This window comes from Rhipicephalus microplus, unplaced genomic scaffold (assembly GCF_043290135.1).
Source record: "Rhipicephalus microplus isolate Deutch F79 unplaced genomic scaffold, USDA_Rmic scaffold_12, whole genome shotgun sequence".
NCBI lineage: Eukaryota > Metazoa > Arthropoda > Arachnida > Ixodida > Ixodidae > Rhipicephalus > Rhipicephalus microplus.
In genome coordinates this window covers 40,439,548-40,511,636 of record NW_027464585.1, presented here as the reverse complement: position 1 = coordinate 40,511,636, position 72,089 = coordinate 40,439,548, and the positions used below count along the sequence as shown (strand labels likewise).

At 47.4% G+C, this 72,089-nt stretch overlaps 1 protein-coding gene across 1 annotated transcript; it reads right to left on the bottom strand.

Moving 5' to 3' along the window:
- Window positions 1-43,077: 43,077 nt before the first annotated feature.
- LOC142783770 (uncharacterized) lies at window positions 43,078-46,341 on the bottom strand. Its single transcript, XM_075882337.1, has 4 exons — window positions 46,106-46,341; window positions 45,874-46,027; window positions 43,832-43,876; window positions 43,078-43,205 (listed from the first exon to the last, which is right to left on the bottom strand). Exons 1-4 carry the CDS (start codon window positions 46,328-46,330, stop codon window positions 43,078-43,080), a joined length of 552 nt encoding a protein of 183 aa, XP_075738452.1. The 5' UTR covers window positions 46,331-46,341.
- Between the last annotated feature and the right edge of the window lie 25,748 nt (window positions 46,342-72,089).

Sequence of the window (72,089 nt, the reverse complement as noted above, 5' to 3'; positions counted from 1 at the left end):
AGTAGGTTGAAGCACTGAGTAATTCATCAGCATTTAGCTTGTTCAAAGTGCCAATACTCAGTGATGACGGAGTCAAATGTGGAGGAGTTCTTAAACATGAGGGTGTTCAAGGCATCGTCAGCTATGTCCACAGTGTTGAATTTGTCTGCCTCTGACATGTCTCTGTCAGACTTGCAGCACAGGTCTAGCACGTCCTGAATGTCGTTGACGTAAGACTCAGTGGACGATCAAACACACGATGCGAGTTCCTGTCTGGCTGACATCTGTCGAGCAAGAGACCGGCAGAACACATTGCGGAGCTTCTGTTAGCATACGTACCAACTTATCAGTTCTTTCTTGTGAGTCTCATTTCGTGCACGTGCCGTACGCTGTAGCTAAAGTAGGATGTTTCCAACCATAAGTGTGTCATCCTCTCTGTTTTGCTTGCTCACGCTTTCGTACAAAGCGATCCATTCGTCGACGTCTATTTTGTCAGGTCCGCAAAAGGTGCCGGGTCCGAGAAGGTGAAAAGGTGTCAAAGAGGCTGGAGTTGGCGCGCACTGTAAAAACTACGGAGACTGTGGGCCGTCTTCAAGCATGCTGGCTAGAATAAGGCCTCTGTGACGATGCAGAGCCTAGTCGGAGGAGGACTCACTAGCTCAACCAAAAAAATATGTTACGGAGAGCATTTATTTAGCGATCGTCAGTCGGTACTACAGTGAGATCACAGTATACATATGGCACGAAGAATGCAAGCCAACAGGCGATTCAGACTCAGCCCCGCTGCAAGAAGTTTGTCCCCTTCTTCAACTCAAGTGGTATTTCCATGCTCGTGACAATGAAAGTAGTAAACGTGGTCAGTGAACGAGCTAAACATTTTTCTGGTGGTTTCGGCTTCCTTGCTTGTTTGTTGGAACATTATTATTATTAATAATGTGAAGTTAACTGGTGAATGTCAGAAGTGATATTTCTGGTAAACGAGGTCAACGAGTGAGCTCAAGAGCTGTCAAAGATTCATTGACAGTTGCGCCTTGCCAATTCGTTAGAACACTCATTACTGCTGAAGCATTGAGAGCCCAGCTTAATGCTTTTGCAGAAAAAGTTTTTTTTTGCAGAAATTTCTATTGATCAGACGCCACTGGCTGCTCCTTAACAACTGGTACCAGCTCGGGTACATCAACTTTGTTCTTACGAAAAAATCAGAAATGACAATAGTTTGGAATATATTAAAATTTCGGAAAGAGTTGACGCATCCTTTTTAAGTATATTTTGAATTACATGCAGTATATAGTAATTATATACTGTACAAACGACAAGCTACCCCTACGTCACCCCCCCCCCCCTTGGTGGCATTTCAAGAAATGAAAAAGAAACTAAAACGAAGCGAAGATCAGACATCAGAAACGCAATAATTATCAGTTACATCACTAAACTAATAACATACCGACCGGACGCCCCACCGCGGAGGTCTAGTAGCTAAGGTACTCGGCTGCTGACCCGCAGGTCGCGGGATCGAATGCCGGCTGCAGCGGCTGTAATTCAGATAGAGGTGAAAATATTGTAGGCCTGTGTGCTCAGATTTGGGCGCACATTATAGAACCCCAGGTGGTCGAAATTTCCGGAGTTTTCCACTACCGCGTCTCTCGTAGGCCTATCGCGGTTTGGGGACGTTAAACCCCACAAATCCCTGCACATTAAGACCGGACGCCAGAACATGAAACAGTGAACAAATATTTGCACCATACGAATTTATTCACTCTTACAAGTTCATGGATCTTCGTAGGTGTACTACCTAACAAAAAAATCAGGAACCTATCACGAAAGGAACAGCTTTAAAAAATACACTGTGATGGTAAAGAACTATTTATAGTGGAACAAGACTTCCTCAACTACTTGAATGCGTTAAAGGGATTTCGAAGGGAAAAGTGAGCGCAGTAGATGTTGCTGATGCTGGTAGATGAGCTGGCTTTGTTTTCGCAGTGCTTGTTTAAGCGTGATGCTCTTCATTTTCGAAAGGCTGTCCAATTCGTTTGCAATAACAAAACCCGTATCTCTGCATTAGAAGTTCTAAAATGTGCCAACCTGCCCGAATTTTCGGAACACAATCGTCTTTCCCAACTAAAACTCTTTTTCTGCTTATAAATGAGCACTACAATACTACCATTTCTCAAATAATTTTCTTCCATGTATGCCACGAGGTGGAAGAATTATGTAACAATTACACCATGCTATATCAAAAATGATTGCTTCTAACATTCTTTTTGTTCAAGTAGTATGACTTAATATAAAACTTGACTTATTGTCACGTAGTTTATTTTCGTATAGACCTACTGGAAGGCCAATGAACGCAAGAAGAGCGAGGAACGTCAACAGGCCGAAAATACAAAACAAGCGCAAGCTCGGGTCGCGCGTGTGCACCAACGCTGTGGCTTGCCGTTTCTTGCTTCTTCGTCGTCGTTCACATAGTTCCCTACATTGGCCCCTGGTGAATAGCGTAGCCAACCTGGCGACTTAAGGCGTAGTCACTATAGCAGGGTCGTAATACGGCTTCAGGTGACTCACATGCACAATTTCTCGGCCACGACGGCATAAGTCATGAGACTGTGTCAAAGGAGCAATCTCATAATTGACTGGTTACGTACGGGCGAGAATGCGGTAGGGCGCGTGGTATCGTGCCAGTAATTTTGAGGAAAGGCCAGGAGTACTCGGTGGAATCCAGAATCAAACAAGAGCACCAGACGTAAAAATAGAGAGATGTCAGTCGGTGTCATGCCGTAGATTCTGGTGGCCTTGGTCCTCGGTTGTCAGTGAACGGGCCAATCGTCTGCAATCTTCTGCGTACCTGGCAACATAAGAAATTGCAGTGTACTCAGAGGAGTCGGGCGTGCATGGGAGGATAGTGTCCAGCGTGCACGATGGTTCGCGTCCGTACAACAGCAAGAAAGGGGAAAACCCTGTTGTCGCGTGCGTAGCGGTGTTATATGCATACGTGACGAATGGAGGGACAGTGTCCCAATTGGTCTGGTCTGAAGCTGTGTACATCGTCAACATATCACCGAGAGTGCGATTAAATTGTTCTGTGAGGCCATTCGTCTGCGTGTGATATGCTGTCGTCATGCGATGAACCATGTTGCACTGAGCGAGCAAGGCTTGAATGGCGTCAGACAAGAAAACATAATCCCGGTCGCTCAAAAGTTCGCGGGAAGCACCATGGCGAAGAACGAAGTTGCGCAAGATGAAAAACGCAACTTCCCTTGCGGTTGCTGCGGGTAGTGCTGCCGTCTCCGCGTAATGCGTGAGGTGGTCCACGCCGACAATTATCCATCTATTTCCAGAAGACGACATGGGAAGTGGTCCGTATAAGTCGATACCGACGTGGTCAAATGGACACGCTGGACAAGGCAAAGGCTGAAGTGTACCGGCAGGGCGTTGAGGTGGGGCTTCACGTCGCTGGCATGCAGTACAAGCACGTACGTACTTGCGAACAAATGTGTACATGCCGCGCCAGTAGTACCGCTGACGTAGACGGCTGTACGTTTTGAGAGCGCCGGCGTGAGCGCTTTGCGGGTCGTTGTGGAAAGCTGTACAGATCTCCGAACGCAAGTGGTTGGGTATCACTAACAGCCACCTCCGACCTTCAGGCGTGTAATTCAGCCGATAGAGGAGGTCATCTCGAATAGCGAAATGTGTGGCTTGACGGCGGATAGTTCTTGAAACCAAATTAGCTGACCGGATCAGTCAGAAAGGCGAGGAGTTGGGAAATCCACACATCTTTGCGTTGTTCCGATGCCATGTCTGTGAAGTCAATTGGTGCTATGACAGCTGAAGAAGGTGACGAGGAGGTTGGGTCAGCCGGTAGCGGCGAGCGGGATAGCGCATCAGCGTCGGAGTACTTGCGGCCGGATTGGTATACAACACGAATGTCGTATTCCTGTAGGCGAAGCGCCCGACGACCAAGGCGCCCCGGTGGGTCTTTGAGCGATGATAGCCAGCATAGAGCGTGGTGGTCCGTAACGACTTCGAAGAGCAGCCATAAAGGTATGGGCGGAACTTCGTCATAGCCCAGACAATTGCGAGGCACTTTTTCTCCGTGACGGAATAATTACACTTGGCTTTTTTGAGGGTCCGACTCGCGTAAGCAACCACGTATTCTTCGTATCCTGGTATTCGTTGAGCCAATACAGCAACAAGACCGACACTACTGGCGTCGGTGTGGACCTCCGTAGGCGCATCGGGGTCAATATGACGTAGTAAGGGAGGTAATGATAATAACCGCCGAAGCGCGGTGAAAGATTCCTCGCACTCTTTTGACCAAGCAGAAATGCCTTTGGAAGTTGTCAACAGGTTTGTAAGAGGCGCGATGATTGAAGAGAAGTTCCGCACAAATCGACGAATGTATGAGCACAGGCCGATAAAACTTTGAAGCGTCTTGATGGAATTGAGCTTCAGACAGTCAGCCACGGCGTGGAGTTTCGCCGGATCCGGGAGAACACCCTCTTTGCAGACAACGTGACCCAGTATAGTGAGCTGACGTGCAGCTAAATGGCACTTCTTGATGTTAAGTTGGAGGCCGGCAGAGGTGAGACACGTGAGAATAGCACGAAGATGAACAAGGTGAGTCGAAAAGTGGCGAGAAAAATGACGATGTTGTCTAGGTAGCAGAGGCACGTGTTCTACTTGTAGCCGCGAAGGATGGTGTCCATCATCCGTTCGAAGGTAGCTGGGGCGTTGCAGAGTCCAACCGGCATGACGTTAAACTCATACAGCCCATCAGGTGTTACAAATGCAGTCTTCGGTCGGTCAGGATCAGCCATTGGAACTTGCCAATATCCTGAGCGTAAATCTAAAGAGGAGAAATATTCTGCTCCTTGCAAGCAATCGAGAGCATCGTCGATGCGTGGCAATGGGTACATATCCTTCCGAGTTATCCTATTGAGCCAGTGGTAGTCGACACATAATTGAATAGACCCATCCTTTTTGCGCACAAGTACAACAGGGGACGACCAAGGCCTCTGCGATGGCTGGATGACACCACGCTTGAGCATATCGTTGACTTGTTCGTTGATAATACGGCGCTCTTCCACTGAAACTCGATATGGTCGTTGGCGTAAGGGAGCATCAGTACCGCTGTCAATGTGGTGCGTGATGTTCGCTGTGCGACCCAAAGATGGTTGAGCGCAATGGAACGCAGAACGGAGCTCTCGAAGAAGGGACAAGAGTTTGCGTCTTTTTGTCGGCGATAGCTCAGCGGCAACAGAGGGCTGGAATGAGTCTGGCGCAGGCAGTGTGGCCACAGGTGGCATCTTAGCATTGAGCTGGAGGTCAGGTAGGTGTTCTGCAAACTCCAGAGGGCGCAAGAGGTCAACGTCTTGTATGTTACCCAAACGTTCTCCGCGAAGTAAGGTAACTGGCGACGATAGCGAGTTCGCAACGAGCATGGCGGTAGCACTGAATTCTATGGTGAGTACTGCAAAGGGCAGGTGTAGACTACGGCGGCGGGTAAATACGTCAGACGGAGTGAACAAAAAAGTAACGGCAGGACCGGCCGCACAGGTTAGGGCTACAAGGGTGGATGTTCTCGGTGCTATTTCTGTGTCTGTAACGACGACAGGTTTGTAAGCTTCAGAAAGAGAATCTACCAAACAAGAGCTTGGCAGCAGTGTAAGGGCAACTTCTGCACGTGAGCAATCAATGATGGCCCGATGACGCGAAAGATAGTCCCATCCAAGAATGACTTCGTGGGAGCATGATGCCAGCACAAAAAATTCAATGGCATAAAGTTCACCTTGCATAATGACACGTGCAGTGCACACAGCTGTAGGTTCTATGCACTGCAAGTTGGCGCTGTGGAGCATCAGGCCTGAAAGAGGCGTTGTCACCTTTTTCAACTTGCGGCATAAGGTCTCACAGATTATGGAAACGGCGGCTCCTGTGTCGATAAGCGCTTGTGCGGTGGTACCCTCAACATTGGCGTCGATAACGTTTTGCGGCGAGAAAGATGGAGGCCTTAAGCAGTTCGAATGGAATGCAGCTGTTGCCTCCGGAGCTGCAGCGATCACTTTCTTTCTTCCGTAGCAGGTCGGCGACGCATAGGTGACAGGGAGTGCCGTCGGGACGATGGTGACCGATAGTTTGCGAAGGGTCGATGACCGTCAGTGGTGTACCTTGATGGCGTCCTAGACGGCGACGCAATTGGCCTGTCCACGGTGTCAATTGGAGGGGGATCTCGGCGACAGTGGCGGGCGACGTGTCCAGCGATACCAAAGGCGAAACAGATGGGCCTATTATCCGGCGTTCTCCAAGCGTCTGCTCGATGGTAAAATGGAGCTGAAGATCTCGCGTAGGGATACGGCGCAGCAATTGGGGTTGTAGGCACGACATAGGGCGGCGTGGCAGGTTGAGCATACGGCATACGCTGTTGCGTCGGACGAGCAGCGACGGCGGCGTACGTGAGAGGCGTAGTGACAGGTGGTTGCTGATGCATAGGTGGATGGGCCTCAGCGACTTGGGTTCAAATGGCGTGTTGGAGGTCCGGTGCCAAAGCTTGCGCGGGCTCATGTGTCAGTGGCAGGAGTGACAGCTGGCGCGCTACCTCTTCGCGGACGAAGTCCTTGATCGTCGAAAGCAGCGGCTGCTGATCGGTAGGATGGGTAGCTAGGTGCAAGCTTGCGAGCGCGTCTGGCGTCGTGAGGGCTTGACGAGCAATTGCGCGCTGCCTACGCAACTTATCGAAGCTCTGACAGAAAGAAACGAGCACATCAATTGTGGGGTGATTTCTCGCGAGCAACACCTGAAAGGCGTCGTCGTCAATGCCTTTCAAAATGTGCCTGATTTTTTCTTCCTCAGGCATGGTAGAGTTGACGCGGTTGCATAGATGCAACACATCTTCAATGTAGCCCGTGTACGTCTCGCCGGATTTCTGCGCACGGTGACGTAAACGGTGCTCGGCTTGAAGCTTGCCTGCCGCAGGTCGCCCAAAGACGTACGTAATAGCATTCTTGAATGCAGACCTTTTAGGAATGTCAGCTGCGTGGTCATTAAATCGCAGTTGCGCGGTGTCCGCAAGGTAGAACGTGACGTAGCCCAGCTTACTTGCGTCGTCCCATTTGTTACTTGCGCCGACTTTGTCGTACCTCGCCAACCAATCTTCGACGTCCAACTCAGTGGAGCCCGTGAAGATAGGAGGGTCTCGTTGAGGATACACGGCGCCGCAAGTGACGTGGGCGGTCAAAGGTCCCACCTGGAGAGGCGTCTTAGTGGCCATGTTCGTGTCACGTAGAGGGGGAAGCTTACGGGAGCGAAGTTCCAGGTTTGTACGGGAGTCCACACACCTCCACCAGATGTCATGAAGTTTATTTACGTATAGACATACTGGAAGGCCAAGGAACGCCAGAAGAGCGAGGAACGTCAACAGGCCAAAAATACAAAACAAGCGCAAGCTCGGGTCGCGTGTGTGCACCAACGCTGTGGCTTGCCGTTTCTTGCTTCGTCGTCGTCGTTCGCATAGTTCCCTACATTATAAACAAACTTGCTCAGCCATCACTGTCTTCATTTGCTGCAATCGTTTGTGAGTTACTTTACAATTTGCATTATATCTTTTATATTATGTGTTTTTCTCATCTTTTCAGTTTTGTTTAGTCGATACCTTTACACCTGCCGTACTTGATCACGTAACGTATGTATATATGGTATTCGTATCTTTTAGAGCAATGTATTGTACTAGGCTTTGTTTTGCTGCCTGATCTTGTACGAAAGCATGATGTAATCTCACTGTTTAAAAACACTTTATGTGGACGAGTGCTCTAGCAGGAACTGAAGACGCGCGCACATAGACAAAAAAGACAAACGCGGGCGAGCTTATTTATAGAGACTGCTGTACCTTTTGGGATGGCCGTGTTTGTAAAAAAAACTCCGCCAAGCATTCATTACCCAGAGTTAAACAGCGAAGTTAAGACGTGCGGCCACAAGTGGTTGCAGTCGTCGTAGACGATGAAGGCCCGGGGGAAGCGTTCTCGACATTCGCACGTTGACGCTGCCGTGCCTGGAACACCGCTTCCTCGGCTCATCTTTGTCGCTTTCCTTCGGCTCCAAAGAGTGCCAAATCTTCTGTGCGCAGTTCATGCATGCGCTTCGCTACTCAGATCTGTTCTTGTCTCAAGAATGCTGCATTTGCAGGGCCTGGCAAACATGAACTTTCTCACGAATCACCTATCCGCACTGTTTCTGAAAGTTATCTGCTGTTCAGGCATACGTGCAAGTCAAAAGTTAAAAGTCGACACTGCGGTACGTGGGCTCAGTGGCACGGCTGCTAACTGTTGAACTACATTACTAACCAATCTGTTATTGACGCGCGTGTATGGGCACAACGAAGAAAACGACGTAATTGTAGGTGCCGCCAACGGTGATCGTTTGTCGTGGCAAATATTTTTGAGAGGCGAAGTTATTTATAGCTGCACACGTTCGTTCCTCGTAGTCGTAGTGTGTAACAATTGTTACATTTTGACCTCCAATGTTGTGCCGGTGGGAGATTTCTTCTGTGCGTTGTCGAACAATCAAAAATAGTGCTCAATGTACATGCCAATGATTGCTAATGAGGAATGAGAGACAGGAGCATTCGGCTTTTAGTTAACGAGCACGCTGAGATCCCCACTAGCAGCCATTGGCTTGTACCTTGAGCACTATCTGAAAAGAAAGGGTTGTTACGTTATACTCGCTAGATTTAACCTCTTTAGTTTTAGAAAAGTTTAGCGAGCGTTGAGCCACAGTGCCATGAATACAATGAACTAGTATATCAACTCTACCATGAACTATATAACCACCATGAACTCGAGGTGGTTGAAGGTGGGAAGTAGATACGAAGCGCAAGCCGTAAGGAAGTAAAAGCCGAATTCTCCTGTCTCTCATTTCCCATCAGCAGCCATTGGTTTGTACATTGAGCACTATCTGACAGAAAAAGGTTGCTACGTTATACTCGCTGGGCGTAACCTCCTTGGTTTTAGAAACTTTTAGCGAGCGTTGGGCCGCAGTGCCATGAATACAGTGAGGTAGTATATACCATGAACTCGAAGAGGGTAAAGGTTGGAAGTATGTTGTTGTTGTTGTTATGTGGGGTTTAACGTCCCAAAACCACCCTATGAATATGAGAGACGCCGTAGTGAAGGGCTCCGGAAATTTCGACCACCTAGGGTTCTTTAACGTGCACCCAACTCTGAGCACACTGGCCTACAACATTTCCGCCTCCATTGGAAATGCAGCCGCCACAGCCGGGATAAGGTTGTAAGTAGACCCAAAGCGCAAGCCGTAAGAATGTGTGTGCGTGCCACCTCTCGTTTAGTCCTTGGAATGTCCGCTTGATGGCGCTGCTTTTTAATGGGGAATATATTGCCACTTTCCATTTCACAAGTTTTTGTTATCGTTCCGAAACACCACACGATTCTCAGCGCAAACCGCGCCTGCAGGTTTCGAGAAGGTTCCGGACTGTAGTAGATCAATTCGATAAGATCACGCCCACTGTGCGAACGGTACAGATTGTTCTGGAACCTACGCCACCGCCAGTGATAACGCTAGAACATTTGACGGCAAGGGTATAAATGCCGACGCGCTTCGCCGCTCGTCAGTTGTTGATCGAAGGCCGACGCTGCGTTCGCCGCTATCAGTCCGAGACTGCTATCTCTGCAAGACTGCTGCTGTAATTAGACTTTCCCTTTACCGGGCACAGGTTCGCCCAAATAAACAGTTAAATCCCAACACGAAGTTTTCTGTCTTTGGCCACGTCACGACCCCGTGATATCTGGTGGAGGTGCTGGGTACACGGTCGTATGTTTCTACCCAGGTTTCCGGGTCTTCAAACGATGAGCCATGGAACGTTGGTGGTTCCCTGGGTTGATGAATGACGATCGAGGGCTGGGACGCTCCGGTTGTCATTGTCACTGCAGTCGAGGTCATGGTCTTGGTCTTCCGCGCCTTGTCTTGTAGCAGGCCGTACTCCGGTGGGAGACCTTGCTGTCGGCGGCTCGTTCGCTGCTATTGGTTGGCGTCGGCGTCTTCTCCGCGAAGGGGGCTGGGTTCACGGCTTGACGGGGGCGTCCGGTACATGAACGAAGCAGCACCTCCACCAGATGTCACGGGGTCGTGACGTGGCCAAAGACAGAAAACTTCGTGTTGGGATTTAACTGTTTATTTGGGCGAACCTGTGCCCGGTAAAGGGAAAGTCTAATTACAGCAGCAGTCTTGCACAGATTGCCCCGCCACGGTGGTCTAGTGGCTAAGGTACTCGGCTGCTGACCCGCAGGTCGCGGGTTTGAATCCCGGCTGTGGCGGCTGCATTCCCGATGGAGGCGGAAATGTTGTAGGCCCGTGTACTCAGATTTGGGTGCACGTTAAAGAACCCCAGGTGGTCAAAATTTCCGGAGCCCTCCACTACGGCGTCTCTCATAATCATATGGTGGTTTTGGGACGTTAAACCCCACAAATCAATCAGTCTTGCACAGATAGCAGTCTCGGACTGATAGCGGCGAACGCAGCGTCGGTCTTCGATCAACAACTGACAAGCGGCGAAGCGCGTCGGCATTTATACCCTTGCCGTCGAATGTTCTAGCGTTATCGCTGGCGGTGGCGTAGGTTCCAGAACAATCTGTACCGTTCGCACAGTGGGCGTGATCTTATGGAATTGATCTACTACAGTCCGGAATTCTACTACTACTACAGTCCAGAATTTCTACTACAGTCCAGAATCTACTAAAGTCCAGAATTTGTATCCGAGGCGACCACCATCGAAAAAACGCTGGACATGCGCACCAGACAGTATAATCGTCGCCTGACTCCAGGATGCGCTGCTGCTCAAGCCAGTGACTCCGACGACCTGCGTGAAACGATCTGAGCGATCGTGCGGGAAGAGCTGCGCAAACTGTAGCCTTTGGCGCAGCCTCAAGTGGATTCGATCGCCGACATTGTGCGAGAAGAAGTCCGGCAATCGCTTCGAATTCCCGAAACACCGCCGCCCAAGCCAGAAACTATGAGCTACGCCGCTGCAGTGCGCCACAACGCTCCTCCCCGTCCACGCCAAAACGCCGCCCCGTCAAACTTCCGTCGCCAGACGCCACCGCCGCCACCACCCCAACCGACGTCCTACCGTTCCCCAGCGGGCCAGCGCAGTGCACCGAGGAAAACGGACGTTTGGCGTGCACCTGACAACCGCCCGCTCTGCTACACTGCGGCGAGGCCGGGCACACATACCGCCGTTGCCAGTACCGACCGATGGGACTGCGTGGCTTCGCCGTCAATGCACCGCGTCCGCAGCCAGGAGATCGGCCACGTGACATCGCCGACTACCTGGCAGGAACTCATTGGACACCACGAAGTCCTTCCCGTTCGCCGTCGCCCAGCCGCCGCATGTCACCGCATCCCCGGCAGTACTCTGGCCCAACGCGGGGCCGGTCTTCTAGCCGTATCCGGGGAACGAAGGGCAGCAACCGATGGAGGTGCGGTTGCAGTGCGACGAACTACCGAAGATTCTCCGACGCCGACGCCGACGCGACGGAGCTTTTTGAACACAACCCCAACCAGGCAAAGCCCTGAAGGCAAAAGCTCACTTACCGAAGGTGGCCGGACGACGCAACACGGAAGCAGCGGAACAAGCCAACGCAGCCGTGACCCGACGCCACGCCCTAACTTTAATGCGAGACGGCGAACTAGCGACCTCGACGTTCTTATCGACGGCCACAGTGTGACTGCTCTCGTCGATACTGGAGCCGACTATTCTGTCATCAGTGGGTTGTTCGCCGCGAAGTTAAAAAAAGTTAGGACAGCTTGGAAAGGCCCTGAAATCCGCACAGCCGGAGGTCATCTCGTAACGCCTGCAGGAATCTGCACAGCGAGAGTCACCATTAACGGCCGTATTTATCCTACAGACTTCGTAGTCCTACAGCGTTGCTCGGGAGATGTCATCCTTGGCATGGACTTCTAATGCCTCCATGGTGCTGTCATCAACCTAAAAACAAGGTCGATAACGTTATCCACAGAAGAAGCACTACCGCCACGCACGCTTTCAGGACACCATGCCTTGAATGTGCTGGAAGAACAAGTCACCATACCGCCTCGCTCAAGCGTCATTATTTCAGTCGGCGCTCCTAAATCACCTGACTTGGAAGGCGTCGTTGAAGGCAGTCAGCATCTGTTGATCACCCGAAATATTTGCGTCGCAAGAGGAATTGCAGAGCTACGGGGAGGCAAAGCAACGGTTATGCTCACGAATTTCAGCAATGAGTACAAACATGTGAACAAAGGAACAACGGTCGCATACATCGAAGAAATTGTCGAAGCCACCAGTGCTTTCGCCCTCGCCGATTCTGCGGAACCTGCTCAGAGGAACGAAGCCCCTCCCATAGCTTTCGACGTCAATCCCAGACTTCCGAACGATAAGCAAGAACAGCTCAAGGCCCTGCTCCTGCAATACGAAGATTGCTTTTCGTCGTCATCGAAAATTCGGCAGACCCCAATCACGAAACATCGAATCATAACCGAAGAAAATGCCAGACCACTCCGTCAGAGTCCGTACAGGGTTTCGACGCGAGAACGTGAGGCAATGAAGAGACAAGTTGATGAAATGCTGCGTGATGACATTATCCAGCCGTCCAAGAGTCCGTGGGCAGCCCCCGTGGTGTTAGTGAAGAAAAAGGATGGGACCCTACGTTTCTGTGTCGATTATCGCCGCCTGAACAAAATCACAAGAAAGGACGTGTATCCTCTCCCACGAATAGACGACGCCCTTGATCGGCTCCATAACGCCAAGTACTTCTCGTCAATGGACCTCAAGACTGGCTATTGGCAAATCGAAGTCGACGAAAGAGACCGAGAGAAGACGGCGTTTATAACATCGGACGGCCTCTTCGAGTTTAAGGTGATGCCCTTCGCCCTTTGCTCAGCGCCTGCAACTTTTCAACGCGTTATGGGTACAGTACTGGCAGGATTGAAGTGGCAGACTTGCCTTGTGTACTTGGACGACGTCGTCGTGTTTTCCTCGAGTTTTGACGAGCATCTTCGGCGCCTTGAAGCTGTACTTCAAGCCATCAAGACGTCCGGACTCCCACTGAAGCCAGAAAAGCGCAGATTTGCGTATGAGGAGCTCTTGTTTCTGGGGCACGTTATCAGCAAGTCTGGAGTTCGTCCCGATCCACGGAAAACAGCCGCTATCGCCGACTTCCCGCCGGCCACTGACAAGAAAGCCGTGCGCCGATTTCTGGGCCTGTGTGCCTATTATAGGTGGTTCGTGAAAAACTTCGCCCGCATCGCCGATGCTCTCACTAACCTTACCAAAGCCGACGTGGAGTTTAAGTGGGAAACGCCGCAGGAACACGCTTTCCAGGAGCTTAAACATCGCCTCCAGACGCCTTCGTTACTTGCCCATTTCGACGAATTCGCCGAGACAGAAATACATACTGACGCAAGCAGCGTAGGTCTTGGCACCGTTCTTGTGCAGAGGGCAGACGGACTTGAAAGGGTTATTAGGTACGCCAGCCGATCGCTATCCAAAGCAGAAGCAAATTATTCCACAACAGAAAAGGAGTGCCTCGCCATCATCTGGGCTACGTCGAAATTTCGCCCCTACCTCTACGGCAGGCCCTTCAAAGTTGTGAGCGACCACCACGCCTTGTGTTGGCTAGCCACCTTGAAGGACCCTTCAGGTCGCCTCGCACGATGGAGCCTGAGACTTCAAGAATATGACATTACTGTCAATTACAAGTCCGGCAAAAAACACTCCGACGCTGACTGTCTATCTCGTGCGCCTGTCGACCAACCGCTACCCGACGACTCGGATGACGATTACTTCTTGGGAACGATAACTACCGACGACTTCGCTGAACGACAGCGGGCCGACCCGGAACCTAAAGCCCTAATTAAATACCTCGAAGGCAGGACCGCCGAAGTCCCGAAGGTATTCAAGCGCGCACTTGCGTCGTTCTTTCTACGAAACGGCAGTCTTCTACAAAAGAAAAACTTTTCACCGCTTCGAGCTAAGTACCTCCTTGTGATGCCTTCAGCTCTGCGACCAGAACTCCTGCAGGCCCTGCACGACGATCTGACGGCAGGGCACCTCGGTGTTTTCTCGCACGCTCGCGAGGATACAACAAAGGTACTACTGGCCACGTCTTACTACCGACGTCACTCGTTATGTGAGGACATGCCGGGACTGTCAGCGACGCAAGACACCGGCGACAAGGCCAGCGGGACTTCTGAAGCCAATTGATCCACCTTGCCGACCTTTCCAGCAGATTGGTATGGACCTACTGAGGCCGTTCCCGACGTCGGCTTTCGGAAACAATTGGATCGTGGTAGCTACCGACTACCTCACCCGCTACGCCGAGACAAAAGCCCTGCCAAAAGGCAGTGCATCCGAGGTAGCTAAGCTCTTCGTCGAAAATATAGTCCTACGTCACGGCGCCCCGGAGGTCCTTATCACCGACAGAAGAACGACATTCACTGCCGACTTAACTAAAGCGATCTTGGCATACAGCCAAACAAACCACCGCCGGACGACAGCGTACCACCCACAGACCAACGGCCTCACCGAGCGGCTTAACAAGACGATCGCCGACATGCTGTCAATGTACGTCGATGTCGAACACAAGACGTGGGACACCATTCTTCCGTATGTGACCTTCGCATACAACACGGCGGTGCAGGAGACGACGCAGATATCTCCATACAAACTGTTCTACGGAAGGATTGATTGATTGATTTGTGGGGTTTAACGTCCCAAAACCACCATTTGATTATGAGAGACGCCGTAGTGGAGGGCTCCGGAAATTTTGACCACCGTGGGTTCTTTAACGTGCACCCAAATCTGAGTACACGGGCCTACAACATTTCCGCCTCCATCGGAAATGCAGCCGCCGCAGCCGGGAATCGAACCCGCGACCTGCGGGTCAGCAGCCGAGTACCTTAGCCACTAGACCACCGCGCCGGGGCTGGTCTACGGAAGGAGCCCGGCAACGACGCTCGATGCCATGTTACCCAACGTCACCGACGAAGAAAACCTCGATGTGAGCGAGTACCTTCAACGTGCCGAAGAAGCCCGACAACTTGCGCGTCTCCGTATCAAGAATCAATAGACGACCGACAGCCACCATTACAACCTTCGACGACGCTTCGTGGAATACCAGCCCGGTGAACGTGTTTGGGTGTGGACGCCGATACGCCGACGTGGACTAAGTGAAAACCTTCTGCGACGGTACTTCGGACCTTACAGGGTGGTTCGACGTCTCGGCCCACTTGATTACGAGGTAGTCCCTGACGGCATCACGAACTCTCAACGACGCCGATCGCGACCTGAAGTCGTCCATGTCGCGCGCCTCAAGCCGTTTCATGCACGTTAACAAACTGAAAGAGTGTTTTTTGTATTATTGTTGTATTGTAATTTATTGATTGTACTTTCTTCCATTATTATTGTACCTTCATCTTTAGTTAAAGCATCGGGACGATGCCTTTTTTCAGAGGGGGGCAATGCCACGTTCCATTTCACAAGTTTTTGTTATCGTTCCGAAACACCACACGATTCTCGGCGCAAACCGCGCCTGCAGGTTTCGAGAAGGTTCCGGACTGTAGTAGATCAATTCGATAAGATCACGCCCACTGTGCGAACGGTACAGATTGTTCTGGAACCTACGCCACCGCCAGCGATAACGCTACAACATTCGACGGCATGGGTATAAATGCCGACGCGCTTCGCCACTTGTCAGTTGTTGATCGAAGGCCGACGCTGCGTTCGCCGCTATCAGTCCGAGACTGCTATCTGTGCAAGACTGCTGCTGTAATTAGACTTTCCCTTTACTGGACACAGGTTCGCCCAAATAAACAGTTAAATCCCAACACGAAGTTTTCTGTCTTTGGCCACGTCACGACCCCGTGACAATATGATGAAAAGATGCAAGATGGTGGTACTTGGAGTGTTGAATAGATGGACGAACGGACACACAGACAGATGCATGGACGAACGCACGCACGGACGCACGAACAGACGCACGCGCGGACGGGTTGATGGATGCATGGATGGTCACACAGACGGTCACATGGACGGACAAAAGCAAGAATGAATGGATGGACGAAAGCTTCGCCCCACTCTCCATTATTCAATCCGTGGATATGCTGCCACTTTTTTCGTTTCTCCCAGCGGTATACACCTTTGCCTATAATAAAATAAATGAATATGTTGGACATCCTCCGCCAATCTTTGTGCCCTAGTGCATACGCGAATGGCTTTCATCCATCGGCGAGCTTCCGAGCTGTGTAGTCAGTTTCGCGTGTTATGGCAATGTAAGCATTGGTCTGAAATTGCTCTGGAAAAAAAGCGCATATTCCACGTACCATAGAAATCGAATACAAGCGAAGCTATCGGGGGGGGGGGGGGGGATGCGAGTGCGATGTAATTTTGCTTTAAATGCGAAGTCGGCTATATCCAGCATTCGTTGGGATCCGTCCACCTCCTTCTCCCATAGCGACAGCTGCGAGCGTGCACGTCCCTAGAAACCGGAGCTGCCCCCCCCCCCCTCTCTCATGTCACGCTGCGGCGTCGGCAGTTGTCAGCAACAGCTGCGGGCGCACGCACTAGTCCGCACCCCTCACAACAGGAGCCCCTTCCCCCCTCCCCCTTCACTAAACGCGACTTGCCGCTGCCTCAAGGCCAAACGTGAAAATGCACGCGACAGCAACGAGTGAAGCTATGAGCGACGAAGCAGGGCGTTCGCGCGATATGTCGCGTGGTAGTTCTCGCGCGATCGCTTGGTTTGCCAGATTTGGAATCCGTCGCCCACCGCCCGGAAGTGCTGTGCGGAAAGCACCGGAACAGGATGTACGTGAATGACATACTGCTTGTTCTCTTCATGCGCCGCGAAATCGCCACCTCCTATTACTCAATTACTCACCTCTCCGCCCGAGTTACGCGCGCACAACGAAAAATAACGTAAGGTTTATGCACGTGCACATGAAAAAAGTTCTGCAAGGCGACAATAAACACTTTCCGTTCCATTACGCTACATTATATCTTATATAATGTAGATGCAAGGTCAAAAGCAGTATCAGCGTCCGTGCAGAAGCAGCAAGAGCTAGCCGGATGTACGAGCAGCGTCGCAGCAGCAATCAGGCAGTCTTAGCTAGTGCCTCAAGCCAACGTGTCGATGTCGCTGCTGTAGTGGGCATTCCTCTTCACTACACTTCGTCTCCCATCAGAAAAGGAGCCATCCTGGCGACTCACGGTGAACAGAGTACGAGCGGATTGTAATAAGGTTTCAGCCGCTGTACGTGAACAGTTTCACGCCCCTGAAAGCGCTGGTCTGTGGATGGGGTAACGAGTTCGACGATGTAGTTAACTGGTGAAGTCTGCGAGACATTTCGGTAGGGTCTCTGGTATTTTGAAAAAACTTCGAGAAAAGGCTTGTAGGAACAGCGGGAACCCAAAGCCACACAAGAGTGTCCGGAACAAAGTTTGGGTATGGGTGGTTATCGTCACGCCGAGATTTTTGTCTCCATTGGTCGATGGTTGTGAACGACTGGGCGAGCTTACGGCATTCCTAGGCGCGGCGGGCAGCTTCAGAGATGGGCGTAGACTCGGAGGAATTAGGGTGGCAGGGCAGAATGGTATCTAGTGTGGTGGAAGGGTCTCGGCCATATAACAGGAAAAATGGTGAAAAGCCCGTAGTTGCCTGCGGAGCAGTATTGTAGGCGTATGTCACAAAAGGCAGAATGAGGTCCCAGTCGGAGTGGTCTGAGGAAACATACTTTGATATCATATCCCCTAGGGTACGGTTGAATCTTTCCGTCAATCCATTCGTCTGCGGAGGGTAGGCGGTGGTAGTCCGGCGAATGATACGGCATTCGGCAAGGAGTGCGTTGACGACTTCAGAGAGGAGTACACGTCCTCTGTCGCTGAGAAGTTCACGCGGTGCGCCGTGACGGAGATTGAAGTGCCGCAGGAGAACAGAAGATACGTCGCGTGCTGTGGCAGCAGGCAAAGTGGCTGTTTCTGCGTATCACGTCAAATAGTCGACAGCGACAATAATCCAGTGGTTTTCGGAAGCCGTGAATGAAAAAGGCCCGTACAAATCGATCCCAATGCGGTCAAAAGGCCTAGCTGGGCAAGGGATTGGCTGGATCGGACCAGAGGTATAATAAGGCAGAGCTTTCCGTCATTGGCACTGCGGGCATGACTGAATGTACTTGCGCAAAAGGGTGTACATGCCTTGACAATAAAATCGGGAGGAAAGCCGAGCGTAAGTTTTGAAGATGCCCGCATATGCGCACTGAGGGTCAGCGTGGAAAGCTGAACATATTGTAGCACGAAGATTGCGAGGTATGACCAGTAACCATTTTCGGCCGTCAGACTTGTAATTCCTGCGATAAAGGAGGCTATCGCGGACCTCGAAGTGAGCCGCTTGATGGCGCAACGTTCGAGAAGATGGAGAAGTCGACGGATCTGAAAGGAATCGCAGAAGAGAGCTGATCCAGTCATCCTTGCGTTGCTCAGACGCCATGTCACAGTTTTGTGGGAACGCAACCATTTCGTCCATGGCAGATAAGCATGCAGAGCTTTCGGAGGACCTAGGTGAGCTTGATAGAGCGTCGGCATCAGTATGACGTCGGCCAGCCCTGTAGACAACACGCATGTCGAACTCTTGCAACCGCAAAGCTCAGCGAGCTTAATGGCCGGAGGGGTCCTTCAACGTGGATAACCAACAAAGCGCATCGTGATCGGTGACTACGTCGAAAGGGTGACCATATAGGTACGGTCCAATTTTACCTAGAGCCCGTTAATTTACCAGACACTCCTTCTCTGTCACAGAATGGTTGTTCTCCGCTTTGGTGAGGGTACGGCTTGCGTATGCGACTACGTACTCCTGGAATCCCGAATTGCACTGCGCGAGCAAGGCGCCGCGTCCAACACCGCTGGCATCGTTGTGTACCTCCATCGGAGCAGTCGGGTCGAAATGAAGCAAGATTGGCGGCGAGGTTAACAGGCGGTGCAACATTTCGAAAGCATCGTCACAGGCGGGTGACCAAGCATAACTTTTTGAGTCACTACGTAGAAGTTCAGTCAAGGGGGCGGTGATAATAGCGAAATTCTGAATAAAGCGGCGGAAATACGAGCAGAGGCCAAGAAAGCTGCGCAGATCCTTCAGAGACGCCGGTTTAGGGAACTTTGCAACTGCCCAAAGCTTGACGGTGTCAGGAAGAATTCCCTCTTTAGATACAACATGACCAAGGATGGTGAGCTGACTTGCGCCGAAGCGGCATTTCTTCAGGTTGAGCTGAAGGCCGGCGTCAGTTAGGCACTGCAGCACTCAGTTAGGCAAATGAGATGCGTTGGAAAATCCGGCGAAAATATAATCACGTCATCCAAATAGCACAGGCATGTTTTCCACTCCAGGCCACGCAAAAGATTGTCCTTCATCCGCTCGAATGTTGCGGGTGCGTTGCAAAGACCAAAAAGCATGACACAGAATTCGTAAAGGCCATCAGGTGTGACTAAGGCCGTTTTAGACTGATCTTGAGGTGCCAGAGGGACTTGCCAGTAGCCACTCCGTAAGTCAATAAAAGAGAACTCCGCACCTTGTAGGCAGTCAAGGGCGTCGTCGATTCTCGGTAACGGGTATACGTCCCTTTGAGTTATTTTGTTAAGACGACAGTAGTCAACACAGAAGCGAATCGACCCGTCCTTCTTCTTAACGAGAACAACTGGAGATGCCCAGGGGCTGTTCGAGGGCTGGATGACGCCACGCTTGAGCACATCAGCTACTTGGTCATCGATAACCTGGCGCTCGGCTGCGGACAGGCGATAGGTTTTTTGACGCAATGGTGCCTTGGTACCCGTGTTGATGCGGTGACACACGGCTGACGTACGGCCGAGGGGAGTATGCTGGCAGTCGAAGGAAGAACAGAACTTCTAGAGCAGTCGTAGAAGCTGAGCACGTTGCGAAACGGTTAACGTGTCGGCGATGGAGCTGCTCAGTACGTCCGGCCTAGTAGTTTGCGGCGAAGAGGCACAGGTCACTCCGGCGACTTCGTGTTCGGCGGAAGGACCAGCCGGAATCTTGATCATTGCAGAAGGGTCGAGACCGTAAACACGCCCGATGCACTCACCCCAAAGTAGTGTTACAGGACATGACAACAGGTTCGAGATGAGCAGTCTGCTGACGCCGTCATGAAGTTCTAGAAGGGCATAAGTTAGCGGTGAACACTTGCGACGAACGAAAAGAGCAGATGGCGTGAGAAGGGCACTAGACTCGGCGAGAGAGTTGCAGGACACCATGGTAAGGGCAAAAGAGTGCGGCGGTATGATGTCGCCTTTAGCAACAAATAGTTTGTCCCTGGTTTCAAGAGCATGATTTAACGGCGCGTCGCCAAACACTTCAATTTCCACCTCAGCGCGAGAGCAGTCGATGACGGCCTTATTAGCGGAGAGAAAATTCCAGCCCAAAATGAGGTCATGGGAGCAGGAATCCAACACTAGCAATTCAACGACATTATTGAGGCCATCAATCGCGATGCGAGCAGTACAGGCAGCGGCCGGTGTGACGGAGATCTGCGCTGGCTGTACGAAGTATTATACTTGCTACTGGCGTCATAACTTTTTTGAGCAAGCGGCAGAGTCTAGCACTTATCACTGAAACTGCGGCACCAGTGTCGACAAGAGCGAGTGCAGTGACGCCGTCCACATGTACATCCAGAACATTCGTTGGGGAAGAGAGAGGCCTTGGTCTTTTTGCGGGCGACGCAGTTCCGGCCTCTGGAACTGCGGCAATTAGTTTTCCCGCTCCAGCGATGAAGGACGACGACACATCGGTGATGGCGAGCGGTGACGAGGTGATGGTGAGCGGCGGTTGACAGGAGGGCGGTTGTCGGCGTACGATGACGTCTGGTCGGGGTGTTGAGAGCTTGTCAACTATGGGCGCGGTGGCACATAAAGGGCAGGTTCGAAGGTCTGGTCGTAGCTCTGGTGGTAGACAGGGACGCGCCGACGGCAGTATCGCGCTATGTGGCCAGGTAGCCCACAGGCAAAGCATATTGGGCGATTGTCGAGTGTACGCCATTGTCCACTACTCTGAACGGACCTTGATTGAGCGAACCGATGAGTGGGTTCGAGCGGCACGGCTGAGGGAAGTGACGTAAAAGTCTGAAGAGGTGGTCGAGCCGCTACTTCAGCATAGCTTAGATGTGCATTTAGCTCGGCACAGGCAACAGGGCTAAGCAATGGTGAAGTGTCACGGGCAGATGGCAGAGTCGCGCAAACTTGCTCCTGGATGACCTGGTGATTGTTTGCTGGCAGAGGTGATGGTGGTTGGCTGGCTGTTGATAGCAGCGATAGCTGACGAGTGACCTCAGCACGAACAAATTTCTTGATCTGCGACAGCAGCGACTGAAGGTCAGATGTGGTAGTCAGGCTTGAGAGGGTGTCATCCGGGACGTCAGGGCGTCGCGTGAAAAGACGCTGTCGTCACAGCTCGTCAAAACTCTGACACAACTCGATGACCTCAGAGACAGTGACAGGGTTCTTGGAGAGCAGCATTTGAAAGACGTCGTCGGAAATGCCTTTCATGATATGTCGCACCTTGTCAGTTTCTGCCATCGACGGGTCGACATGCCGGCAGAGGTCGAGGATGTCCTCTATGTAGCTGGTGAATGTCTCACCAGTTTGTTGGGACCGGCCTCGTAGACGTTGTTCTGCGCGAAGTTTGCGCACAACAGGGCGTCCAAAAACATCTGCGATGCAGGCTTTGAAGGTCGTCCAGATGGGGATATCCGCCTCATGGTTTCTGACCACAGCTTGGCAACATTCGTTAAATAAAACATCACGGTACCAAGCTTTGTGGGATCGTCCCATTTGTTAGTAGCGCTGGCTCGTTCATAAGATTCCAGCCAATCCACAACGTCTTTCTCGTCGGTGCCGCTGAAGATGTCGGGTTCTCGCAAGAGCTGGGCACCGGGACAGCTCCTGCGTGGCGAAGCCGGTGGGGGTGGAAGACAGCGTCGTGAGGCGTGACGGACGGCAGCTTTCGGCTACGCAGTTCCAGGACTAGGGAAGACTCCAGCACTCTCCACCAAAATATAATGTTGATGGAAGGTCAAAAGCGGTATCAGCGTCCGTGCAGAAGCAGCAAGAGCTAACCGGATGTACGGGCATCATCACAGCAGCAATCAGGCAGTCTTAACTCGTGCCTCGCGCCAACGGGTCGATGTCGCTGCAGTAGTGGGCACTCCTCATCACTACACTTAATTTCAAATTGCACACCGCTCACTACACGGTTTTCTTGGTACGAGTGGACGGCCTCTTGGAAGCAACGGTAAAGTTCGCTCGCCGAAGCCGTCGCGTGAATAAGGTTTGCCTGAGCTAGCGACTGTTCGGGTGACGGCAATTTACGTCGCGTCGCTAGTCGCTGTCGCGTGCATTTTCGCGTTTACGAGGTTTGGCCTTCAATGCAGTTCGTTTCTAACGCATTTGTAGCGTTTGTGTTGCCTTGGCACAGCCTGAAAACAGCGCATTCTCAAACGCGTTTGGGCTGCATTGAAAGCGGTGGCAACAACCTGAAGTGATTATGAACGCACATAGGAAGCGTGCGTTAAAAGAGGCGCCCAAACAGGGGACATTTGAGCGCATCAATGTGCCCAGCGTGTATTTCGTTTTTTTGGTATCCCTGGTCATGAGGCGCTGTGATCGCCAGAGCTCACGGACACGTTTCGCTTGGACTCTGCATTTTCACCTTGCTGCATCACCACAAGTTTCTTTTTACACGCCTGAAAAGCCATCAAATGCTCCAAGACGACGCCAGGCACCATAGGAAATCACCACTTCACACCGGAAAGTAGTTTTTTTGCTGCTGTGAACGCAATACACTGTGACGTCCCAGCAAACACGGGCTGAACCCCGGTCTTTTCAATATGTTTTCGCTCGTTTCTTAAACCCACGCATTAAAAAAGGAAAAGGAAACCTTCGGTGAAACGAATAGGCATTCCGGAGTGGAGTACCTGCACAGAATATTTTTACTGTTCTTGCGGGTCCCCCCGCGCAAACACGAGGACCGGGCGGCGCCTTGTTGTCTACAGACAGTGTGACAGTGTACGGTGGCAATAATCCGCGCGGACCCTTCAGATTTGTGGCATGGGGGAGCAGCAGAGCACCTTTTTTTGGTTCGGGGAATGCGACCCCTCTGCCGCGCCCGTGCCGGGTCTGGCCTGACTTTCCGTCAGCCTCCGAGCTCCAGGGCTCATTGCTGCGTTCTGCGCGGATGATTGATTGATATCTGGGGTTTAACGTCCCAAAACCACTATATGATTATGAGAGACGCCGTAGTGGAGGGCTCCGGAAATTTAGACCACCTGGGGTTCTTTAACGTGCACCCAAATCTGAGCACACGGGCCTACGACATTTCCGCCTCCATCGGAAATGCAGCCGCCGCAGCAGGGATTCGAACCCGCGCCCTGCGGGTCCTGTGTGGATGGCCACCAGCGGCGTTGAATGACGAAGAAGCGGTGGCTGCGGAGAATTTCGCGGAAGACACCAAGCTGCATGGAAACGGCGAGACTCGATCTGGACATCGGCTGATCAAGTACCAGAAACCGAGGCAATTGGTTCGGCCGAAAACATTTCGGCACAACACTGCAAACTCCGGACGTTGGCCTTTACAGACGACGCACTTTGTCGGAAGAATGGGGACTATTGTTCGCCCGTAATTAAAGTGTCTTGGGACAGCTCGCCCGTCTCTCTCTCTGAAGCTTGAGTTTGTACATTGTTACTTGCTCGGCTTTGCTTGCGAGAGGGTTTTCTACTGGTGTGGGCCGCGGGGGCGGCTGTCGAAGATGATACACTCCGACTGACAGAAAAATGTGTCGTGTCAACAGTGGCAATTGGTTAGATAACACGGAGAGGCGGAGTCGGGTCCTACAAAAAGGGACTACGAGAAGATACGAGGAGGGTCAGAAATACGATGCGATGAGCTCGAGATGGTAGAGAGAAAGAATGGAAAAGGAAGATAACGGTGCGGAGAGATAGCGATGAGAGACGATGAGATGATGACTAGGGCAAGGACGGTGCGATGAGAAATGAAAGTTAGGGATAGGAGGCGAGTGAATGAAGCGTTACGAAAGAGGACTAAGATGGAAATCATTGAGAGGCACGATGAAGGCGACGATGACGAAGACGATGAAGACGCTGACGAATTGGACAATGACCCCAGAAAGAAGCCCTGAGCCCCGACTCGAACGGCCAGCTCCGAGGCCCCCGTCAACATGGACCTTTCATGAGAAGGACTTTATGCAGCTTATTTAGATCAGCTTTGCGGGAAGGGAGGTGGCGTGTTGAGACATTGCGTGGTTTTATTCATTGTTAACTTCATCGTGTTTGTGTCGTAGTTTGTTTACTTTAGATCGTCGCACCATTGTATTCTCAAAGTTATTTCCCTTTTGTATCCGGCGTCGTACGTCGCGAGTGTCTAAACCATGTGTTATAATTTTGTGTAGCGGTTGTTGTAGGCGGGCAGCATGTTCGTACGCCGTTTGCAGTTAGTAATAAATTAAATGAATCAGTTAACAGAAAAAAGTCGTAGCGTCTCTCACTTCCCGGCCTCAGCACGAATCCCTGTATGTGAGAAGTGATTGAGACACATAGCCAAGAGGGAACTGGTTAGGCAAGGGGTTGAGTGGTCTTCCCTCTCTTTGGTAATCGGTGGCGTAATCGGGGACGTCTCAGCACCATGCCCAACTACGCTAAGCCGCCGTGCTTACCCTAACTCCGGCGTCGTTGCGACAAGACGCTGCCTTTCTCTGTCAGCGTTCGCTTTCAGAGCGCGTCCTAGACAAAAAAATGGAAGTTGTCGTAACAGGAACGCCAATAACTGATGAAGCGCTTAATTACGGGTTATGATCAGATACTGCGTTGGCTATGCAACGCCGATATCACCATCCTGATCCCGAGCACCGCTCAGGCGCAGCCGACAATGTGACCACCGACACCCAACGTGGCAAGCCGACTCCTTGCAGTGCACGCCCAAAGCCCACTCCAAAGCGACGCCTGGTGCACCGGTTACCGCCGGAAGACTACAAAAAGTCCTGCAATCGCAGGGTTCATTACACTTAGCTGACCTGGGACCAGCGCGCCTTTCTGAAGTCCCATATGCGCCGTTGCCGGATTCGACTCACCCGCTGTCTCTCACACAGACCAGATGCGCATTCACCCGACCTAAACACTATCACTGTTAGCACGCCTGATGTGAGCCGTGCAATGGCTCACCTGAAGATTACCCAACTGAAAATTGCCCAACCATCCTGTGCCATGGCTGTGTATGCCCCTACACCTGACAACTCGTTTAGAGGCATAATATTAGATGCGCACAGCTTCGAAAGTGATGACCAGATTTTCAACCAGCTTCGCGCCCGCAATCCAACTATCGACTTTGTAAGCGCTCAGCGACTGGGAAAGATCACACATTTCGTCTTAACCATCGCTGGTTATACCCAAGCATGTCCGCTACCTTGCTTTCACTCTCTTTATATTTCCCTTCAGAGAACGGGTAGAGGTATGCTTCGATCGCAGACAAACTGGTCATAAGACCGATGTGTGTCTGAAGCCGAAACACGATAACTGCCGTCGTTGTGGCGAAAGCTACCCGCAACCTACTCACAGCAAAGAACTCACTTGCCCGGCAAAATGCGTCGTTTGTAAAGGCGGCCGCCTAACAGGCAGTCGCAACTCTAAATACCCATTCCTGAAAAGGAAGCTTCCAGGAAACGACAAGAGTACTGTCAAAGCAACTCAGCACCTTTCCGACTGCCAGATCGAGGGTACTACTACCGACAATAAAAGCTATCAAGAATCTTTTCCGCCGCTTGGTGGAAGGAGCATCAGTGCTACCAGACCTGACAACGGTTTCCACTCCCGATCCACGTCAAGGACACCGGTTCACCACAACAGACTTTCGGCCGTCCCACGCGCAAAGAGCGTTGCTTGGCAGACGGGCAAGCAACGACAGCCGCAGACACAACCTTTCGAAAACCAACAAGTGAGTGAGTTGGCAGAACAGGTCAAACTATTGCAACAACAATTGGCTGCCACTAACGACAAAACTAAACAATTGGAACGCAAACAAGTGCCCACTTGCGCCACTATTACAAACAGTTACGAACAGATCCTGACCTGCGTTGCGCAAAATGAAAACACTGCCACATTGGACGTAGCCGCGGTCAGGGGCACGAAACGTAAGGCTGCCGAACGAACAGCCGTAATTACCGCCGCAAACCCGAACATCTCACAAATGAATGATCAAATTGAAAGACTGGAATTTCTATTCGACAAAATTTCTAGGGAGCAAACAACTCAAAACCAACAGCTCAATGGGAGTATTGGTATGGCTCTCACGAACTTTACAGCTCGCTTAGATTCGCTTCCCGCTCTGACCGAGAGTGCAGCTGCGGCCGACGTAATCATATCATAGACACCGTCCTCAACTCCCACGCAGCTCATTTTTAACAAAAGTCCCGAAATTCTCTCGACCCAATCTGTCAGGGCTACGCCATATTCACGAAAAGAGGTCCACTGCGACTAGCATGCTCTTCTAGCAGTGTAATTGCAGGAGGTACCACCACAAATGGACTGCTTTGCAATGTCACCTACAATCCGCCGACCAGTCCCCTGATATAATTGCGTTACAGGAGACAGGCTATCCTGTGAAACTGTCTGGATATGCCACATTCAACGAATTTACCACTGCGGGTAAGCAACCAGCTACTGCCATACTGGTGCAACGCAATCTCACGGCAACCATACATGACTTGCAATATCTATAGATAGCTCACAATCTCGCAGAATTTCTCCCCCACAAACGCTCAGATAGCAACGTACACGTTTTAAATTTGTTAAATTCACTCAGACATACTAGTATTCACGTTGCCTAACTTCTAAGAAAAGTTAACAGAATAGCGGGTCACTCACAGCTGATAACACTGGGTGACTTTAATGCCAAACATACCCCAAGTTTGACTACAGGGGCACTAAACACTGAGAAACGACTAGAGACTTGGGTCTTACCCTACTCACGTCCCCGACCGACCAACCAGGATTGAGAATAGCGTCAGGCGCAACACAACCCCCTAATTGACACTTGTTGAATACGCTTACGCTGTTACGTGGGAAAGCACTGAACGACATTTAAGAAGCGACCACTATCTGCTTTCCATGAACGTACTCACTAAAGGCTGCAAATGTACAGAATTCACTACTAAACACATTAAATGGTATGTATTACGATTCCTGAGAGACAAGCTCTTAACCACTACCATAGAAGATCTCAATGAGCGGACTACCGATCTCACTAATGATGCTAAACGAGCTGCGTGCGAAACCCCAATGGAACGGGATGGCCCCGTCCCGGACTCGAAGCTTGTGCACCAGCCAGCTTACACAAGCCAGCTTACATCGCCAATGGTTCCGCCAAAAGCACAATTGAAATTTGAAATGCCGACTAGCGCATATTGACATGGACATTGTGGACTACTCAAAAAAGCTTAGTCAAACACAATGACATCAGCTATGCAACAGGCTCAATGGTCATCTAGGAAATAATAACACCTGGCTGCTCCTGAGCCATTTATCGGATCCTGAGCAGACTAAAAGCACGTCGCGCAATAAAACGCATCAGCGCGTTTATAAGTGCACGGACACTAACCATGAATTAGTGCAAGAACTAAAAAACAGGTATTTAAACACACAGGTAGACTCGTCACAAATGCTTGAATACTCCGTAAATACTAACTATGAGCTAGATGGAGATATAACTGAGGCGGAAATACGTGCTGTTTTGAATTACATTCATACAACGGCTTCCCCAGGAGATGATCAAATTTCCAAAAAAATACAGTGCAACCTAGACGATAAGTCTATTACGGCAGTTACTGACCTTATAAACAAACATTGGGCGTCTGGTACACTACCGCGAAGTTGAAAACATGCTCAAGCAATATTTATTCCCAAGCTAGGCAAGACATTGAGTCTGGAAAATCTTCGGCCTATTTTCCTTACATCATGCCTACGTAAAGTAATAGAGCACGCAATTCTACGACGACTAACAGTTTATGCAGAGTCGAGGGACCTGCTACCCCCCATGATGATAAGATTCGGCCAGCAATTATCCACACAAGATATAATGCTGCAAATTCACAATGATATAATGAATCCTAGACACACAGTGGCTACCAGGACTATCCTGGGCCTGGATATGAGGACATTTGATAATGTGTCCTATGCTGCTGTACTTAACAACCTGGCGCAAATGAACGTTGGCACTCACACTTACATATATATCAGAACTTTTCAGCATGACCAAACGGCTGAACATTGGTGACCTCATAAGCGACAAAATAACCCTTGAAACACGGGGCACTCCACAAGGAGCCATCTTATCACTATACCTCTTTAACATTACCATGCGTGGTCTGCCTGTTCATTTGGATCAGATACCACATATTAGGCACTCACTGCATGCTGATAATATAACCATATAGACCTGCCCAGGCTCAGATGGACAAATCTGTGACGCGTTGCAAACAGCCACCAACACTGTATAAGAGTACGTAAAGAAATGGGGAGTTAGTTGTTCACTCAACAAATTCAAGCTCTTAGTAATCAGTACCAAAAACAAGATGGATGACCTCTACAGTGGAGCGCGTTCTGCAATCGATATCAAAGTAAATGGGAACGTTGTCGCCACTGTTCGCAAATCAGCGTTTTAGGAATGCTCATCCAGCATAACACTCTTAGCACAGAGGCTATCAACAATTTACAGGCACCCGTGCAGAAAACGACCTGACTTTTAAAGAGATTGGCAACGAAGAATCAGGTAATCAAGGAATCTGACCTATGCAAGTTAATCCACGTTTTTGTAATCAGTCGAGTCCCCTACTCGTTCTCCTGCTGCCAACTCAGAAAGAAGGATGTGAAAAAACTAAACTTCCTATTTTGACAGACATATAAACGTGCCCTAGGACTTACCAGATACACATGCACATAAAAACTACTGCGCCTAGGTATCCACATCACAGAGGCGGAACTAATAGACAGGCATTTAATGACTCGAGAAAAAGCTATCACAAACCAAAGCAGGCTTGTACATACTCAACCGTCTTGAACGATGCACTAGTTGCACGCTCAACAACAACGTTTTCCTGCCAGCCACAACTCGTGCAGACATTAAAATTAAACCACTGCCCAAAAATATGCTGGCAGGAATACAGGACGACAGACGAAAGGTAAGAGCAGAAAATCTCGCAAAACAATTTCAGGATCGCCAAAACGTTCTGCATGTGGACGTCGCTCGACAAGCAAGGGACCGTTATACCATATGCGCGGTGACCGTCAAGGGTAACTTATCGCTCCAGCCACCGTAAAAACGGCCTCTGCATTATTGGGGCAGAAGAGGTCGCAATCGCGCTGGCCACCTCAATTCCGGCTATAAATTCCATCTTGATTGATTCAAAAAGAGTGCTCATAAATTCTACGATGGGCTGTGTTGGTCCGACCGCGGTCAACATTATCAAAAATAGAGAACTAGACGATAAAATACAACTTATTTGGGTTCCCGCTCACGCGGGAAATCCAGGGAATGACGCGGCCCACCGCGTAGCCCAAGGTTTAATCAACCGGGACGTGGAACCCTCCTTCCTGGACTTCCTGTAGGAAGATATCACCACGTATAACTAAATTAGAGCGTATTACCGAGAGAACCACAAGACATACGCGGCACCACATCCAGACATGTCAAGGGCCACGATCTGGAGGCAAATACAAACAGACTATTTTCTCAGCCCTCATTGGCTGTTTAAAATTTGTACAGAAGAGATTACGCCAAACTGCCGATATTCCAGCTGCGTGAAAGCTACCCGAAATCACATTCTTTGGAAATGCGAGGGTAATCCCTCACCAAAAACAATGCTGCCAGCTTCCTCCTTCCAGGCGTGGTAGTCGCTTCTGTCGTCAGCTGACTACCGTCAAGTAGAAGTGGTTAACTGGGCCGAAACGGTCGTGGCAAGCTTTTGGCCAACACTCTTCCAACCACCGGCAAATTAAGTTTACCGACCCTGCTATGCTGTCAATAAAATGGTTTCTGTCGCTCTCTCTCTCTCTCTCGTGGTATCCCTGGCGGCCTGTACCCTCAATACTTCAGCGTTCAATAAGATGCTGACACTTGCAAGTTTTCGGATACGGGCCCCAAGAGTTTAGGGCACCAACGACCTTTGCGTATGCACGCTTTGGGTCAAACAGGAGCGAAGAGTTTTAAAATAGGGTCTGCGCCGCTTTGGATACTCTCCCAATATTTGGTCATGTCACTTCAATGGTACCTTTACGTTTGTCGAACGCAAAGCTTTTGGGGCAGGCTTTAGGGCTCTCGCTAAATTTAAGAAATATCGTCCCCCCCCCCCCCCCTAAACGCAGTTTGGGTTTTGTGCATGCGCAATGGCCTTGACGCTATTTTTTTTGGGGGGGGGAGCTAGTCGAAAACTCCCTACTATGATCTACAGGTACAATGCCAGGTGCAGTTTTTCGACCCCCCCTTCTCTCGCTGTTCCTTCTCTCTCCTCCCTGCGCCCCACTCTCCCGTTCGATGGAGTGCAGCGCGCGCCTCATTCTCTACCGTCCGCTGGCTGGGCGCCCCTCAAGACGATAGTAGAAGTCGGCGAAGGCGAATGTCTGACGGCAACAGTTTTTCTAGCAAGAAGTGTAACACAATCTAACCCGAAAAATACACTTCTCGCTGGAGGTGACGTCACTGCAGTAGATTCAAGGTCATCATCAATGGGAAAAGAAAAAGCGGAAGACTACTTGCACTGATCTCGCCTATACGCGAAACGGTGACGTACGCATGCTTCTCGAAGACCCTTTGAATGTACACTTTAGTCACCACAAGACGAAGAATTTGGCCGTCTGGTACAATGGCAACACAAACAGGTGCTGATGAATGTGCAAATGAATCGTTACGGTGCAAATACTGGTGTAGTCATTAATTTACGCCTACAAAGCTGCTACGCCGTGTACTATCTACGTAAGAAATACAAACAAATCTCCTCACGATTCCCTGCAGGCAGGTGGGTGCATTTTTTTCTTGAGTGAAACGTTACGAAATGACCCCAAAGGTAGTAAACAGAGACAGGAACTAGGAAGGTCAACCTGAAAAACTTTCAATTGGATACCCTGCACTAAGGTATCAGGGAAGAGAAACATAAAGATCAGAGACAATAGGGAAGAGGAGGAAAAAGAGAGAGTGGGGCACTGAACTCACTGCAGCGTGTGAAACTCCACTGCAACTAAAAGGCGCTCACGCAACGCTCTTGTCCTCAAAAAGCTCAAGAGTACCGTCACTGCCTTGTGGGCTGTCGAGAGGCGTGAATGGTGCTGTAATAGCACCAGCACATACAGTGGCCCATCATCCAGATACCAAAACGCGCTGGGAAGTGCTTGACTTTCTGAGGCGAATCGAGGACAGTGGCACAGCAGGTGTTCAGTATTTATCTCCGTCAGCACCCCGAACCTCGCATGCCGCACTGTCAGGTATTCACTCCGATATGCTTTCCTGAAAGCAATTCACAACCAAAGCTGACGGAGAGGTGAAGCTTTGAGTGGATGTAGGCCGGATAGAGCACGTTGTTGGAGTAAAGGACCTAGTTCATGTAGTCTTGTATGTCTTATGTTTGCGCAGGACTCACTCAGAGTGAGACGTGGGCCCGTGGACGAATGTGGCTGGCCGTATCTGTTCGTGAATGTGGAATTAGAACGGTGCTTGCTGCTTGATGTGACGCACGAGCAGAATTATCTGTGGAATCATTACCGCTGATACCACAATGGCCAGGTAACCTCTGAATCTAAATATCGATGCCATTTCGTATTAAGAGGTAGGGAAATTTCACACTTTCATATGCGAACTGTTGGCGGCATCCGCGTCAAAGAACTGACCACAGGGACTGTAACGCCAGTTTTCAGTCAGAAAGCAGGGCCTATGTACTTGGTCATTCTTGAGCGTCGACGAGTTCCAGAGCACTGCGCAGAGCCGCTAGTTTTGCGGCCGTAGACGTCGTCACATGTGAAGCCTTGAAGCACAGAGTTGCCCTTTGTGATGGTTTAACTACCACTGAACTGTGCGACATAGTCAGCCATTGGCATAGTGCTTACTCAATTGCTTTAGGTTGTGTGTTCGTAAGTCTGATTTTCTCCGCCTTCTTGGGATCGTTAGGTGAACTAGCCGCCGGCTCAAGCACCACGGAAGGAGCAGTGGCTTTGGCGCAGGTGCCTACGCCGCAGTAAATTATGCGTGATGCTTTACACAGTGGCGTCATTTGTCGCGCAGGCGTTTCAGCAGCGAGGCTCGCCAGGTGGTGCAAAGGGGTACTGTCATAATGCCTGATGTACGTATGCATTGTCTTGATAAATATATGCGTCTTCGTTGAGCAATCTTGAGTGATGGCAATGGCTTCACTTATTTAAGCACTGCGGGGTGGTCCAAGGCATAGTTTAGGAGCTTGGCCTTGAATGCTCTCACAAGAGTGGCGATGTGGGCTTGTTGGTAATGCATTTGAAGGAAATTTATGTAGCGCGAGGCCAAAAACGGACACAGGAAGGAATAGACTGAGAGGACAGAGCGCTAAGAGGAGCGCTCTGTCCTCTCAGTCTATTCCTTCCTGTGTCCGTTTTTCGCCTCGCGCTACATACATTTATTTCAGAGTGAATGCTCTGACTTATGCGCAAGTTAGTCTTGGTGTCGTTGCACACTGCAGGTAAGCTGTATCGCAGGAATCCGATAAACAACACTCTTTACAGTAGTAGCATAGATCGTGTGGGCACTTTCCATTTCATCCCTGCAAGGAATTTAAACATGCGACAAGTGGCAGTCAGCCGCTTTTTAAATAGTTTACGTGTGGAGTCCACGACAGGTTTCAGTTACTTATGACTTCTAAGAACCCGTGCTTTCTGCTCATACACACAAGTCTCAAGCAGCGGACTTAATCACGTGGCACACCAAGGCCTGCGTGCAGCCGAGACATCAAGGTACAAAAAATACCTAATCATGATGTAAAGCATCACATGGGTCAACACCAGAAAAAGTAAAGAAAAAATAGGAACCCTCTACAGGCCAAAAACGTGCATATCAGTCTATAAAAACTGATAATCACTTTAACATAAAAACGCTTAATGCTCCTTCTTTGATTATTTTTTAATACCTCAATGTTACTATTTCTTTTTTGGCACTCAATTATATTGCAATATCTCATTGCACTTTCAGAATGTATAGATTACATATCATATTTTCTGTATTTATCTCATGTTTCATTCAACCACGTATCACCCTCTTACACAATGCTCTGATAAAGAGCCTGTAAGCATTTGTGACTAAATAAATAAATAAATAAATAAATAGATAAATAGACATGGCAGCACTGAACCCAGGTATCAAAAATCCCTTTCACCAAGAGCCATCTTGCAGCAAGAGGTAATTCTTGTTTATTCATTTACCAAATGGTGCGGACACGTATTTCGAGCAGAGAGGGCAATAAGACTGTACAATAGTGAAAATGCTGAAAAAAAGAACAAACTTAGCAAGAATACTAATACAGAAAAAGAGTCAATATATTTGGTAAAACGCTCTACAAACAAATTAATAATAATCTACTGGATGATGTATATTCGATTACACAATTTCATTCGGTTATTGTGCGACCGAAAAAAAACTCTGTATTGTGTTCGTTCTCGTGAAGTAGGACGTTAATGCATCTTGTAAATGGTGACGCGTCATTCGGATTGATAGCGCTGATTATTGTGAAGATAAGTGAAGTGGCGAACTATTCGTGTAAAGTAGGCTAAGAAATTTCACTCTCTCCTTCAGTCTTGTCATCTCGAGTGGTTCAATATGGTTAGCTTTCATGATTTTTGTGAGTGAATGTTGTTCCGAGAATTCATTAAATATTATTATGACGGCTATTCACTGCACTCACTGGAGGTTATTGCATTTCATTTAGTACCGCAGAAGGTGGGATTGGATCCCAGCTGCGCCAGCTGCATTTTCAATGGAGGCGAAAATGCTTCAGACCCGTGCGCTCAGTCTTGAGGGCACGTAAAAACCCCAGGTTGTTGAGATTTCTGGAGCCCTCCAATAGGGTTTTTCTCAGCATCTGTCATGCTTATATGACAAAATTTGAAGAAGAGGACGACGAAGCGACGCATCTTTGATTTGAATAACGCCTGTTAAATTTCACGACAAATTAGAAAAGCGAAATACGAAGGAGAGAAAAAGGGGGCAGAGAGCGACGAAGAGCCCGGTACTGACGGAGGCCCGTGACCCTAGCGGCGATCGGCGCGCAAAGAGTGCCGAGATGGGATCAAGGTGGGCTTGGCAACAGAAGGACACATCGCCAGATAACGAACCCACTGGCGACGAGAGCGGCAGGACAGCAACTCGGTAACCTGTGACGTGGGCGTCCCAAGGAGAAGGAGACCCCGACACGCTTCGAGGGAGGCTGCTCGGGCTGCAGCCACTGTGCTCAACGTTCTTTGCTCTGACACCCTTTGAAGCCAGCCGCTGAAGAGAGTCCCTGTGTGACCCCGTCATCGTGGAGCATCGGACATCGCCAGCGGCCTCTAGGCCCAACCACCGAGACATCGCCACGTCTGCAACGACATCAGGCGGCGACAATGATGGGTGACCACGTGTGCAACGACAGGAACGGCGACGTTCGTCGAGAGCGTCGAAATCCCCAACTGGTACCGGGTACGGCCAAATAGAACATTGGCGTCAAGGTAATCAATAGTTAGAAGTAAGAATATTGAGTGGCCCAAATATTGAGCGACTATTAGGCTAGGGACGCCTGACATTGACTAGGACGGTTTAGCGTGTAGCGCGGTTAAAATGAAAAAAGTCCTTAACAGCGCAAATGGCAGGAGGGGGTAGAAGAGACAAGACAAAGCGCTGAACTGCCAACAATTTATTTCTTGCGAAGAACATTGCTTTTATACAGCTAGCAGTTGCCCCAGTCGTGCGTGAAGCATTATGATAATGTAAGTACATAACACCGGAAAGCAAAGGAAAAACGTTTTCTTTATCGGTGAGTGTGACAGAAGGGGTGCAAACACAAGCATCTTTGATTTGAATGTTTCGACAGAAGTCTGTCTGGTTGGGTATGAAACTGGGAGATGATTTGGACTCCAACCAAAAGTTTTGAAGAAACCCGACCTTTTGAAACCGACTTGGTTCTTTCCTCAGGGGTGAGAGCGGGGCTATCTAGTAGCGGCGTCTTCAAAGCACTCGTGGGGCGGATAATGACCCCCCTCTCTCTCTCGTTTTTCCGTGGAGCACAGTCCATGTGTATACACTGGGGGAAGGGTACGAGAGAGCAGTTAGTTATGGGCTGTCTTCTGTATAAGCCACAACTCGAGTAATAACCTTCTCCTCCAGTTCGGCTCGCTTTCAAGGATGGCCGTCGCTTCGAAATTCATCCGGTGATCTAACGTCTTAGCATGTTCAGCAACTGTGCTGCGCTCTTTGTAGAGCTTCCGCACATCGTTGGATCTTCTGTTGATTGATATATGGGGTTTAACGTCCCAAAACCACCTTATGATTATGAGACGCCATACTGGGAGACTCTGGAATTTTCGACCACCCGGCGTTCATTATAGAGAACGTGATACCGTGCACCCAATTCAGAGAACACCTACAGAATTTTCGCCTCCATTTAAAATGCAGCTGCCACAACCGTGATTTGATTTTGTTATCTGTAAGTCAGCAGCCGAGTACATTAGCCACAAGACCGCCACTGTGGGACACAAGTATATTTTAATGAACATCTTTTCTGCCTCTATGACCTCGCGTGTGGTGCGATCCCTGAATTTGCAACAATAGTACACTCTGAAAATATTGGCCGTCAATCACGCGTGCTGCAGTGAACAGACTGCCATCCTTGTTTATAATGATCTACATTGTACATATTGTTACGTATGGGAAGGCAACTTAAGTGGTCGGGTTTTAATGCGCATCGAGTCCGCGATCACAGTATGATGATGACACCATTTTACCGCCATGGCTCGTACCCACTCAGGGGAATCGCAGCAGAGGCAACGTCGTCTTCCCTTTCTACCCGCGCTTTCCTTGTTTTTCCTAGTAGTGACACTTCGTATCAATATGTTTCTTAAGCTTCTCATTCGCCGGTCAAACGGCCTGTTTTACCGACGTAATACCTTCCACATGATAACAGCAGCTGATACGCCGCAATACAGATACAATCTGTAAATTTATTTGCAGGTTTTGTAGTGCAACCGAGCGTGGGTCTGAACGAAGGAACGGACAGCTCGCACAGGCGACTGAATTTTCGAGGGGCCGTAAAAACCACCTTCACATTAACTCGCTGTACCACTTTGTTCACATTGTGCGCTATCTTGTGCATATACACTGTAAACAGGTTTTAGCCTTTTAGGGAGTTTTCGGTTCGTGTTCCAGCGTGCATATCAAAGGTAATTAGTGAAACGCTCTTTAAAAATGAGGTTTTCACTAACACCCTTTTTGCAGTGTTTTCGTAGGGTATCTGGGGAGTTTTGTTTTCCTCGTTTGAACACGAGCACTGTGAGGCGCTTTTTGGTGTTTTTGTAGAGTTTCTGGGAAGTTTCATTTTCATCGTTTGAACATCAAGCTGAAGCGAGAGCCGCCCACTTCGATTCTTTGTAGCAGTCAGCCTTCTTTATTGAATTAATTTATTAAAGAATATTACTTGCATTTGATTTAGAATTGAGTCATGAAGCTTCGCTCAGGCGGCGTTCACACTTGAGAGTTTAAGAAAAACTAAAACGCCAGAGCAGCCGGAAAACGCCGACCGCGCGAGTCGACGATATTCACTTTAGTTCTGCCCCATCCCGCCGCCGCTGTCATCAATACCTTGACAATTATTTCGATTTCGCCTGCTTTCTGAGCACTAAAGTTCCTACCGAATTCTAGTTCTTCACGCAAAGTAGTGAAAAGAAACAGATCGCACGCTTTTAAACGTTGTTTTGGGAGATAAGCCAGCAGAAACGACACGAGCGAATGCTCCGGCAGCGGTGGCGGCGCATTAAGCTGGCTGTACACAAACGTGAGACACGTTGGGGCATGCCGAATTGCTGCCGCTGTTCCGTCGACTTTCGAAGTTCAGTGACCGTAATCCAAGTCAGGCTCTCGACGAGCACGTTCTTGTTCAGGCCACCAAGCTTCGTCGTGCTGCACAGGTAGTTTTCGATTCGAGTCTATGCGAGCCACTGCCGATGCCTGTGCCATGTTGCGAAGCGCGCCTCCAACGACGTTACGAAGGGCGCCTCGAAATCTCACCGCTGCAACCACTGTTTCGAAAGACGGCGACGCCAACACGGTCCCGAAGGCGCCACTGCTTCGAACTCCGCCGGGAAGGTCACCAGCCGTTTTGTAGCGTAGGTTTCTCAGCTCGCGACTGCTTCTGCGCAGAGCTGATAGATGAGCGGACGAGACGACGGTGAGTTAAACAAGGTTTGTGTACAGCATATATACAGAGGCGTTATGAATTCGGCACTGGGGCCGACAGCTTAGAGACCCGAAGAGCCGAGCTCTCCTCTATAACACATAGGTCTGCTGCTTACACATAGCTCAACAGAACAGCATAGCTCAACTCTGACACACAGCTCAACTCTCAAACATAGGTCAACTGCTCGCAAAGCGCCGCAGGGCTTCTTTTATATGCACCGGGTGGATTCTTCGATTAACCAAATGTCCAACTAGAAGCGCCACTGGTCGGGAGGTCAGACTCCTTCAATGGGGTTGCCGCAGGGCCGCGTCATTCTTTCTCATCGAATCTGGAGCCGCTGCGTTGCACGTGGCTGCACGCAAGGACGAGTGACGTCGCCACGCATTGCGTCAGACTCGTCAGACAGGAAGGCGCCGGCTCGCTGGCTGACGTGACTCACTGCACGTGCGCGGCAGAAAGGCGCCGTCGCGTGATGACGCCGTTGAGTTGTTCATAGCGTCAGGCGGGCTCGCGGGCTGGCCTTGACACAGATTTCCTTTTTCCGAGGCATGGACGCTCCCTGCGGACTCGCAGGCATAATAGCACCCCCGCCGCCAGACAATGCGCCGGAAAGACAAGCTGCATCCACGTAGCTCGGATGACAGGCGTGCTCGTTCACCAGGTTCTTCCAGGTCCGCCTCCAGGGCCATGGGGAGAATGCAGCTCAGACTCCGTTTCGGAAACACATCTCATTCTTGAGGACGGATTCCAGCTCCACTGGCTTGTCGCCACGACTTGTCGACCAGCTTCGCTCGTCTTTTCTGACGATCTTTGGTTTCAGCACTTGTCGATGGTTCGGCAACTTGTAAAAACGGTTCGACAACACCCAACACGCGAAACAAGCAAGTGCCGGCGGTCACCCGACAGAACACCAGACAAAGTATATTACAACATATACCTAGCTACGTGTCCATTGGAATTTCGTTCCCTCTACATCAAGAGGCACATGTAGGACACAATACTCCTAAAATGAGAACTCAATTCTTTTTACAAGTACAACAACGTAACGAAATAGAATAGAACACAAAGTTGGCTCCTTGAGCTCATTCTGGAAGAGAGCGCTCAGCTGAGGTCGTGTTGAGGCCAAAATTTTGCCCCAAATCACAAGCGAAAAACGGAAAGGTGGAGAAGCTTTTAACTAAACGCCCGGCTCAATGCGCCTGCATTAGCGTTTAGCTTTCCTTTTTTGTAGCGAACGTCAAAGTTGCGCTGTTGGAGTATCACGCTCCATCTCAGTAACCGGCCACTTTTAGGCGACGATACCTATGCGGTAGAAATATCAGCCGTCATGCAAACACTGCGGAATCAGGGCGTAGATGAAGTATATATAAACATTCTGGAAGAAATCTACAGGGGATCAACTGCTACCATAGTGCTTCATAAAGAAAGCAACAGAATACCAATCAAGAAGGGTGTAAGGCAGGGGGACACAATTTCCCCAATGCTATTTACCGCGTGCTTACAGGAGGTTTTCAGAAGCCTAGAATGGGAACAGTTAGGGATGAGAGTCAATGGAGATTACCTTAGTAACCTGCGCTTCGCCGATGACATTGCATTGCTGAGTAACTCGGGGGACGAATTGCAACTCATGATTACGGAGTTAGACAAGGAGAGCAGAAAGGTGGGTCTTAAAATTAATCTGCAGAAAACGAAAGTAATGTACAACAACCTCGGCAAGGAGCTGCGCTTCGAGATAGGTAATAGTGCACTTGAAGTTGTAAAAGACTATGTCTACTTAGGGCAGGTAATAACCGCAGAGCCGAACCACGAGATTGAAGTAACTAGAAGAATAAGAATGGGGTGGAGCACATTCGGCAAGCACTCTCAAATTATGACAGGTAGATTGCCACTATCCCTCAAGAGGAAGGTATATAACAGCTGTATCTTGCCGGTACTTAGCTATGGAGCAGAAACCTGGAGACTTACAAAGAGGGTTAAGCTTAAATTGAGGACGACGCAGCGAGCAATGGAAAGAAAAATGGTAGGTGTAACCTTAAGAGACAAGAAGAGAGCAGAGTGGATTAGGGAACAAACGGGGGTTAAGGATATCATAGCTGAAATCAAGAAGAAGAAATGGACATGGGCAGGGCATGTAGCGCGTAGACAGGATAACCGCTGGTCATTAAGGGTAACTGACTCGATTCCCAGAGAAGGGAAGCGGGTTAGGGGGAGACAGAAGGTTAGGTGGGCAGATGAGATTAAGAAGTTTGCGGGTATAAATTGGCAGCAGCAAGCACAGGACCGGGTTAACTGGCCGAACATGGGAGAGGCCTTTGTCCTGCAGTGGACGTAGTAGGGCTGATGATGATGATGATGATGACCTATGCGGTACCAAGAGCGGCTCATACTTGCAACGTTGCACAGGGTAACAACGATACGGCTTGCTAGGGATGGGCTCCTCACAAGTTAGCTTGATGTCGTGTTCGATCACCGTCGTGTTTTCGGGACAGTCCGAAAACATGTCTCGAAACTCGGAAACAATCCTTTTCATGTCCTCCTTCTGGACTTCGCTTAACCTAGGCTCCAGGTTCAACTAGGTTAAAATCTTTGGAGCGATTGACGGTACTCACATACCAATCACCGCACCAAAGACCGGCTACCGAGACTTCGTGAACCGGAAGTACTGGGCGTCATACAACGTGCAAGCAGTTGTGGATGACGGAGGACTGTGAGTGCATGATCACTCTGAAATGGGGGACGCGCGCGGGGGCTAGCACATCACTACGTGAGGCACAAAATATATTCTGATCTGGAATAATTCTAGGCTACATTAACTGTGCTCGGTAACTTCTCTGGTCTGTTTGGGGAGGGGGGGTGAAAAGTTCGAGCCCAGTTTCTGTTATTGGCCATGTTTTGCACTAAATTGATACTTATTTCATATGTGCTTTGCTACTGCCTGTTCAAAGGTTTTTTTTTTACTTGCAGCAGCAGCTACGAGTACCGCACTTTGTATTGTCTCACGTTAGAATTTTCGCTGTGCAGGTTTATGAACGTGTCATGCCAAGCCCCGGGCAGCGCTCATGATTCCACAGCCTTGAAGATGTCAGCGCTGTACAAGCGCAGTGACAACTTGGTGCCGCATGGGTTCAGCATGCTCCGAGGCACAGCCATCTCTTTCATGCTGGTTGGAGACCCGGCCTACCCTCTTCTGCCATGGATAATGAAGGGATACACAGGTAGACTCTCGAGAGAAGAACAATCCTTTAATGTTTATTTAAGCAGCGCACGGAATGTTGTGGAACAGGCATTCGGTAGGCTGTAAGGACGCTGGCGCATCCTGCTGAAGCGTGCTGACATAAATTATAAGTTTATGCCAACTGTTGTTATAGCAACGTGCGCGCTTCGCAACTTCTGCGAAACACATTCAGAAGACTATGGCACTTCGTGGGATCAGGCTGTCACGGAAAGTGAATCAGTGCTCTTCCCACAACCCTGAAGCAGACCTCACAGCGGGGGGCGGTCAGAAATCAGGGACCTTCTCAAAGACCACCTTGCTGCTAATTTTCCACTACGCATAAGCACACTGGTATGATTTCTGCTCTAAGAATTGTTTATGCAATGAGACGTAGGTAAGAGTTCTCACCATAGTTCCAATAAAATGCCCCGTTTTCAACTGAGTTCAACACTTTATTCGTCTACCTAAAATTCAGTGTTGCGAACAAAATTTTTTTGTTCAGAATTTACAAGATATATTCATTTCATTTCAAGACCAAGTCTTCGTGTGTATGCTAATTGGAACACCTGAGCTACTTAACAACCAAAAACGTGCAACAGATGTAAAGAAATCAGGCACCGAAACGTACCATTGTCGTGATATGTAATTAGATTTATGAAGTAACTATGCTCAGGCATGTTCACTGCCAATCTCTTGGTATGGCTTGATTGCACTTTTTAAATCAACTGTCTGTTATCATTCATTGAGACGACTCAATTCATAAAGGGAAGTCAAACTTGTTCGTGAACTGGAGACACTATGACGATACAGTACCAATGCTAGCGAAGCTATGTAAGAAGCCAGTTTAGTTTTGTGAGAAATGGCATTTTGACTGCTCAAGTGCGGAGTATTGGTCGCTGGGGATATTTGTTAAGCTTCGTCCATCACTGTCCCAGAATTTTTTTTCCATGAAAAATTTCTGTGCCTCAGCAATGTCTGTACTCACAAAGGCAACATGGCAGCTGTAGACAAGCAATTTGTTTGTTTCAGCACTGTTATAGTGTCAACTGTTTAAAGTGGATAATGCCTGAGTACAGCTGGCGTATGCTTGTTGCGAGCTACATGACTTTATGATGATTACTTTATGTTGCCAATACCCTTACTTTTAACATTTATGACGTTTTTGCTATATATATGTACTTTCATTGTAGCCATCCTTTTCTTTGTGAACTTTAGACCGCAGACCCTGATTGTGTCTAATTGTATTTATAGCTCAAACTTGTAATGTCATTTTTTCCCCTGTGGTGCTGTATATTCCCTGGTTCCTTCAAGCTGACGCTATATTTCTATAGCTCCTGTTGTTAGCACTAAAAGTTGACGTTTTTTTTCTTTTCCAATGTTGCCTTCCAGTGTGTCAAAGTTGTGATTTCAATTTTGTATGCAAATAAAAAATTTCAAATATAGTTTCATCTGAATGGTGCAGTAAATTTACGCTTGAGGCTATTTCAAGCAAAAAAAAAAACTTTGAGGCAATTTTTGCCTTCTACGGTTGAGGCTCCATTTTGTGAAACCGTATTTGAATTTCTCAATTTAAGTTTTTTTTTTTGGATCTCCCCCGCTGTTGCCTTTAGGCTTATATAAAGGTTTCTTGATTTTGGGAAGCTTCTGATTTAAATAATTTAAATCATCGGTCCCGGGTGACTTTTCACTAGCGGTTTTACGGTAGTCGTGTCCCACTGCCGTTTTGTGTACGCATCGTACTTGTGTTAAGCAGTAAAAACCAAGTGGAATTTCAGACAACGGAATGGGTGTGATGTGACCATCTTCCACTCAGGTCCTGGAGTTTCCTAAGATGCACAGCACTAGTCTCTCACTACTGTGCCTTGTTTGTTATCCAAAGAGGCAGCGAGGCGAGACATTGCACTGTGGCATATCTAAAAAATCAAAGAAAGGGCAAACGCGTAAGCCTGGAGGTGAAATACTGGGCTGAACTCAGTGGCAGTAGGCGACAAATGGGTACATGTTTAGGGGTTTTTATTTTGTTTACCACACACAACTGCACACATACATTGCATACACAAAGAAAAGTTGGCCTATTGCCTCGGAGCGCGACTGTGCCCTGGCAGGTAGGACATGAACGGTGGAATTTGGGCAGGAGGAGGGGTGTGCATGCCTTGAAAACCGCTTAGAAGGTTGGCCCGATGGGCAAGAAACTGTCCCATAAGGGCTTGTGTTCCCTGCAAGAAGGAGTTGTGACTCCTGCCGGGACCTCCTTCATATTTTCATGCTTTCTTTGGAGAAGCTGATTTTCCATTTCAAAGCGAATGATATTTTGCTTCTCTTGCTGCTCAATGTTCTTTTCATACATCTTATCCAACACCTTTTGAAACGTGGTTGTCTTGCGTCGCTTCGGGGGGGGGTGTTGCATCAAGGGTCAGGTTTCCACGTTGTGTTCCTGATGTGCTTGGTTCTCCTTGCGATGGCGTAGATGTTGCAGCTGAAAATAGAATTCCCATGAGATAGCCTTTTCACGTTTATCACAGCCTCTTTAGCTTTTTTCTTCTTCAGTCTTATGTAGTTTTGTCTAATTCATTTCAGAGGGGGATGTAATTGACCTTGATGTTTTATGTATGCTCCTTTTTATGACATGTGTAGGAATACGTGGTCTGTCGTCATGTTGGCTATAAGGCGAGTATGTGAAAAAGGCTTAACCTTTTCAATTTGCAAGTGCTGCATGTGTTATTTATTACTTTGTATTTTCCCACATATATTATGGTCTGAGGCTTTACTGTGTATGGAGGGAGTCTAAGAATCGAGAAAGGTAATTAAAATCTCGAAGAATTCTTGTACATAGGAAAACTGAGGAACTTTGGAGTAAGTATTTTAAAAAGTGACTTGTGCCTTAGGGAAAACATAAGCCGCATATGTCTTGGAACACCTGACCACACTTGTTTTGCTGGCAATTTTGTTCCAAGAGTGGACATGACCTACTATGAACTCATGTATATGCAGTAAATAAAGCTTGCACGCATGTTCTCTGCATCGTTTTTTTCAGTCATATTGAACACTGAAGTAGGAAACATGACTGCTGTGGCATTACAGCGCAGAAAAAAAAGAACTTACAGGTTTCTAGATCTTCGGACGCATCTCCTTCCTCTTCGCTGCCATCTGCAATTATAAGTATTGGATTAGTGCATTTGCCATAGGTCTTCATTGTAATCAGGGACGGGAATATTGACAGTACAACCATGTGCATGGTCAATTCATGATCTATATTTACCCTGCATAGCATTCCTTGCCGAGTACCCCAGCACCTTAGACTGTGGAATGCCCTGCCTTCAAACAAAAATGCGTGATGGGCGTAGTAACACATTTAATTGTTATAACCGAAATGGAGATAATTGGTCAAACAAAATTTTATCGCCATAAGAGCGCAAATTCCCTTAATTGGTCATACGTCATTATCAAAAAACAAGAATAACCAAAATTTAAAAATATCACAAGAACGAAGTTACGAAATAAATGCATGGCTCATTCTACGCTAAACGTTCCAGGCAGTACGCTCGACCATCTCCGATAAGAATATAAAAATTCATGGTCGATCGTTTGACTACACTAATCGCTTCCATTTTTGTTTTGAGACCAGTTTTCGGAGGAAATTTTTTCTAACTCTCAGAGCAACTTGAATATCGTGGCGGCGTCCAATAACTAGGTTGTGAAAAAAACTCGTGGGTAGGAAGAACACAGCGTTTCCTTGGCACAACGCGTTCACAGCTACTAGGTTGTCTCAAGATGTTCTTTGAGGGGAAGCAATGCGTTGTTCTTGGGCGATATTTAAACAATTTTTACAGCTCTTACAACTTTTTATGAGATAATGCAGCTGCATAATTTGTTTCTATTACTGGCGGTAAGCGCAGGAAAATGAAGCACGAATCAACAAGCCGGGTTTGGTGCATTTAGGAGGCTGCCGAGGAACCCTCGGTGCAGTGAAGTGCGCTTACGGTCCGCCGTTGACAGCCTTGGGGGCAGCTCAATATAAATAATATTTTCTCGCGTAAAACAAAGATTCGTAATAAACTTACCGAAATAAATATCGTTTCTGCACCCTTTGAAATGATTCAAATTGTATATTTTTATATGGAGCGCCACACAGACCAATAAGTGCCTGAACATGAGCAATATTGCAAATTTTTCAAAGTTCATGTGCCAGCGCTTCCAAACTACTGTCTTCGCGACTCGTGTTTTTCCCCCACTTACCGTCAACAATGTAGGCAAGCTACGCAGCTGCGTTGTCTCTGGAAAAGTTGAAAAGCTGTAAAAATTTCTGACTTTGGTCAAGAACACTGCATTGCTTCCCCGCAAAGGACATTAACATACACTAGTGGTGAATGCGTTTTAACAAGGAAATGCTGTTTTTTTCCTACCGACTGGACCCGTTTTACCGTGCTGCGTATAATATTTCACTTTTTAGAAGTTTCTTCGCAACCTAACTGCCACCATACTTAAGAAATTAAAATTTTTTAAAAAAAAATTGGTTCCAAAAATGAATAGTGTAGTAAAGTGACCAACCATCACTTTTTATAGTGTAATCGTAGATGGTCTATCGTACTGTCTGGGATATTTGGCGTGGAACGGCCCTCATCTCCTCCAAAACCCGAACACTAAACCCGAAAAAACGTTCGAAATGCCTAAGTTCATTCAGGGATTCATGAAACACGAATTAAAAAGAGCGAGACCAACCCTGGACTACGCTTTTCCTCTCGGGGAAATTACATGCATTGGTAAAAGCACTTAATTTGTGTGATAAAGTCAATTTACACCACTTGCAAAAAAAATACAAAACAAAACTTACAAAGAATAAAATACCCGAAAGTATTTGCCTTTTCATAGTCGAACCTGGCTGTGAAGAACGCAAAATAAATGCAAGCGGAGTTGGAATGCTGCGCATTAGTAGAAAATTCTGTGAATTTAGGCAATTGTATTGTGATGGCGAGGTGACCAGAAACTTTATGAATGCGTTCATGTGCACGTGTTTCAGATTTCTGGCGCACAAGCCGATTTCCTGCTACGGGCAGAGCAAAATAGCCGGTCGTGAGAACGATAACCAACAAGCTCTCGTAGGATGGGCCAAGCAAGATTTAAACGTAAAAGTGATCTGCATTTACCGCATAACAGAACGATGTCCTCGTCTTCGGCGGCGGTGTCAACGCCGTAATCTCTTGCTTGCACCATCGGGCGGTCGCCAAGCAGAAGGCTCATTTTGTCAAACCACTTCCACTTTGACGGCTCTCCGCCACTTTTGCATAGGAGCAGGCGTTCCTGCGAGCGTCAAAAAAGTCATTAGAAATTAAAGCGCCTGAAAACTTTTTGATTCAAATCGAGCAGGGAGGTACACACAGCCGTGAAGCGTTTCTTCAAATTCTTCCAACAGGTCCTTATTTGCTCCCACGTCCACGTCAGGCCCTGTTCCTTCAAACATCTTTTCAGGTCCATGAATATGTCCTTATTTTTTTGCCGCTTGCTATCGAGCAAATCACTCAGTTTTTTCTCGTTGACTAAAGCTAGCAACGTCGTTATTTCATCATCTGTCCACATGGTGCATGGAGCCCGCGAGGATGTCATCGTGCCTAGCGCGCGCGTACCGGCCGACAGAGAAAGAGCAACGTCGGAGTGTTGGGACAGGGGAAATGGAGACCGCGACGTAGCGCTCGTGTCTTTCGTGTCCTTCTTGTCTCTGTGTCGTCGTTTTGTTCTCGCGCTATAACTATCGTCAGGGCGGGAGAGGTCACGAGCCGTCAACTCAGCGCGACCGGTTATAGAGGAGACCCACGCCGAGGGAGGCGCTGCGGATCGTGGCGCTGTCAGTCAATGTGGGGAGAAAACTGGTTACTCGAGTGTTGACCTCTCCGCTGTCTCATTCAACCTGCTTGAAAACGTGTTACTTTGCTCGCACGCTGCACGCGTTTTGCACGTGTTTTTGAGAGTCGCGTCGCGCGCGGTTATGATATATGCGCTCTGTCCGCATTTAATAGGATGCCGCAATTGAGGATTTTTTTTTTCGTGCATAAATTTGGTAAAAGGGCAGCGAAGCAAGTTGTAGCAGACGACGCCGTCCTCGTCAGAGCGAAGTGCGTTTCGCAAGTGAAAGACGACGTTGTTTACGACGTTAGAGGGGAATAAAACTTTCTGTACGTTCATAAATATAAACCTGTTTTATTTGGTTTACTCTGTGTACTATGCACCATGTTTGTTACTGGATGCATGGGTAAGGCCGCTTCTCTTGCTTTAGGTTAAGCGGATCTTGCGCTGTGACTGCTATTAGTTGGGATACCTTAATTTACTAGCACCCACCCAAGTTATCGTGCGGTATATACACAGCACTTCAAAAATAAATGGTCTATGTGGGCTTCTTTCTGACCCACAACAATAATTGACATCTATCTCGCATGTCTTTCCTTGCTTTATTACCGTTCTCATCGCGGGTACCTTGCGTTCACGAACAACGTGCGTACCATCATGATGAGCGCCCAGCTTCCACAGAAACTTTTTGGTGTGGGGAAGAGCGCATTGCTATAAAGGCATTTTATATTGGTCACGTGTGAAAATGCACCGTGTTGTTCGGGCTACCCCTGCACACTCAGTAACAACTAGCTCACTGTATCCGCCAACGGACGTGCAACAATGGCTAATGCATTTTATTATTTTTTTCATAGTTGTCCAAGCTTTTGGCAACCACACACTTCCGTCGGCGCTGCGTAGATTTAAAAAATATATAACAACACATTATCAATACTACATGTGCACACAGCTTCAACTACTACGTCCCCAACAATATCGAATAATAGAAGCAGCATAAAATACTTCTTCGCTATTTTTTAAGAGTGCTCTAAAGACGGGCGTTAAGAACTTTACTTTTAAGATGGGGACATGCATCTCCCAGTAACTCGATAGATTAGAGGAACGGTGACGCAGGAATTAACACCCGTAATTTTTAATGCAATGTGCGCGTGCTAACTTTTATGAAAAAAATTGTTTACATACTTTTTTCGGCGCACTGCTTTAATCCACTTCTGTCGTCTGCTTGTTTCGTACCATCGGTTTGGGAATCGGTAGAATTTCACTGTGGAGTCGACCTCTTCGTGTTTGCATGGTTATTGTGACAGTTGACGACGCAGCAATGTCACCCCCTTCTCTGTTGGGGTGACATCGCGGAACGAGGGACGTTTCACGTGCAGTGCGTGCTTCGCAAATGCGTGGAAGCCAAAGGGAGCGGAAGGGTCGGAAGACTCTACTGTTGTGCGCTTTTTCTGGCAGGGGAAAGGCAAGCGCTGGCGTCACCGGGCGAACTTGAGCGGCTCTCCCATATAAGCCCCGTGTACATGGACGCGACGGGGGCGGGCTGAGTTGAGTGGCGGGTTCAGCTTACCTCGACGCGCCCGAGTTTATATGAACTCGCACGGACGAGTTGAGGTGAGCGGTGATCGCAGCGACGCTTTGCGTCGAGGCGAGCCGAAAGCCCGTCTTCCGGTACCGGTTTCCGCTCCTCCAAGCCTGCGCTCTCGCCGCTGTGGGCTGCGGTTGTTTACGTAGTTGTCGCTCCGCCACCGCGATGGCTGTCTTGGTATTTTTTCTCAGTTTGCACCAGCTGTACTTTATGGTTGTGTTGGTGTCTTGGCTAACACTGCACAACGCGATGGCAGCAGTGGTTCTGTAAGCGCAGGAAAATTACTGGCGGTAAGCGCAGGAAAATGGAGCACGAATCAACAAGCCGGCTTTGGTGCATTTAGGAGGCTGCCGAGGAACCCTCGGTGCAGTGAACTGCGCTTACGGTCCGCCGTTGACAGCCTTGGGGGCAGCTCAATATAAATAATATTTTCTCGCGTAAAACAAAGATTCGTATTAAACTTCTCTGGAAAAGTTGGAAAGCTGTAAATATTTCTGACTTTGGTCAAGAACACTGCATTGCTTCCCCGCAAAGCACATTAACATACACTAGTGGTGAATGCGTTTTAACAAGGAAATGCGGTTCTTTTCCTACCGACTGGAATCGTTTTACCGTGCTGCGTATAATATTTCACTTTTTCGAAGTTTCGTCGCAACCTAACTGCCACCATTTTTAAGGAATTGAAATTTTCTTTAGAAAATTGGTTCTAAAAATTAATAGTGTAGTAAAGTGACCAACCATTACTTTTTATAGTGTAATCGTAGATGGTCTAGCGTACTGTCTGGGATATTGGGCGTGAAACGACCCTCATCTCCTTCAAAACCCGAACACTAAACCCGAAAAAACGTTCGAAATGCCTAAGTCCATTCAGGGATTCATGAAACACGAATTAAAAAGAGCGAAACCAACCCTGGACTACGCTTTTCCTCTGGGGGAAATTACATGTATTGGTAAAGGCACTTAATTTTTGTGATAAAGTCAATTTACACCAATTGCAAAAAAACCAAAACAAAACTTACAAAGAATAAAATACCCGAAAGTATTTGCCTTTTCATAGTCGAACCTGGCTGTGTAGAACGCAAAATAAATCCAAGCGGAGTTGGAATGCTGCGCATTAGTAGACAATTCTGTGAATTTACGCAAATGTATTCTGATGGCAAGGTGACCAGAAACTTTATTGAAGCGTTCATGTGCACGTATTTGAGATTTCTGGCGCACAAGCCGATTTCCTACGGGCAGAGCAAAATAGCCGGCCGTGAGAACGATAACCAAGAAGCTCTCGTAGAACGTGCCAAGCAAGATTTAAACGTAAAAGCGATCTGCATTTACTGCATAACAGAACGATGTCCTCGTTCTTTTATGCTTGCTATCGAGCAAATCACTCATTTTTTTCTCGTTGACTAAAGCTAGCAACGTCGTTATTTCATCATCTGTCCACATGGTGCGTGAAGCCCGCGTGGATGTCATCGTGCCTAGCGCGCGCGTACCGGCCGACAGAGAAAGAGCAACATCGGAGTGATGGGGACAGGGGAAGCGGAGACCGCGACGGGCGGGAGAGGTCACGAGCCGTCAACTCAGCGCGACCGGTTATACATGCCCTTTCTGAGCGTGGCGAGTTCGGTGAACCTACCCCCTGTCTCCGGGTCGACGGGACTCGCCGCGACGACTCTCCGCCCCGACGCGTCCGCTTATACATGGGGAGGGCGAGTCCGGAAAACCTGTTTATTTCGACTCAACTCACCCTCGTCGGGTCAATGTAAACGGGCCTATACATGCCCTTTTTGAGCGCGGCAAGTTCGGTGAACCTACCCCCTGTCTCCGGGTCGACGGGACTCGCCGCGACGACTCTCCGCCCCGACGCGTCCGCTTATACATGGGGAGGGTGAGTCCAGAAAACCTGTTTATTTCGACTCAACGCGCCCTCGTCGGGTCAATAGGCCCGTGTACATGGACGCGACGGGGGCGGGCTGAGTTGAGTGGCGGGTTCAGCTTACCTCGACGCGCCCGAGTTTATATGAACTCGCACGGACGAGTTGAGGTGAGCGGTGATCGCAGCGACGCTTTGCGTCGAGGCGAGCTGAAAGCCCGTCTTCCGGTACCGGTTTCCGCTCCTCCAAGCCTGCACTCTCGCCTTTCGACGCTGTGGGCTGCGGTTTTGGTGCATTTAGGAGGCTGCCGAGGAACCCCCGGTGCAGTGAAGTGCGCTTACGGTCCGCCGTTGACAGCCTTGGGGGCAGCTCAATATAAATAATATTTTCTCGCGTAAAACAAAGATTCGTATTAAACTTACAGAAATCAATATCGTTTCTGCACCCTTTGAAATGATCCAAAGTGTATATTTTTTATATGGAGCGCCACACAGACCGATAAGTGCCTGAACATGAGAAATATTGCAAATTTTTCAAAGTTCATGTGCCAGCGCTTCCAAACTACTTTCTCCGCAATTCGTGTTTTTCCCCCACTTACCGTCAACAATGCAAGCAAGCTATGCAGCTGCGTTGTCTCTGGAAAAGTTGAAAAGCTGTAAAAATGTCTGATTTCGGTCAAGAACACTGCATTGCTTCCCCGCAAAGCACATTAACATACACTAGTGGTGAATGCGTTTTAACAAGGAAATGCGGTTCTTTTACTACCGACTGAAATCGTTTTACCGTGCTGCGTATAATATTTCACTCTTTTGAAGCTTCGTCGCAACCTAACTGCCACCATAATTAAGAAACTAAAATTTTCCCCAGAAAATTTTTTCCAAAAATGAATAGTGTAGTAAAGTGACCAACCATTACTTTTTATAGTGTAATCGTAGATGGTCTAGCGTACTGCCTGGGATATTTGGCATGGAACGACCCTCATCTCTTCCAAAACCCGAACACTAAACCCGAAAAAACGTTCGAAATGGCTAAGTCGATTCAGGGATTCATAAAACACGAATTAAAAAGAGCGAAAGCAACCCTGGACTACGCTTTTCCTATGGGGGAAATTACATGTATTGGTAAAGGCACTTAATTTTTGTGATAAAGTCAATTTACACCACTTGCAAAAAAACCCTAAACAAAACTTACAAAGAATAGAATACCCTAAAGTATTTGCCTTTTCATAGTCGAACCTGGCTGTGAAGAACGCAAAATAAATGCAAGCGGAGTTGGAATGCTGCGCATTAGTAGACAATTCTGTGAATTTACGCAAATGTATTCTGATGGCGAGGTGACCACAAACTTTATTAAAGCGTTCATGTGCACGTATTTGAGATTTCTGGCGCACAAGCTGATTTCCTGCAACCGGCAGAGAAAAATAGCCGGTCGTGAGAACGATAACCAACAAGCTCTCGTAGGACGTGCCAAGCAAGATTTAAACGTAAAAGTGATCTGCATTTACCGCATAACATAACGATGTCCTCGTCTTCGGCGGCGGTGTCAACGCCGTAATCTCTTGCTCGCACCATCGGGCGGTCGCCAAGCAGAAGGCTCATTTTGTCAAACCACTTCCACTTTGACGGCTCCCCGCCACTTTTGCATAGGAGCAGGCGTTCCTGCGAATGCCAAAAAAGTCATTAGAAATTGAAGCACCTAAGAAATTTTCGAGTCAAAGCGGACAGGGAGGTACTTACAGCCGTGAAGCGTTTCTTCACATTCTTCCAACAGGTCCTTATTTGCTCCCACGTCCACGTCAGGCCCTGTTCCATCAAACATCTGTCTAGGTCCATGAATATGTCCTTATTTTTTGCCGCTTGCTATCGAGCATATCACTCAGTTTTTTCTCGTTGACTAAAGCCAGCAACGTCGTTATTTCATCATCTGTCCACATGGTGCGTGGAGCCCGCGAGGATGTCATCGTGCCTAGCGCGCGCGTACCGGAGAAAGAGCAACGTCGGAGTGATGGGGACAGGGGAAGCGGAGACCGCGACGGGCGGGAGAGGTCACGAGCCGTCAACTCAGCGCGACCGTTTATGCATGCCCTTTCTGAGCGCCGCGAGTTCGGTGAACCTACCCCCTGTCTCCGGGTCGACGGGACTCGCCGCGACGACTCTCCGCCCCGACGCGTCCGCTTATACATGGGGAGGGCGACTCCAGAAAACCTGTTTATTTTGACCCAATGCGCCCTCGTCGGGTCAATGTAAAGGGGCCTAATGTAAACGGGCCTCAAGCGACTCCGCTTGTTAGCTCGTCAAAGTCGTTTCAGAGAATGCAATTGTTTCCAGAAGCTACCACAGCTTTGTCGCGAGGCAGGATTCGTTTCCTTCGCGCCCCATGCGCAAACGACTGCAGGCACACAGCGGGGGTACTTCGCGGGACGACCATAGGCCGAAAATTGAAACCATGTGTGGGCGTGGCCTCTGCTTGCCGGAAAGTGGTGTGTACAGAAAGTGAACTGATTTTGTCGCGTGGCAGGCTTCAGGCATCCACGAAAGCTCATGTTGATTTGAATATCCTCGGCTTGCCTGATTGTTCCGCGCAACCGGGGACGCTAAAAAACCCTACTTAAGCAGCGACTCGGGCTCTTTTTGAAGAGAGCGGAGTCGGGGTCAACAGCGCATCTCACCACCGGAGACCAGCCATGCAAGCCGAGGGGTATGCCACCGTTTTCTATGTTTTGTCTTTGTGACCTAGTGCATTTTGTAAATTGAAGTTGCGTTAGCTAAATAAACCCTCAATGAGTGCTCCCCGAAATCATCATGTTCACTTCTCATCTATTGCCCCCGCGGAGTTTCACCCACACTTATTCGTCTCCCTGGTCGTCCGATGCGCCTAACTTTGAACAACCCCGATACTTCGCTACAATATGGTAGTTTTGGGACATTAAACCCCACATATCAATCAATCAATTAACCAATCAATCAATGAGATGCGCTGTTGACGCGCTGTCCGCTCTCCCCAAAAAAGGCTCGAGGTGCTGCTTAATTATTGTTTTCCAGCATCCGCGGGCGCGCGGACTGCACGGAATGCCACTGTTTTGCACCAATTGAAAAATGGCTTATACGCACCGAAGAAATGAGCCGAGGATAACTAAACTTAACACAAGTTTTCATGGTCGCGTGAATCCTGCCTCGCAAGAAAACTGTAGCAGCTTATTGAAACGGGCCCGTTCTCTAAAACAGCCTTGACGCGCAAAGAAGTGCTCAAATTTCGGTCCCCGATTGCCCCGAAGGACCGAAGCGGTGGCTCGCTCGTTTGGGGCGTGGGGTGCACAGTGACTGACCAGATGCAGCTTTTTCTCTTCAGACTCTCATTCTTCCTCGAGGCTCCCTCCTCCATAAAAGTCTTTAAATTGTGCCTCTAACAAGAGCATCTGGTAAAGAAAAAACTCCAGTTGTAGCTGAAAAAGAAAAAAGCTTTCCACGAGACATGGCCTTCGCGACACTGGGGTGATGTGAGGACGCCAATGACATGAATTGAGATGACATAACTATGGTTGACAGGGATGATGGAGTGTCCGGGAACGTCAAGAGCAGTCTTTCAAGAAAAACGCCTAAAAGGAGGGCATATGTCATGACGCTCATGAATATATTACAAAATATGAAAAAGAGGATGACGAAGGGGCGCATAGTTGAATTGAATATTGCCTCTTAAGTTTAAAGAGAATTTAGAAAAGAAGAAGACGAAGGAAAGAAAAAAAAACGGGCGCGATCAACGAAGTGGCCGAGACAGACGGAGGCGCGTGACCCTAGCAGCGATCAATGCGCTAGCAGCGACGAGCTGAGACCAAGTTGGGCTTGGCAGGAGAAGAACGCATCGCCAGCAAACGCACTGGCGACGGGAGCGGCGGGACAGCAACTTGGCAACCTGTGACGCGGGCGTCCCGAGAAGGAGACCACGACACGTTTTGAGGGAAGCTGCTCGGGTTGCAGCCGTCGTGCTCATCGTTCCTTGCGCAAACCCCTTTGAAGCCAGCCGCCGGAGACAGTCTCTGGGTGGCCACGTCATTTTACAGCACCGGGCAGCGCCAGCGGCCGCTAGGCCCAACCACAAAAACATAGCCACGACTGCAACGACATGAGGCGATCACAATAATGGGTTACCACGTCGGCCACGACAGCAACGGTGACGTTCGTCGAGAGCGTCGAGATCCCTAACTGGTACCGGGTACGGCCAATTAGGGCATTGGCGGCAAGATAATCTATGGTGACAAGGAAAAGCGGCCGGAATATTGAGTTACTATGAGACTAGCGACGCCTCACGTTGACTAGGACGGATCAGCTTGTAGCGTGGTTAGAATGCAAACTTATTGAGCCTGAGTTTGAATTTGAAGGCAATAATATTGGTTTGGTATATTTGTATACAGATGGTGTGTCGTGCGGGTGTTGATTAAATGTGGTGTGTTGTTATCGAAATCATGTTTCAGTTCATCAACCCCAGCAGCCACCCGTAATCTCTGACATCATATGGTGGTTTTTCGACGTTAAAACCGAATTATCAATCCAATCTTGGTATTTTGAGTACACCGATCCTAAATGATGCATGCATGTTCCTTGCTACTCAAGGAACATGCATGAAACTCAAGGAACTAAAGGATCTCAAGAAACTTAAAAAGCATGTTCCTTGCTACTCAAGTATTTATTCATTATACTGCCCCATTCTTGCAAGAAATTAGCGGTGGCTTGAGAAGGCATATAAATACTGCGAAAATTGCAAAGCTACAGTCCTAAGCGATATTCTAATGCAAGGACATTGCAACCTAAGTTTAATTCCAGAACCACAACTACATCATAATTTTTAACTAAGACTGCCACACCTCCTCCCCTAGAAGACCTATCTACCAGCTAAACATTGTAGCAAGGTTGACAAACATAGTGGTCGTTAATTTTGTCACGACGCCTTGTCTCAGTAATAAATATAATATTTTTATTATTTATTTATTCATACTGTCTGCCCAAGCATCAAGACAGGAGTTGGGGTACGTATTTGGCATGTACAAAAAACATATGTGGAAACAAGTTTCAGACTGTACGCTCAAGACGCACACTATAGGGAAATAACAAAACAAAAACGCAAAACTATATCAGAATACATCCCGCATAGGTCATGCATAAAAGAAACATGATCGAATACATCTGGTAGACGTCAACAAAAAGAGAAAAAAGATTTGAAGTGATATAAAACATATTGAACACATTCATATAATACATTGAACATGTTCAATCAACAAGGAACAAGCAATTTGGTTATAAATATTCTGAGAAAGCCTTTTCGAACCTTTGTTAATTGCAACGTTCGACTATGTATTGAGGTCATTGATTCCAATCAACGATGCTCCGAACCAAAAACGAATACTTGAATAAATCTGTTCTGTAGTGGTGTGATAAGTTTCGAGTGTTTTGTTCTGGATGTGGTAAATGGCTGAAGTGCGATGTGTTCCCTTATGTGAACCTTGTAGTCTACACTAAGTATGTGAAAAAAGAATATCAGTCGATTATGTTGCATTTTTCGTTTCACCGTCATTAAACCGGCTCTGTCTCTAAGCTCACTAATAGACTGAGTTCTCGAATAGGAGTTGAAAATGAACCATAAGGCTTTGTTTTGTATACGCGCACATTTTAGTGTATTTGTTTTGGTGTATGGTTCCTATAGATGACTTGCGTAGGTCAGTACTGGAAGAATAGTCATATTATACGCCTTTGTTTTAGCTTCCGGGGTGGCATCGTGAAGTTTTCGTCGTAACGACCAAAGTTTACGTATGGCTTTATTGCAAACAATGTCAACATGCATGGACGAGTTCAAGTCATGTGCAAGATGAACACTTAGATACTTAACATTCTTTACTTCAGTCAGTACTGTGCCTTTAAGGCTGTAAAAAAAGAATAACGGGTCTTTTTTACGTGTCATGTGCATGAAGAGGGTTTTTGATGCATTCAGTTCCATTTGCCATTCGTCGCACCAAAGACTAAGTTTTTGTAAATGGTTATCAAGCTCCAGCTGATTGTCAGTGAAGCTTATCTTCGCATACACAATGGTGTCATCTGCATAATGTTTTACAGCTATTTGCTGAGAAAAATCGGCACCCGTGTCACTGATATAGATGCAGAAAATAAAGGACCTATTACGGACCCTTGCGGCACGCCTGATCTGACTGGTTTATTGGTGCTGGAGACTTTATTTATTTCAACAAATTGTTTCCTGTTTGACAAATATTCCTCTATCCATTTCAATAGCTGAATGTCACTAGTCAAACAAGACAACTTTTAAGCAACTTTCTGTGAGATATTTTATCAAATGCTTTTCCGAAATCAATAAATATGATGTCTACTTGACCTTTTCCATCTAAACACTGACCCAATTCATGCGTAACCTCAGTAAGAATTGAAATTGTGGAATACCTTTTGTGAAACCTGTGCTGATTATTACCTAAAAAGCAATTTTCTTCTACAAACTCCATTAGCTGAGAAGACAAAATGTGCTCCAGTGTTTTACAACAAGTACTTGTCAAGAAAATTGGTTGGAAATTTGTGACGTCGTATTTGGAATCCTGTTTATGGATCGGTATTATTTTGGCACACCTCCATTCTATCGGAACGTCACCGGATTGAAGTGATTTTGTGAAAATGTCCAACAGAAAAAAATAAAAACCACTCGGCATAACGCCTGAAGAAGCCGTTGGAAATTTTATCAGGTCCTGGGCATTTTTTTTTTCACATCTACTTTAGGTAAGAGACCCCGAATGCCTTCTTGTGTTATAGTTAGCTCAAGTAGACATTGCTCATTAGAAATTCGCACTTGAAGAGTTGAACCATCATCCCTAATGAAAACCAATTCAAAGTATTCATTAAATTGGCAAGGCATCTTATAATTATCCGTGATAGTTTTATTATCGTTCTTCAAAAATTGGATGCCAAGTTTTGGTCCTGAAAGGTACCTCCAAAATTTTCCCGGTGATGTTTTAATAAAATTGGTAAGAGTTTAATTCATGTACCTGTGTTTCGCTTGAATATTCTCCATTTTGAGTTCCTGAGAAAGGGAACTGACGTAACGACGTGTTTTTGTTGACAATAGTTTTTTAGCCCTCGTTCTTTTCAAAAGTCCTTTTTTTCTGAAATATTTTTCGCGTAATCCATGGGTTTCTTCTGTTACTTTCTTAGTGCGTTTTGGAACAAATAGTTCTATTGCTTTCAAAACAATGCATTTAAACATGTTCTATGCATCATTTACTGATGCAGTATTCAGAGAGATATATTGAGTGAAAGCATCATATCCCTGCTCTAAATGATCTATTGCTCTAGTAAAATCGAGAACTGTCGTAGTTTTATTCTTTTTTAGCCGAGTGCGCGTGGTATCTATATGCGTGATCACCATTTTCTGATGAGATATCCCTTCTAATACTTCACATTGATATTTGAATGGTGCGGCAGATCTGCTCGGGAAGACAAAATTGAGCAGCGGTTCTCATGATTCGTGGATTCGCGTAGGTTTAGTTACAATTTGTGTTAGGTCAAGAAGCCAGATCCAAAAGAACTCGAGACACAGCTTGTTCATTTGCACCTTCCTGATGATTCAACCAATCGATAAGCGGTAAATTGAAGTCTCCGGCAAGTATAATCTTATAATTAGAATGGCTAAACTTATGAGTTAAGAAATTATTAAGAAGTGTTGTATACTTCAGGGGTGCCAGGCGGGCGATACACTGCGATAACTACAAAATACTGCTCATCCATTTGTATCGTGCACGCAACGCATTCTAATTCCGTTGGGGAGAAAAGTTCAGTGCAATCAATTGAAGTTTTGTGAACAATGCCAACACCTCCTCCCCTGGATCCTCGGTCTTTGCAACAGGCAGTATAAATGGGAGGCAGAAACTCTATTTTCAACGGATTCGCTTAACCAGGTTTCTGTCATGATTACAACATCCGGTTCATGTTCAAAGAGCGCAGCCTCAAAGAGGGATGACTTGTTACAGATACTGCGTGCATTAACATTCATAACTGTTAACTTGTCAGGAAAAATTTCCACTGCCGTCCAAGCTGGCGTCTTTTTCGTAATGGCAAACGTTTCAGCACTCTTTGCGCAAATCAGTGGAATCGCCCGAGTAATATGTCTTGCCTTCTACGCAGAGCTTATCGTAAGCTAGGCGCACCTGCTTTCCACTCAACTTCTCGTCTTTAGCGCTTTCCCAAAGGCAATTTCTGCTGTGTAGCACGCGTTTTGAAAAGTCATGACGGATTGAGACGTGCGAACCCTTTAGCTTGTAACAGTTACGCACAATTTCCTGCTTTTCCTTTAAGTCGTTTAGTCAGAGAATAACCAGTCGCGCTTTTCACTGTCTTTTTCCAGTGCGGTGCATACGCTCCACGCTTTTAGGCGATAAACCGATTACAGAGAACATTTTGTCCTGTACCACTTTCGTCAGGTCTTCCTGTATTTCCCTGTCCTGCTCATGCAGGCCGAAAATAAAAAGATTATTGTGGCGCTGGCGATTGTCAATGTCATCAACCTTCTAATATAACACTTCGAGTACTTCGTTCAGTCGGGCTGCTGTTTGTTGTGCGTCATCCTGTTTAGACAGAGAGGACTCAAGTTTAGCTAGGTGGTCTTCAATGTTTTTTATGGCAGTACCATTTTCTTTTACTTCTTTTTGGACTACTCTTTCATCACCTTTAATGTCGGCTAATGTTTTTGACTGCTCCTTCAAAGTTTGCAAAATCTGCTCAAGTTTGTCATCTTAGTTTGAGCTCGGGCCCGGATTCAACTCGACGTCACCACTTGCGACAAGTTAAAGAAATACAGACCAAAAATTGCACACTATCAACGCCAGTGTCCGGGGGCACGGCATGACTATTAGTGGCAAATAATTGCTTTTAATTCATGAAGTATCGTGCCTCCCCTGCACCAAGCAAATACGAACACGTTGGACACCATGCTTGTATTCGTGCCGTGCCCGCAATATGGAGCTTATGTTGAAATAATTGTATCTCAAGTTAACTTGTTTCATTTATGACAATTCAAGCGTTAACATTATTTATTCCCAGATGTTCATTTTTCCGATATATGCTAATTCACGCATCTCTTTTCCGAGGGTGGCCTTGCGCAGCCTTTACGAGTTTATTTTGTGATTCGTCCCAAGAGTAAATAAGCTCGTCTAGCTTGAGTTTGTGTTGCACAAGCGACACCTCCTTTCCTTGAATTTTATCAATTCTTGCATTCTACCGGAAAATCTTGCATTTCTTTATAGTGGATTGCGAATGGTCAATTTGAATGAAAACGCTATACTCGGCGACAGCTTTTCTTGACAGCACTGTGGAAGCTATAGAGCCGAACCGCCTGCACGCGCCTGCGCCAGGAAATAGTACCTATTTTATTTTCTGATTCGAATGGCTACTTGGCTCGAATAAATAAAACTTTCTTCATTATAAGGATAGAACAAGTATTGGACGCTGTTCATGGAAAAGAAGTTATCGTGCGTCCTAGTTTTTTTTCTTTTTTATTTCTTGGACGGCACCACGTTTTCCGCACGGCGGCTGCGTCTGCTGCTTGCTCTTGCAGCGGCGAACACAGCATCGGCCGTGGAAAAGCAGCTCATCGTTGCGACGCGCCGTCTTTTATACACCACGCATCGAATTTTCCAGGCTTATTACTGGTGGCCGCGCAAGCTCTGAAATAAGCTTCACTGTTCGCGTCTTGCGCGCAATCTTAACAACGATCTACAACAATTGTGAGGCTTCTCGAACACTGAGGCGCAGTCTGCGCCGATCATGGCTGACAGCCTTTGAGGGCGTAAACCGAATACAGCAAAACTGAAACAAGACAGGCCCGTGGCCGGATCGTGCCGCAACCAGCCTTCCATTTCGCCTGTACCAGGGCTCAATACCGTAAACGTTAACATTCGATCACGTGTGGCACGTACCCGTATATACTGGGCTGAACACGGAACCTAAACTTCACTGTTATAAAGGCTGAATAATCCTGAAAAACGTTCTGAACAACGGAAAATTTTATAGGTACCAGTATATAAACAGCACAGTAACTAGCTGCATGTATGCACTCTCATCAAAGTTTAACTCTGACGTTCCCATTTTGCATGCATACATTTTGCTAAACACACTAGCGCAGCGAGCAAGCGAAAACCGAAACTGGAACCGAAATCGGCTGCAAGCTGCCGGACTACTTGCGTAGTAACACAAATGTGCGGAGGCCCCGCCTCCGTAGCCTTCACTCCAATGTCAAAAAAAGCTGTCGCCGAGTATAGTTCTCTTCCTTTCTTTAACATTCTAAAACATTTATTTCTTTTTATTTAAATTCAGAACATCTAAAACTATTGGTCACGTGTCATCTTTCCTGCGTAAGCTATGAATACGACCAAAAGATCGGCACTGTACGTTTGATTTATCATTATTTACACCCTTGAGTACTTTATTTTTCAGTTTATCTTCTGACTCGATAACAATTTCAGGTATACCATAGTTTATTAAGTTGGAACACCAGCTACGATCTGCAAGATCTCTTAGCTTCTTAGTCGAGATTGCCACAATGCGTTGAATGAATTTTCAACTACTGTTACTTGCTGGTGGATTATCAGTTGTCTCAGTTAACTGGGTCTTCATTTTCTCAAACATACCTTGAAGATCTAGAACCAGATTCTCAGTTTTCGAGAAATGTATTTGCAGCTCCTGTATTTCATTAAAAGGCGCAGCTTACTCATCAACAAACTGCTTAAGTAGTTTGGTCTGAGTTGGACCATGATTCACTTCAACATCGCCGCAGAGCAGCAGTGTACACACAAACAGACACTCATAAGTCATAGCAAGACATCACCGTGGGCATGGCAGAACCACATTTTCACGGCAATCACTTCGCAAGAAACTTGTATTCCGACCAACCTGAACAAGGAAGAACAGTGCTTTAGTTAGTGCCATGGCCGTTTAGGGTTCACCGTGCCCACACAAGGCGAATTTTAGCGGTGCGTCTTATATGTTCATCCACACATGTCGGCAGACGGGAAGGTGCGTGAATGAGCGTTGCGCGAACACGAGCTGTCCCTAAAGGATACAGATGGGGCACATTTGCCAGCCCACTGCCATTCCACAAGTATGAGCCGCATCGGCATATCATTCCGATTCGGAAAAGCAGGGACACCACTGCCTTAGAACTGTTGGCAGCTTTTTACTTAGAAGCACGAGGTTTATTATGTATTAGTGACACGTCAACTTGTTCGTTTTGCAGGCAGAGGGCACAATGTTGCACGGCAGAAAATGATTGGGACGTTTGGGTGCACGTTAAAGAACCCCCGGTGGTCCAAATTTCCGGAGCCCTCCACTACGGCGTTTCTCATAACCATATGGTGGTTTTTGGACGTTAAACCCAACATATCAAGCAATCATCAATCAATGAATACGACGTCTTCCAAATATTGTAGGCCTTACATTTCGCGCACGCGTATAATTGTGTATTGCATTGTACTAAATCTTGTGTGTTTGATGTATTGTTGGTGTTTCACGCACTCATTTGCAAATATATGGCACTAAAGTAATTTTGGGATGAACAGTCAACAGTGTGCGCTCTCCTAAACCCTTCCCTTGTTATATAATTGCGCGAAATAGCCACAACCATGGCTTCTGAATAATCACTATTTCTACACTGTAGGCGAAGTGCCACAGATACAAAGGGGTGTCGCTGACCAAAGGTTGTGCTATGATTCCGGACAGTTCTTCGTATAAGCGATAAAGGCTTTTGTGAATCTAATGACTCGAAAAAGGATACCCAAAGCTGTCAAGCCAGTTTATTCATTCGCCGCTGTACTTTCTCGTGAGTGCGTCTAGCCAGCCTCAAATGATCCATGCGCTTGTGTAGTCCGCCACATAAGGACGCACTGCACTTAGTGTCTTAAACTGGATGTCAGACTTGGTGCGTCTGCAGCTAGTGAAAACATAGGTACAAGCACACAGCCATGTATGCGGAGCCCATATTGAGCAATGAAGCGCGGAAGCTTGGCCAAGTTGGTAGGACATAACTGAATGCAGGAACAGCGCAACCAAGAAGTAGTTACTTCGTAACTACGGAAGCGAAAAAAACAAGGACAGAAAAAAGCGCTGACTTTATACACAGATTAAATATTGGAGTGGTGTACATATGTAGGCGAAAAATGAGAAAATTGGGCATGCGTAGAAGGGTGCAGGAACAACCACTGCGATACAATGTCAGCATAACTCTTGTCTCTTGTGGAATGGGCTGAAAACAAATACTATGTAACTTAAAAAAGATCGAGATACGCAATCTCTTTTTGCAACAACGCAACCGATGGACAACTTACACATTTACCGCCAAACTTGTTCATTTGATAAGCTTCAATTATCTCACGCGTGGTCTGCGAGTTGTGCTTGCTTAATACCTCGCAACGCTCAAAAACTGACACGCAGCCGCAGTCTCGGCAGTGGATTCCGAGGTGTCCTTGAACTACGTTGTGTACATTGTTATTGTGCTCTCTTAAACGGTCATTAAGGGACCTTCAAGTTTGCCCTGAGTATACCATTCTGCACGAAAGCGGAATGAGATATACGACACCAATAACACAAGGTACAAAGCGCGTTCTCGGATTATGTGCAGCAGAAATTCTGTACGGCTCTACAATCCGACTACCGGGAGAATTCTTCGGTGTGAAACCAAGCGCTACGCCGACGCCTTCAGAACATATGGAAAGGCTACAATCCTGGTTGGAGCACCTGCAACCAAGCACGCCACGCGTCAGCCGCAAACAAAGAGTGTTTTCTTTCCCAGACATGAATGAGGCAACCCATGTGTTCATGCGACGTGACACAGGGAAAGCGCCGTTGACTCCGGCGTACGACGGGTCCTTCCGTGTGCTTTCGCGGTCGCACAAAACTGTGACCATTCGTGTTCGCGACAGAGAGTACGTCGTTTCTCTCGATCACATCAAACCGGCTCACCTCATGGACTAACTCGCACATTTGCTCGTTTTTTTTCTTCCTTTCTTCCCTAGCTCCGCGGTCTAGGGGGGCACCACTTGTAGCGGGTGATGACGCCGGTGATCGCGATAATTTTATTTGTGTGCGCATACCAATTTGTATGCCGAGGCGCACGGCGCAGACGCGGCCAACTTGCCTCACGTTATGTCCGGAGGGCCGCGGAAGATACGCAGCCACGCCTCTTTTGGCTGTCGCTGTCGAAGCCTGTTTTTCTTGGAAAAATAAGCTAGTCTTGTCCCAAACTTCAAGGAGTGTAGGTGCCTTCTTTTCGCGCCTGAGTGGGGCGAGTACCCTACACTAGAATTCACATTTATTTTGCTGACTATTGCATCTGTTCCCACTACTCACTCACATTTAGTTTTCGAAATCCCGCTTTCGTTTGTTTTGTCGCGAAAACTGCTGGCAACAGTAGCGGAGTCAATGGGTGAGCCCCCTGCAACTGGGAACTCGTTAGCTTTCTCTCGGGATTTGCCTTAATACTTTCAACAACAACAACAACAAATATATAATGACTGTCCACTTTAGTGAGCTTTCTTCGTACACACCATAGCTAAACAAGAGTGAAAAAAAGGGGGCGCCCCGCGGCTTCGTAAATATTTAGTACATGGTCAAACGTAATCCATACTGGCCTATTAGCTTCGAACAGGAGCGATAAACTGCGCCTCACGTTACACACCCCCATCTGAAAAGCATCCCCGACGGGCGGGCACACCATTATCCGTGGGGTACACACACGGGTGCGTCGTGCACCTCTCTCGCACTTGCATACCTCGGCCACGTGGGGAGCAGGCTTGGCTTCAAGCGGCGACACTTGCCGCGATGGAGAAGAGCCTAAATCACTACTTCCCCCCAAGCGAAAGAAATACGCGAGTATAAAAGGACACACTGCTCCAAGTCAGCCTTTTTTCTCCTTCTTTTCCTGCGAGTTAATTTTGCGGTAGAAAGCATGAACGCGCGAAAACAGTACGGGCAGTATTGGCCTAACTCGAACCGGAAGAGGGCACCCCGCCACTGTCGCGACAGGACCGGAAACTCCCTGTAAGGGTCTTCGACGCAATGTTTACGACCATCTGGCGTACTTGCGGCGACTTGATGTTTATGTCCTTTTCCACTATCGTGACTGCAAAGGCATGCTCACGGTCACCAGTAACGCTCACAAAATAAAAAAAGCGGGATAGAAAGGATTTCACATGTTGTTTAAAAGGAGAAATGAAATCAATAAGAAATATTTTGTCGTAGTCTCTTTTATATTAACACGCGTGTTCAGAACCCTAAAAAGAGTGCCGCGGAACTTGAGCATGCATGGAATGCATTTTTATTACCACTAACTTTCTATTTTCGCGTATTTCTACCTTTTGCGGTATTCCCCCCTCTTTTTTCTTTTTACTGCAAACCGCGTTTTTTGTATAAACTGCGTATGTTCATGGTTCGTGTTATTTATTGCTGTGTTTGCCTAATTCAGTTATTCACACGTGTTTTTGGTGATGTTGCCATTCCTTTATGCTTAATGGCGCGTGTGTTTGTAGTAAGCCAGATTGCGTTTTATTGTACTCTTGTGACTCTATTTTCCTTCTTTATGTAGTTCAATTTTAAAATATTTTTTTAGTTTTATTATTGTTTGACTCATAGTATTTCTTCTGAATATTTAAGATTATGCGGTAAAAATATTAACCTCATATTTATTCTAATGTATTTAGTAGCTGTATGGGGTTTAGTTTGCGTGTTTTCTGGTTCTATTAATCATTTCATGTACCTGTATGTGTTATAGCCCCCCCCCCCCCTCCTATGCAATACCCTCCTGTGAGAGGGCCCTTAGGGGTATTCTGAATAAATAAATAAATAAACTTGAAATACTATTTTCTGCTTCGTTTTGAAAAGGAGGCTTCGCGGTAATGCATCAACAAAAGTCTGACGTCACGAGAAGACTGCAACTCGTGAGATGCCAGCAACTGCCAAGTGTTTTGCGTCAGCGGTAAACGTAAACAGCGATGCGTGAATTGTCATTCAGAAACATTGACCCCGATTCATGCCAATAAGCTGCGTGACGGAGACAAATTTTCCAAACCCAGTGTACGGCTTCTAGCCATCATAACCAGTCAACTGCGTCAACTCGTCGTGTAAATGTCCATCGCAGTGGAGCTTCCTCTCAAATGCTGAACTACGAGAACTTTAAAATGAAAGTTGTTATACGAGTTGTCTTGCTTCAATGTGTGGTCATTGTAGATAGTACAACCCCTGGAAACTAAACGTTTTCCTTTTTTGGTGCTTAAATAATGTGTCAGTGCTTTCTTAAAGAAACTTCTAGACCAATCGGAGAGATACCGGTTAAATATAAAGTATGCAGCAGCGATCACGATGTAAACGACGTCCTCAGTGTTAGTCAGGTCCTCAGCGACCATTGATTAACTGATGTACGCGCTAAAGCGTCCCAAAGCGACCATGTGTATATGAGAGACGCCACAGTGGAGGACTTCGGAAACTTCGACCATCTGGGTTCGTTAACTCTCAGCGAACGTTAAATATATTACCCTCGTCCTCAGCGAACGTTAAAGAACGGACAAGGGTAACACACATCGGCCATCTCAGCTTTCTGTTAACGTTAACCAGCGCTTGAAATAAATGTTAGGACGATGAAGCAAATAACAACATTGATAGCCTCGTAGCTTTCTCCTTACATGGATGTTTTAATTTCAAGGCGAATCTCGTAGCACGCAACCTCGAAATCTGTACAATCAGAATCAGTGTATAATTTGAAGGAAATTTTATCATTACCAAAAAATGAAGATATCACATCCCAGTATACAGCAGTAGGTCCTGGAGTCGCCGACTGAATTGGGACCTTCCAGGGTTTTGTGCATGGCGGACATATATATATATATATATATATATATATATATATATATATATATATATATATATATATATATATATATATATATATATATATATATATATATATATATATATATATATATATATATATATATACGTAGCATTGAAAAAATTGAAGAAAATTTACACCTCTTACTTTGAAATAAGTGATCATGCATCTTTAAATGTCATATTATAAAAACAAGACAACACGAGATTATTTAGGAGTATAAAATGTTTGCACAATTGAGTGTATTAACAACAAAAAAAACCAAGCAGCCGTTTAGGAATCCTAATATACTTCAGTATTTCATTTTCCACAGGCTATATCACAAAAAAAAAATAAATTACCCGGAGAGAAGGTAGATTTCCGAAGGTTCTTCAACTATAAACTCCAGAGCTGAACGTATGGCGGCGACTTCTGCAGCTGTCGACGACGTCAAATGGGATGTCATGAATTTAATTGTGATGTGCCTCGCAGGAATAACCCCCGCTCCTGCTGAGCTTACTGAAGATACAGAGCCGTCCATGTAAATATGAAGGTGTCCACTGCGCTTCTTTTGCAGGAAGAGTAATGCGGCCTTTTTCAATGAAGGCTTCAATGTCTCATGTCACCCTTTCTCCATGGAAATAGGAAACAGTTAGTAGCTGAAATAAGGCTTCTTCATCACCAAGCAGTTGAGAAACAGCACAACATAGACCACCAGTGGATACCAGGTCATTGCGGTATATATGGCAATGACTGCGCAGATGAGGCCGCTAGATTGGCACAGGACGGTACTCAATACACAACCATCCCGTTCTCAAGAACCGATGCGACTTCGTTCGCTTGCACGCGATCTCACACTTGTACAGTGGAAGTCGACAGAATTCACAAACGCGCGCCCGCATAACTTGGATCCCGATCTACAGCCTCGTCTTCCCTCAGGAATATCTCGAGCTAAAGACACAATTCTATGCCGCCTGTGGCTTAGAGTGGCCTTCAAGAACGCATACTCTTATCTTATTAGAATGGCCAGCTCTTCTAGATCCACTTACTGCAGCTGCGAAGAAACCACCGCATACCTTCTATGTGAGGGCACCCCTTTTACGCGCCAATACAAGAACTTAATGCAGCACTGGATAGACTGCATGATCGGCTTTTGTCGGAACAAAAGATTCTGGGTCATTGTCCGAGCTCATCCTGAGCCCAGGAAGCTTTCATAGCTTTCCTACGCTTTTTGTGAACACCTGGCCTCACGTGCAGACTTTAGTGTCTTATACCCTTTGATGTTGCCTTTCCTCTGTCGCGGTTTTTTGTATTTTCTCTCTCTCTGTTTGAAACATTTCTATCAACTTTTATTCCCCTCACCCCTTTCCTCAGCACACGGTAGCCAGCTGGTCTAAGAACTGGCTAACCTACCTGTCCTTCCACTTACACTTTCCTCCTCCACATTACCCGAAGAAGTAGTAAACGCTAATACAACTGAATAATTTGTCCAGTTTTAGATAACCTTTCTTTTAATAAGTAAAGTTCTGTTTATGCTGAACAGCTTTGTGGTAGTTGATTCTCGCGTTCACTTTTTTATGCATTGTGTTCACCTCATGTTTTCAGTTATTTTACGGGGATGTTTTATCAATTATAATGTTATGTGTTGTTATTGCGAAGCATATTTGTTTATTCATTTTATTTTGCTTGTTAATTCTAGTTTACTACTCAGGGTATCAATAGTTGTGAGCTTTCTTGTTGGTGTTGTTTTTTATGATATTTCCCCTCCTGTTTAGGACTTGCAGTAATGTAAATAAATAAATTAATTAAATAATAAATACACTATATTGGTGTTTTCCATCCCAAAAAAAGATACACAGTGTGAAAAAAGTGCGAAAAAATGCTTTATTGCTATGCGCGAAACGCGTAGCACACCCACAACCAAAGGTTAAATATCCCCTTTTCTACAATAATATTAATACAGTGACTTTTGAGCTACGCAAGGAAATGTTCTCATAAAAAAATTTCACTTAACTGAATATTCACTAGAACACGACACAGAAGTGTGGGTAGAGCTGGTATCGAGCATAACGGTTAAAATGCAATTTACTTGAAAATATTCCGACAACTTTCATTTGAGCTGGCCCTGTTAAAGGCCGACTCCGGCGATTTCAAAGCAAGGTATCTCAATGAAATTCACTGGGTACATTCATTTGCATGTTTTCATCATTCGTGCCAAATTACAAGCTTGAGAGTTTTGTAGATTCTTTTCAAATGAATTTTATAGCTTGCTTCAGTACGCTCACCTCGTTTGCCAGGATTAGTGGCAGCATTGTGAGTGTGACGTTGAGTTCTGCCTGGTGGAAGTGATCGAACTGATGTGCCACTGCAGCGTCTGCTTGTGTGCTGTGGATTGCGTGTAATTGGTTTGCGCTTCCTTGGTTGAGCGGGCGATTTCCTTTTCCGTGTAGGTGGGCGTGCGATAGGTGGCAAGTGGTGTTGTGTTGTGAACCACGCACGATTCGCCATATATTCGCCATAACAGCGTTAGCGTTTTAGCCGATCATGGCCGACGGCGTAGGCAGGCAGTTCCATCTGTCGGCCAATAAGCGCAATTAGGCAGGTTCGGGCAAACGATTATGTCACACGTAGAAGCGCACCCGGTAGAGTATCAGTTTTGGTGTTGCAGCTTCTCGGTAACTAAAAATTATTTTCAAATTTGTTAAGAAATTCAGCTATCGGACGCGTTTGAACAGTGTCTCAGGAACTTAACCGCACCATTAGTTTGGCATGGTCAAAAATCACCAATGATGACCTTTAAAGGGTGTCAGTTATGTTCAAAGTGTTAATGCCACTGTGAACTGGCTCTGGCCAGCTGATTGCTGTGACACGATGTCTTGCAACTTTCTAATACACTGTCGCGAGGTTATGATGTGGTAAAGAAAACGCTGCCCTGGAGAGTGCGCGTCATGCTTTGACGTAGAAAATCGGTGTGTGGGGTCGATTTAGTATTTCAGGGTGCGCGGGAATCATCATGATGGTGATAGCGGTAAAACTATGAGCTCGCCTATGCGCGTGCTCGTGCGCGTACCACGTGAAAAGCTCCCGAGCCACGGGGACAGCTCTGCTAACCCCAGAGAGCAGAGAGCAAGGACAAGTTCGGGCCACGCCCCGGCTGCTCGTTCTGACCCTCCGTGTCCGGGCCTCGTCTCGGCGTTAAAGTCTTCTAGTGCGTCCTGGACTGGGCGTCGCCCCACCTCACCCCCACGTTGGTCTGAAGCAACGTCCGTCACGGCCAGCTGCTGTTCTGGTCTCGGAGCGAGACGCTGTCCCAGGTCTGTTCGCGGCAGTCGGCGGTACGCTGTTCTCGGTGGTGTACAGGCAAGCCCAGGCGTTGACCACCGTACTGGGATGCCCCTGGCGGTTATCTTCTAGACCGGGCCCCGCCTTGGTACGAACTCCGCAAGCACAAGGCACACTGCCTCCTGACTACCAGAGAGCTCAAGGTCAAGCGCAACGTTCAGGCGCCAAGAGTAGAATGTGAGTGGACGAACAAGAACATTAACTCCCTTTCGCGTAGGACCGAGAACGCGTGTATATATGTGTGAGTTTATGTTGTGTGTATCCATTTGTCCGTCTTCGTGTATATAAAAGTATCTTGTTGTCCTCGAACGTCCTCTGTCCTCATCTGGCTAACCTGTGCCCACAGTTGCCCACAGATGTATACAAAGGGAGTAGACTACAGGTCGAATAGGAAACTATTTCGGCTGAACTTGTGGCCACATAAAAGGAAAGTCAGGTTACAGCAAGACACTGGCACTGATAGCGGCGAATAGAGCGTCGGCCATCAATCAGCAGACAAACAGCGATGCGCTTCGTCATTGATACATAAGTAATCGAATTTTTCAGCCTTATCGCTAGCGGTCACGTATGTTTCAGAACAATCTCCAATGTTCAGCTCATATCGGTGGTTTAGGGGCTAAGGTAGTCGGCTGCTGACTCACAAGTCACAGGAACGAATCCTGGCTGCGGCGGCTGCATTTTTGATAGAGGCGGAAGTGCTGTAGGCTTGTTTTATCAGATGTGGATGCACTTTAAAAAACCCAAGGTGGTTGAAATTTCCGGAGCCCTCAAACGGCATCTCTCATAATGATATAGTGGTTTTTGGGCGTTACGCCCCACACATCAATCAATCTCCAATGTTCGCATTGTGCGCGTAATCACATCGGATTGTTGTTTAATTATCTCGACAGCAAAGGACAAAAAAGAACAAGAAAGCGCCATAAATAGGTACAAGCAATAACGCACAATACTAGAGAAATAACAAAAAAATTGACAGATCCAACGTACAGTGGGAATTCATGTTGTGCGACGCACGAATGAGGAATCTTGAAATGTCACTTTAAAATCAGCACAACGTTACGAGACGGAACTTATATATGACCTAATTTACGTGCATCTCATGATTATCATGTTTGGACGAGTTCTTTATCTTTGCCGTGTATTGACGTCACGTGATGCAAAATTTGGTATATATGAAGCTAGCGAAATGGCCGCGAGCGTGGTATGAGCGTAGCATGTACTCATGTTTTACATGACACGCATATTACGATTATCATGTTTGGACTTGTCGCTTATTTTCGTCGTGAATTCACGTCACGTGATACAAAATTTGGCAAATGTGGAGCTAGCAAACTGACCGTGGCAGCATGCTGTCATGCTTTACATGACACACACATCATGATTGTCATGTTTGGACATGTCATTAACCTTCGTGCTGCATTCGCGCCCCGTAAAACCAAATTTGGTATACGTGAATGTAGCGAAAATGCCGCGTGTGCTTTACGAGCCTGGCATGTAGTGGGGCTGTTAGATGACACGCAACTCATGCTTATCATGTTTGCACCAGTCACATACCTTCGTCGTCGACCAACGTCTGTTAATCCCAAATTTATTATCAGTGAAGCTAGAGAAACGACCCTTAGTGCATGAAGAGCGTGGGATGTAGTGACGCTGTTACTGACATGCAGCTCATGATCATCACATTTCGCGTTTGCACAGTTACATACTTTCGTCATGGATTCACGTCTCGTAATACCAAATTGGGTTTATGTGCAGCTAGGGAAATGGCCGTGAGCGCATCATTAGTGTGGCACGTATTCATGTTGTTACAAGACACACATGTAATTTTAATCCTGTTTGGACGTGTCATTTACCTTTGTCGTCCGTTCGCGCCACGTAATAACGAAATTGGTATATGTGAACCTGGCAAAACGGCTGCGAGCACAACATGAGCTTGGTATGTAGTCCCGCCGCGGCGGTCTAGTGGCCAAGGTGCTCGGCTGCCTAGCCACAGGTCGCGAGATCGAGTTGCGGGTGTGGTGGCTGCATTTTTGACGCAGGCGGAAATGTTGTAGGCCCGTGTGCTAAGATTTGGGGGCACGTCAAAGAACCCCAAGTGGTCAAAATTTCCGAAGCCCTCCACAACGGCGTCTCTCACGATCATATTGGGTTTGGTGCGTCAAACCACCATGATAATCAATAGTAAAACAGTACGGCATGTTCTCGTAACTTTACTTGACATGCATCACATGATCATTATGTTTGCAACAGTCATATACCTTCGTCATCATTGACGTCTCGAAATACCAAATTTAATATATGTGTATCTAGCGAAAATACCGTGAACGCACCATGAGCGTGGCGTGTATAGTCATCAATGACACGACGTGCATGTCATGATTTCTACGTGAGGGTCTATCACTTCCGTTTGCCATGCAGTCATGTCATACTTTACCAACCTTGCAACATCTCATGTGAACGGTAAACGAAAACAGCGCAAGGGCAACAAGGCCACGAATTGTAATTTATGACATTCATGGCATGCATGTTTTGATTTTTATGTTACTACTGCTTTATTGGTCTCGCTATCCAATATTGTTACGCCATACAAATTTTGGTATTGATAACCTTATCGAAACAGCCAGGAGAGGTAATAGCCGTAAGCGCCTAGATAGATAGAGAGATGCGCTCAAAATTGCAAAGTTTGCTAAGAAATGCTTCGCGTTTTAAAAGTGCCGAGTTTAGGTTCGTTAACGCTCATGAAGCAGCTTTAGCCGCATGACATGAACAACTTCAGGTGGCGCAAGCCCCCATTGAGAGTTCGCTAATCAGTTGAGGACAACCTCGTAGTCAA

Bases quoted from the DNA above. Each gene is read 5' to 3' on its own strand.
- LOC142783770 (XM_075882337.1), bottom strand. From the start codon at position 46,330: ATGACATCCTCGCGGGCTCCATGCACCATGTGGACAGATGATGAAATA. The intron at 46,028-46,105 runs GTGTGTACCTCC...TGACGCTCGCAG, and splicing joins TGAAGAAACGCTTCACGGCT to GAACGCCTGCTCCTATGCAA. The intron at 43,206-43,831 runs GTAAGTTCTTTT...TTCTATTTTCAG, and splicing joins GTCCGAAGATCTAGAAACCT to CTGCAACATCTACGCCATCG.